The 72,089-nt window shown below is 48.1% G+C and overlaps 4 non-coding genes across 4 annotated transcripts; all 4 read right to left on the bottom strand.

The window, feature by feature from the left end:
- Nucleotides 1-2,761: 2,761 nt before the first annotated feature.
- Nucleotides 2,762-2,902, bottom strand: LOC138266684 (U4 spliceosomal RNA). Its single transcript, XR_011199617.1, has one exon. It is a non-coding gene; the product is annotated as a U4 spliceosomal RNA (small nuclear RNA).
- A 25,796-nt stretch (nt 2,903-28,698) lies between these two features.
- LOC138266685 (U4 spliceosomal RNA) lies at nt 28,699-28,839 on the bottom strand. Its single transcript, XR_011199618.1, has one exon. It is a non-coding gene; the product is annotated as a U4 spliceosomal RNA (small nuclear RNA).
- A 20,680-nt stretch (nt 28,840-49,519) lies between these two features.
- LOC138266702 (U4 spliceosomal RNA) lies at nt 49,520-49,660 on the bottom strand. The gene has a single exon (XR_011199635.1). It is a non-coding gene; the product is annotated as a U4 spliceosomal RNA (small nuclear RNA).
- A 10,346-nt stretch (nt 49,661-60,006) lies between these two features.
- Nucleotides 60,007-60,147, bottom strand: LOC138266697 (U4 spliceosomal RNA). The gene has a single exon (XR_011199630.1). It is a non-coding gene; the product is annotated as a U4 spliceosomal RNA (small nuclear RNA).
- Nucleotides 60,148-72,089: the final 11,942 nt, after the last annotated feature.

Raw genomic sequence — 72,089 nt, forward strand, 5'->3', positions numbered from 1 at the left:
TTCCTGTGGAGTCCAGTTGCGGTTCCAGTGGCCAGAAGTAAAAGTAAACATTGCAGAGGAGTCCTGTTGGAATCTTGCACGTCGAATCTGAGGACCCGCCCAAGAGGGAGACCCTATATAGCCCTAAAAGGGGGATTGGTCACCTAGCAGGGTGACCACCTATCAGGAGGGGGCTGTGACGTCACCTGCCTGACCTGGCCACTCAGATGCTCCCAGGGGCCTCTGCCCATCCTGGATTCAAGATGGCAGAACCAAGTGATCCCCTGTAGGAGCTCTGGGGTGGTGATAAACAGGGGAGTGGTCACTCCCCTTTACATTGTCCAGTTTCGCACCAGAGCAGGGACCGGTATCCCTGGACTGGTGCCAACCAGTTTCTGCAAGAAGGGCACCAAATGTGCCTTTCAAAGCATACCTGTGGCTTGGGGAGGCTACCCCTCCCAAGCCCTGTAACACCTATTTCCAAAGGGAGAGGGGTTATCTCCCAATCCCACTCCCAAAGGAAATCCTGTGTTCTGCCTTCCTGGGCTTGAGCTGCTCAAGCAGCAGGAGGGCAGAAACCTGTCTGGAGGGTGGCAGCAGCGAGGCTGCCCAGGAAGACCTTGCAAACTGGTAGGAGCAAAACTGGGGGGTCCACGAAGGAGCCCTCACAGTGCATGGGATCATACAACCAATACTGGGAACAGTATTGGGGTATGATTTCAACATGTTTGATACCAAGCATGCCTGGGTTTGGAGTTACCATTATGTAGCCGGACATAGGTAGTGGCATATGTCCAGTACACAGGTAAAATGGCTTACCCGCACTCACAAAGTCCAGGAAAATGGAGCTGGAGTTTGTGGGGGCACCTCAGCTCATTCAGGGGCACCCTCACACACAGGTACATGCACCCTGCCCTCTGGGCTAGGAGGGCCTGCCATAGGGGTGACTTACAGTAACCTGCTTCAGTGACCTGTAGTAAAAAGAGTGCACGCACCCTTCCACGCAGGCTGCAATGGCAGGCCTGCAGAGAGATTTTGCATGGGCTCCCATGAGTGGCATAATACATGCTGCAGCCCATGTGGGACTCCTGGTGCCGCAGTGCCCTGGGTACATGGGTACTATATACTAGGAACTTACATGGGGGCACCAGTATACCAATTATGGAGTGAAAAAGACCATGAACAAATGAATTTAGAGAAAGAGAGCACAGTCACTGGGGGTCTTAGTTAGCAGGATCCCAGTGAACACAGTTAAAAACACACTGACATTAGGCAAAAAATGGGGGTAACCATGCCAAAAAGAGGGTGCTTTTCTACAGGTGCAAGAAAAGTGACACTGCACTGGGTGCAGCTCCACTTTTCATAAATCTGGCCCTAAGTTGTATTGCGTGCATGGTACATGCCGCTGTGTACGTTCTGTGCCCTGTGCTCGTGCAGCCTACACATGTGCCGGATCTGGTAGCTGAGTTGGACGAGGCAACCATGCAAGGAATCTTTGTGTGACCTCATTGTCGTAGTATTCAAACAGGGCATACACGCTCAGGGGTAGATTTATGAAAAGTTGTGCTTGCACTAGGTGCAGTGTCATTTTTCCTGCGCACCTTAACGCCCCCCCTCACGCCACCATGGTAGTGCTGTATTTAAAATACAGCGCACCATGGCAGTAGTTAGGGTGACTAGCCTCATAATTGTTTACGCTAGTCCGGTGCTTTGCAGGATTAGCATAAACAATAATGACGCTAACCCTGCAAAGCACCCAGTGGCCCATTGTAACCAATGTCAGCCTCTTTTTAACAATGTTAAAAATTGCAGGTAAAAATGGCACAAAGGAATCTCGTAGATTCCTTTGTGCCATTTTTACGCCTCTCCTAGTGCAGGAACGCCCTCCTTGCATCCTTCCATACATAATATGACGCAAGGGTTTACAAAGTGGTGCAATGCATGCATTGAGCCACTTTGTAAATACGGTCCGGGGAAAATGCCACTTTAACGCTGCCTTAGAGTAAAAAAAAAATTACGCTATGGCAGCACTAAAGTGGCGCTAGGGGCTCTCAAATATACCTTATAGCTTTTCATCCCTCTCAGGTGAAAAAATGGTCCCTAGTGCAAGGAAGGAAATGGGCCCTTTTGTTGCTGTTTGAATGATAAAATACGGGAAAAATTAGGGTTAAAGCGGCCCCCTGGGCACCTGCTGTACCAATAGATGGTACGCCTCTGTCCTTGAGCTCGTTAACATCTGTAATTGAGTGCCCTGAAGCGCTTTAGAAATGCACTTTGGGGCAGATTTATGAAAAGTGGAGCTGCCACTTTTCTTGAGCCCCTGAACGCCACCCTAACGCCACCATGGTAACGTCGCATTTAAAAAACGGCGCGGCGTTTTTGGCCTCGTTGGGCCACTTTTGCGTACAGTTGCGTCTAAAAAAAGGACGCAAATGTGGAGCAAGGAGGCGCTAGGGGCTCCTAAATATGCCACTTTATATAACGTTAAAAGTCACGCTCGACACCTTCGTCAGCTCTCGTTCTGTTTCAAACACTGCATACAGTCTGAGCGAACTTTCTCCGCATTATCCTGTTGATAACAAACGGCTTCCAACAGAAATACGAAAACTAATCAAGACGAAAGCATCCTGAAAGTTCCTGCCGGATGCAGAAACTCCGACACACTAAAACTAAATCGAAAACAGTGAACTAAAAGAAAATAAACTCTGTGTGGTCTAGCCGACACCAACACGTTCACATAAACTACTAAAAAAAATCTTATTTTTTTTACATTAATATTCAGTCTCCTTGGAGACTGTCAAAAATTGCCAATATCGACTATATTTCAAATCGTCATGGCGGGGTATTGGGTAAAGTTTTCAATAAGCAATAATCGCGCCTCGGTTAGACCTCATTGGCTACGATACTGCCACTGCGCAAAGCTAACAATAAAAAGGCGAATAAAGGTGCGTCTCGGGGTACCACCTCATGATACAAAGACCAAGGAAACGTTTAGTTGTCCAAGAATTACTACACCTCCACTGGCTTCTAACAGGCAAAATAATACACTTTGTTAGGATTGTTTTATCAGGTTCCGTCCACTCTCTGCCCCAAATATTCCATACCGGCGAGCAGAGAACTCTGGGAAATGTTATGCTAAATAGTTGCACAGGTAGCGCTGCATCCTAGTTACAGGTTTGATGCTCTTCATGTGAAGATGGGGTCCATGCTGCTAGCGATGTGGTGTGGAAATGGAAGAAGCACGAATTCTTAAAGCATGTCTTCAAATGTTTACCAAGGAGGCATGGTAATCATTGAAAGAAATGTAAATGGTAAACTACATTTTTCGATACAGCACTTACTGCAGGTGAGCCGTTTCATTGAGCTACACAGTTGCATTTGCTGCATTTCATTTACACCTTTAAAAAATAAAATGTTGGTTTCGTCGTTTCGAAAACATCTTAGAGTGTGCCAGAGAACATCTGTAAAATGAGAAACTCGGGAAATGGTGGACTCATATTAAGGGGAAGAAAGGGGGCAATAAGAAAACATCAATGTTGCCCCCTTATTTATATAAGTAGTAACTTCAAAGACCTATGGCCCGTATTTATACTTCGTTTGCGCCGAATTTGCGTCGTTTTTTTTTACGCAAATTCGGCGCAAAACCAACGCCATATTTATACTTTTGCGTTAGACGCGTCTAGCGCCAAAGTATGGGCAAATAGCGTCATTTTTTGGCGTGAACGCCTTCCTTGCGTTAATGAGATGCTAGGAAGGCGTTCCCGTCTAAAAACAGACGCACATAGCGGTGCGTGGTATTTATGCTCCAGGGCAAAAATCACTCCCGCGCGGCAGGTGGCGCAAAAAAATGGCGCAAAGCATGAATAGCGTGAAATTTTAACGCCTGGGTCAGGGCAGGCGTTAAAATGGGGCAAACACACCTGTACTTAATCAGAACACACAGAACAAACAACAGAGCAGCAGAGCAGCAACAGGGAGACATGGAGGTGCTTTTTCTTCAACGTGCACGTAGACGCAGAGCCCTGCAGCAACAACAGCAGCCACAACAACAACAGCAGGGACCCCAAAGACAGCGCAGAAGGCAGGAGAGGATATTCCGCCCAAGAACAACCCTGCATGGTCTCAGGGAACGAGACATCATCCAGAGGTACCGGTTGAACTGGCAGGCCATTCAGCAGCTGCTGACAAATATTGAACAGCAATTGGCCCCCACTTTAGTGACTCCACGCACTATCCCAACAGAAACAAAGCTGCTTGCCGTACTTCAACTGCTGGCAAGTGGCTCCTTTCAGACAACTGGTGCCCTGGTTGGTGGAATCTCACAACCATCTTTCTCCACATTCCTGCCTAAAGTACTGGATGCCATCATTGGACTGACACCCCGCCACATCTGCTTCCCTAACACACTGCAGAAGCAGCAGGAAACAAAACAGGGGTTCTACGCCATCAGTGGCTTTCCGCACGTCCTTGGTGCAATCGACTGCACACACGTACGCCTTGTGCCACCTTCTGCGAGTGAACACCTCTACCGCAACAGGAAGCACACACATTCCATCAACGTGCAGGCCATAGTCGATCACCAAGGACTGATCAGCAACATCGTGGCTAAATATCCTGGGAGTGTACATGATGCATTCATCTTCCGTCACTGCACCATCAACCAACACTTCCAGGATGGACGGTATGGCAATGGACTACTTGTTGGTAAGGACAAAAATCTACTTATATACTCACTGCACAGAAACCCTCTAGGATAAACAACACATACACCACAATAGCAACACCTAGACAGGAACACACTGAGGTACTCACATCACTAGCCATGTGTCACAAGTCACCATTGAACCTCTCACACATTTGAATTTACTCCACAGCTTAGTGTGAAGACATTCATGACTGTGGTTGCCTAAATGTCACCTTGCAAATTGGAAGTCTCACAATAACCTGTACACTAATACAATGCATAACTTTTAAGGGATGGGATGGCCTGGCTATGTTCATATGGACGTTTCTAATACCCTTTCATGTTTCAACTCTGCATGGAACTATCATCACACCCCCAGTGAGGACACACGGACACCTGTGTCACAAGTCACAATGCAAGGGAGGGCACACTGTACTTGAGAAACCAATACATCCTGCTGACAAACAGTTAGACAACAAACACTTGCTCAGCCAAGGAAAAAAAACAATGCCAAAGTTTCCACCAACAACCATAGGTTGTCACATTAGTACACAAAATAGTCACAGACAACACAACACAACTACTGCCATCAAAGATACGTACAACAGTGCCTCCTACATCTAATTGATACCATTCTGTGTTTCTCTTTCAGCTGATCAGGGGTATGGCATCCAGCCTTGGATAATGACACCATATGGGAACCCAAATACTGCTGCTGAGCGGGCATACAATGACGCCCACAAGAGGACACGCAGCATTGTGGAGAGGACCTTTGGGATCCTAAAGTCAAGGTTCCGCTGCCTTGACATCACTGGCGGAAGCCTACTATACTCCCCAGAGATGGTATGCAAAATTATACTCACTTGTGCCATATTACACAATATTTGTGTACAAAGGAACATTCCCCTCCTTGAACCGGACCCAGACATGCCTGAGGATGATGATGAGGAGGATGCTGGCCTGCAACAGGAGGGGGAACAACCTAACACCGCAGCAGGAGTGCGTAGGCGCCAACAGCTTGTGAACAATTTTTTTACTTAAGTCATTATAATCACTTGTATTCCACACTTGTAAATAAACACAGATCACAAACACCACATCATGCTTTGGCCTATTCATTTCTGACCACCTTTAGTTTGAAATAGCTGAAGATGAATGTCGTCTCATTGATCAAGAATGCCATTAAAAATCATCACACCAAAAATAAACATCACAACTGTATGCACAGAGGGTAGGATGTGACATGTTACATTACCATACACAGAGCCCAACAAGAGTACAAATGTGACAATTAGACATGCCGGATCCAAACAACTGAAACAGTCTCTCATCCAGCCCAAAATTGGAGATCATTTGAAAGTCACATCACACGGGTTCAGAGACAGGGTGGGACCATCCATGTGTACGTGAACATGTCATCAATGGCTTCTCTCAAGTGTATGATGTGAGCAATACACAATTGCAACAACATCAGCTGCCACTAACTCAGGAGGAGACCTTGAAGTTACAGTGACAACATACACACAGACAGGTCATACTGGATCCACATTCCCACACACATGTACACATATGTCATACAACCAACCTAATATTTGAAAGTAGACCATCACAGTTGTGTCCCAGTTTGAACCTAGCAGGAAGATTGTAACATGACACTAAACCAGTTTATGCAGAAAGGGACACAGACAAGCAAAACAATCTTCGCATTATCACATCGTGAACGCTGAGAGTCTTGCAAACTTAGGGGGTCATTCGGACCCTGGCGGTAATTACCGCCCTGGCGGAGGTCGGCGGTAGCACCGCCAACAGGCTGGCGGTGCACCGATGGGCATTCTGACCGCGGCGGTTCAGCCGCGGCCAGAAACGGACTTCCCGCTGCCCTTGAGAATCCGCCATGGCGGCGGAGCGCGCTCCTTCGCCATGGGGATTCTGACACCCCCTACCGCCATCCTGTTCCTGGCGGGTCTTCCGCCAGGAACAGGATGGCGGTAGGGGGTGCCGTGGGGCCCCTGGGGGCCCCTGCAGTGCCCATGCCAATGGCATGGGCACTGCAGGGGCCCCCGTAAGAGGGACCCACAAAGAATTTCAGTGTCTGCTTTGCAGACACAGAAATTCGCCACGGGTGCAACTGCACCCGTCGCACCTTCCCACTCCGCCGGCTCCATTCTGAGCCGGCGTCCTCGTGGGAAGGGTGTTTCCCGCTGGGCTGGCGGGCGGACTTTTGGCGGTTGCCCGCCAGCCCAGTGGGAAAGCCAGAATGACCGCCGCGGTCTTTCGGCGGGAACCGCTTGGCGGGCGGCGACCGCCGCCCGCCGCGGTCAGAATGACCCCCTTAGTCATATGAAAATGGTATGCAACTTAGCTCCAAATCATCAATACTGCAAACGTCAAATGGGCTAATGAGATGAATGAATGGTCAACAGTCATTCATACCATATGGCCTTACATTCGCCCGCTGCTGCAGGTTTGCCAGGATATGATAAAAATACTCCATGGATACAGTAGCTATTCTGGATGGTCAAATCCTAGGGTGCTGGGGGACTAACTCCACCTCTACCACCCCCAAAACATACAGGAATCATGTACTTGTGAACTAAACACATGCATAAGGCACATATGTGGCCTCAATGTCACAAGTCCTACACAAATATGAAACACAAAATCATAATGGGACATGGTCAGCCCCCTAAAAACTGAAAGTGACTCTCCCACTCCCTGTTAGGACTACAGATAAAAGCATCCCCATCATAAAGGTGGGGACATTTTGGAGACGGAATACATAATGGTATCAAAAACCTCATTTCAAAATAGCCATCAGCAATTACACCAAATATGTTGTCAAATATGGTCAATACATTAGTTAACGTATCCCAAACATCACAGTGTGAAGGCCGTCTATACATAAAAGTACGGACATTTGTCAGATACAAACACAAATGTGTCTCACATCGCACCGTTTTACCATGACAAATCACCTTTCCAAAGCTAAACACATGAAGACATTTGGATCAATTTGCTCCATATTCTACGCATACAGCATGGCCGTCATAATTTGTTCATGTACATGAGTGCACACAATGCAGAGTCAGATACAAATGTATCCAAAAGTGTCTTGATATTTCACCTTCAAATTATTATTTACATCCACAATATTTTTGACTCTGCATCATGTGCACTACTGTACGTGTAATAAAAACCACGCACATGATGTATGCGTGGTCAAAATGACGCTATATGCACAATATATTGCTCATTTCATGTACAGTATTAATTATTAATATTAATAGCATTTTTTTTGACTCCGCGTCATGTGCACCACTGTACGTGTAATAAAAACCACGCACATGATGTATGCGTGGTCAAAATGACGCTATATGCACAATATATTGCTCATTTCATGTACAGTATTAATTATTAATATTAATAGCATTTTTTTTGACTCCGCATCATGTGCACCACTGTACGTGTAATAAAAACCACGCACATGATGTATGCGTGGTCAAAATGACGCTACATGGACAATATGTTGGTCATCTCATGTACATTATCAATTATTAATATTCATATCATATTTTTTGACTCCGCATCATGTGCACCACTGTACGTGTAATAAAAACCACGCACATGATGTATGCGTGGTCAAAATGACGCTACATGGACAATATGTTGGTCATCTCATGTACATTATCAATTATTAATATTCATATCATATTTTTTGACTCCGCATCATGTGCACCACTGTACGTGTAAAAAAAACGACGCCCATGATGTATGCGTGGTGTAATTGACGCTACATGCACAATATGTTGGTCATCTCATGTACAATTTGAAATATTAATATTCATAGCATATTTTTACACTCCGCATCATGTGCACTGTAATGCGTCAACAAAATATGACGCACATCTGTGTATGCGTGAAAATATGACGCATTACGCGAAAATAAAAACGGCGGCCATTTTATGCAGGAAGTGATGTAATAGGATATCCTGTTTACCAAATCTGTACTGGGAGTTGACTTTCACTTTCACTTTGCAGTCTCAGAGTTATCTAGACTGTGTGGTTGTGTGAAAGGTGTTGTCCTGTGTTTTACTGCTTTAGTGTCCTGTGTGCCTTGTATTTTGTCTTTGTGTCAATCTTTTATTGTTGTCAAACATTGTCTCAGTCTGTTTAGTGTTGTTTTGTCTATACCTGTGATAGTTTGTATTGTCTGTGGGAGTCTGTTGTGGGTAGCATAGTTTGGGGTGTTAGTTGGGCTATTTTTCTCCTTCTTCTTTTTCTTTCACACCTCTACCTTTCCCCATTTCCCACTTTTTCTTTCATTTTTCTTTGGTACTTTTTTACACCTCGCATCATGTCAGGTAGGCCTCGCCTGTCCAGGATGGGTGAGGACGAATTGGGGGGCTTCATATGGCTCGTAAGCCATTTCCTCCCACTGATGCTGGAGGCTGGGGGCCGTGTGATACAGGGGTATCACACGGAGGCGAGGAAAATCCATTGGGAGAAGGTGCGCCATCACCTGGTCTGGGTCTACGGGAGTATGAGGAATGTCCATCAACTCAAGCACCGCTGGGCAGATCTGATCAGCAGGGAACAGGACCTGCTGGACCACCTGGGACTCCGGATTGGTGGCTATGTTGGTGAGTAATAATCAATTACATGGGAATAATAGGAATGTGTGCGTGAACATGTGATGATTGGTAGCCAATCTGCAAAATAAGTAGCTGACTGCGTGTTATACTAGGGAAACCTAGGCCCATGGGCATACACATAAATCCCCATTTTTGCTACATATGTACACCCAATAACAGCAGTAAAATGCAACATCTATTTGTATTTTGCTAAGTAGCCCCCTCTCTGCGTCACAAAATGATGCAAATGCTGCGCTACAAAGGTATACATATGTGTCCAAATGTGTATTTGTTGCCGGGTGTGTATGAAGACCTATGCTACCAGGCCGATGCCTTATCTTTGCAACACATACCAGATGGCTGTAGCTGCATGGAATGTAGTGTTGCATTTGTGTCTGAAAAGCAACACGTGAACTGCTCTATTTGTACTCTACTGGTCATAATGGCCAGTGAGTACGTCATGTAGAAACAACATACCTACATATGTAGACGCCATAGCTAGACCGAAAATTGCAAACACATGATGATGCAACACCTGTGTGTTGCCTTCACGTCACATGAAGTTAGTCATGTTGTCCACACATATGTCACATGTGTGTCTGGTTGCTGTGTGTTGAACCTGTCCCCATAGCCTGTTTGATTGTGAGTGGTCATGCAGTCCTCATGGAACCAGTTGTGAAATGTTTCTCTCTGGGATGCACATGCTGAGATGTATGGATCACATGATTGTTCGGGCCTACTAATGGAGGAGTAACTTGGACGACACATGACTGTCCTGGCCACTGCATGAGTGTAGTAGGGTGTGTCACTGGAGCAGGAGACTCATCCAATGATAATCTAGAATACAAAGTCAGCCAGGCAGGATGAGCATGTGTGAAAGTGTATCATTACCATGTAATATTCACACACTGTCATTGTAACAGAAATTATTTGTCTGTTCACCCAGTCTGAGTATAATCTTCCTTTCATGCTTTACAGGTGGACCAGCCCCGTACACCGTTGGTGAGGTAGCCCATTTTGACGACCCCGATACCTACAGTGAGTGTTGCCTAAGTGCTATTTACATTGTTTGGAAATGAAGCATGATGGATTACTGTGTTTTCAGGACAATTCATGATATGATGTGCTGGCCGTTCATTGGCTTTGTTGTTTTGGTGTGATATCAAATTGGAATAATGTTTCGGTAAAGCAATCCCTAGTCATCTCTCAGATTGAGGGGCAGTAGGTCATTCAATTAGTGCGACTATTGGGAATAGCATGACTCATTTTGAACACACTGGTCAATGTTAGACTTGGTCAGGAACTTGCCATTAACTGAGTCAGCATATCAGACTGACAGTCTCCCAGATAGCTTAGGCACATGGCTTCGTTGACAAGTGCTTCTTCCTAGTTGAGGATGGACTGTGTACACTGTAGGTCGGATCTTCCGGGGGCATGTACTTCCACAAGGTGACCTCGAAGTGTGTGTGACTTGAGTGCAATGGCCTAGGTGTTCTGTTGAATCATGTGAATGGGTGTTCTACCTCCTCTGTGTGTGTTGTAAAACATGCCTCACTAATAGTATGTTATGTTTGGCTAAGTCATATCATTTTGACATGTGTGGACCTGGGATGTGACAAGGTTGGGCTGACTCCAACGTGTTGCTAGCCCTTCATAGGTGTTGTGTGTGAAGGCACATGCTTGTTGCACTTTCTGTACACTCCTGGTTGTGCATTGATCATGGGATTGTTGTTTGTTCTTCCCACACCACCCACAAAGACTGGGATGTTACTGTGAAACAGGGTACCTAGGACTGTAGCAACCAGTATGTTACACGTACTTAACACCTTTTGTGACTTGAGTTTGTACCTAGGTCCAGATGTAGCAAAATGTCTCCACATTGCAAATAGCATAATTTGATGTTAGTGAGTTGCAAACGTCTGTTTCCTAATCCGAAATGTTTTTGGTGGTCATGTACATATTCGCAAAATGCTTTTCTAAAGTAAAAAAATAAAGGAGTTTACCAGCCCTACTTGCAAATCACAGTGTTAGGCAATCCCATTTGCTAACGAGTACGTGGTTGCAAAGTGAGTAGCTGTTATCATCCACTTGAAGTGGCTGCTAACCAACTTGCTGACTGGAAGGGGTCCTCATTGTGAACCTTCACCTTTGTGAGTGGACCAAAATACTCCTGCACAAAACAGCCAGTGGTCTAGGGGAGCAATAATTATTGTGTAAATTACGAACAATCAATTGTTGTGAATTTAAACAAATCGCAGCTCATTTTCCTTTCAGATAAAGGGCCTACACTTGGTGAAAAATAACTTGCTTCATTTAAAAGCAGTCACGTCTATGGAGTTCTGCTGTTCCCAGCAGGCCTCCATCCCCGTGAGTGCCCATAGTTGCTAAGGTGGTGCAAGTTGGAACCCACATCATTGATGTTCATGAGGTGGGATTTAGGGACCCCATAGTGACTCGCAGACGGTGTCAGAGACACCGTTCAGCTTTGCAATTTGCTAGTTGATTTCCCATCAATTCCTACATCTGGCCCATAGTGTCGACATATGATTCATGGCCAGGGGTTCAATCTTAGCACACAACTATTTCGAAATGCCATTGAGTGAGGAGTGTGATTCTTATCACATAGAATGACATATGTAGTGAAGTCAGTATGCGGACGAGCTGGTGCCATAATGTATAATGGCTTAGGTATGAATTGTAGGAGTAGTTTAGGGTGATGTCATCCATCATGTAGAGACATGGATATGCTATATGTGATATGCCCTTCAGTATGCATGATTCACATGTACTTCCTCTGAGCCTTCCCGTGAAATATGTTGTAACAATTGCTGCAACCAATACATTGCTAGTAATGGTCAAATTACCCATTGTGGTATTCAACCCACTGTAAATTCTATGCTCAATATTTGCCTTTTCCCTTCACAGCTGCAAACCTGAGTGCCGCAGCTCGCAACCAGTTTGAGCGCCGTGCAATGAGGTACAGGCACATCCCGCAGGTGCAGTGTGGGTATCGGAGGATGGCCCGCAGATACAATTCGGAACGGGCCTCCGGGGCGTGGTATGCCACACCACAGGCTCCACCAACGCTGCCACCTACAACCACCAGGTCTGCCCAAGGGGACCCAGCGACGGACCAGCCATCTTCCTCAAGACCTGGACCCAGCCGTGTGTTGGGAGCAGGGCTGTCCCGTGGCCACTCCACTCCAGCGACAATCTCCACCTCCACCGGCACGCAGACCGGCAGTGACCCTCCAATTGACCCTGCAGCCTTCCAGGCATTGTCTAGGAAACTGGACAGGTTAATTCAAAAGGTTGACAACCTGACGGAGGACATGGCGGAGGTTAAAAAGAAGGTGCGCTCCATCCGGCGCACACTTCAGAGGGCAAATCTTTAGTTATTTTGCCCTCCTGAACTTTTACCCCTCCCCTCTCCCCTCTTTCCTCTTTTCATACTGTTAGTTGGGTTTGGGGGGTTAGTTGTAGGATAAGTATAGGTAATTAGCTTAGTTAGTGTTAGGTAAGAGGGTGGGGGGTCCTTATACTTTCTATCTAATATTTTTGTGTGGGTGGGTGGGTGGGGGGCAATGTTGGGATTCCTGTTTGATAAAAAAAAAAATTAAAAAAAAAAAAAATATATATATATATGTTTGTTTAGGATAGTATAGTATGTGTGTAGGTTAGTAAGTGTTGTCCTGCATGTGTCTTGTCTCATAATGGTGGGTGGGGGGTTGATGTTTAGATCGTTTCGTTACATGTGTAGAGTAAGTTTAGCTTAGGTTAGTTAGGGACAGTTGTGGGTTAGTAGTAGTCAGGTTAGATTAGTGTAGGTTTATCTTTCCCTTAGTTGCCTCTTTTCTTACTTATTGGAAATAAAAAAATTGTTAACCCTTTACCAGATGCGTTAGGTGCTACCTTTTCATGGCCTTGACATCAGTGTAGCAGAAAGTTTTAGTATGACATTTGTGTCCTATGCTCGCTATCCCCAGGCTATTGAGGTTTAACATGCCAGCTACCCGTGTGCTAACTTGGTAAGTATCCACCGTGTGGGAGAGCCACCATTGGTAGTGTGCATAGATCATCAAGATTTGGGGTTGGTATGTATCCTACTTCACAAAGAGTGCTTCCAGAGTTGATTTTGTAGGTAAATAGATAGGTCGGACAGCATTGTGAAGTTCAGGGAGAGCTTTGTAGATGAGTATTTGTTCACACTCTTGTCTTGTTGCTGTCATTGCTGACCTACATCATGTGTGTACTGCTTGAGCATGACTTTCCTTCATGGTAGTATACGCTGTAAGGGTGATTGATGCAGTGTAATTTGGTTATCATTCCTTTCATTTTACAGCATAATGTATTGTGTTAGTATCGCAAGGTGCCTACATTTCTCATCCACCATTAGTTGTCTAGAATAGCTATGGATGGGGCCTCATTCTGTCCAACACAGCATGATTGTGTGTGCTTAGTCCCTACATCAGTTATTTTCCTCAGTCTAGTAAAGCTATGATGCAATCCTGGCCACTGCACAGATGTTTCAGTATACATGAAATCAGGACAGTAGTCTAGAGAATCAACATGGTTGCCACACAGCCACTTTGGAGTTATGTACTGCACAGTTGAAGTGTGAAATGACACAGAGACACAATTGGTGTGCAAGTGATATTTATTTTTAGGTGGAGTAGTGCAAAAAGTCCATTAACAATGTTAGGTGAGTCCGTTCTGGTGCATTCTTAAATGGTGATCCTATTTACAGGGTGTGGATGATGCTCCTGACATGCTGGGGTGATGTCACAGACGGTGCAGAGGAACAGGAATTGCCAAATGGTAGGAGAGAAACATTTACAGCCAATGTGGACAAGTTAAACAGTAGATTGCCGAACAGTCATTGAGGGTAGTTGGAGTGAGGCTGGCATGTGTCAAAACGTAGGACCTTGGTCAGAGTGGGGCATGGTGCAGGGACTAGGGCTTCCGGGTACTCTTGCGTGTGAATGTTATCTGTTCCATGTCTTCTTCTTCTGATGTGTGTGTTGCCTGGTGTGTCCTTGTTGTTGTTGGTTTTGAAGGGGCAACACACACCTCAGTGTCAGAAGACATGGAGGCAGACATCCCGGGGGCTGATCCCTGTCCAGTTATGAAGGGCAGTACTGCAGCAAGGAGAGCGTGCTGGTTTTTCAGAATGGCAGCCACATCCCGATGGTAGGCAGCCAGGTCTGCCCTGAGGGGTTCGATGTTGCATTCGTGCACACGCTGACTGGCTTGCTGTTGGAGTTGTTTGGTCAACTGGATGACAGCTGTGCAGATTGCCTTCTGTGTTACTAAAAGTTCCTCCAACAGCGATGTTCTGGCTTGCATTACAGCTGCCTGATCAGCAGTTGACAGCATGCACGAACGCACCCCCTCAAGGCTGGCTGCCATAGTTTGCATCCCCACCCGCACCTCCTTGGCCAGCTCCCGCTGGACCCCAACGACTGTTCTTTCGAAGCTGGTGCCAGTGTCGTCAGAGTCCTCAGCTGTGTTGGAGCTGGCAGGTCTTACAATTGGGGTGGCGGGTGGTTCTACTGTGGTGGCTGCTTCATCTTGGCTCCTCCTTGTTACTGAAGGGGGGGTTTGGAGGCTTTCGAGGACCATGTCAATGGTCTCTTGTGTGAGGTTGATGTTCTCGTCATCCATGTCATCAGGGAACTCATGGACAGGCATATCGGCAGGAGATCCGTGTTCCTCTGCAAAGAAACAGGGTACAATTAGTGTGTCTGTGTTGAGATCATTTAGCACTAAGATACAAGCCTTTGGATGCCTTTACTTTGTACTCTGATTTTGTCTTGGTATCTGCTGTCTGTCATAGGGCATTGTTGTAGGCCTATGGCCCACCTGTGTGTCACATATATGATATGGAGCTATCAGACATGCCTGCCAGGACATCTCTAGGTGTTGATTTGTAATTATTTTGGAATATGCATTTTTTTGTCCTACTCCTCCCTCGGTGTTTCACTATTGTTATGGAGGGACATTTGTTTGGGTGGGCTCTCATTATCCTACATGTGATTCTTGGCTTTCTAGGCAGCAGGATAGCTAATGGTGTGGGGGACTAAGTTTGACCCACTTGTAAATAACTCTGTCACCCAGATATTGTATTTAGCTCAGACAGACTAGCAGTGCCTCTGGTCTCCCACAACAGAGGAATGTTTAGAAGTCCAAGCCCATGACATCTTTGGGACTTCTCAGGGAAGTGGTGGTCACTCAGGTCCTACACATTTCTATCTTTTCCGGTATGTTCCCATACACAAATGACACAGACAGTATTTGTTGGATATGAAGTTTCATTGTACAACTGACTTGTAGGAATTTCGGTGTGAGCCCCAATAACCAAAACAATACACACAGTTAGAACTGAAATAGTCCGCAGGAGAGTAATACATTGGTACACAGCTATCATGGTGCCTAACAGTTTCTACTCTCCCTCTGCTTGTTCTATATATAGCACTGCATGTTAAGTTTGGAGCTTGGCTGTCTGAATCACAGGGGAGACATCATCCCTCATATCAGAGGAATGGGCTGGGATCTGGTTGTGCATCAGCAGCAAGGCAGGCAGCATCTAGATGTGATTTTCTGTTTGTAAACTCCCCCATGCGTGTCTTGGGACGAGGAAGTGAATTTAAAAGACATATGTCATTGTGATGACAAAGTTTCCCTACGCAGGAATGGCAAACCTTAACCCCTACCACATCTATCATCAAAGAACCAGACGGTATCCTTGACTGGGCCACAGAGTGAATATGTTCTGGCAAACTCCAGTGCAGAAGTAGGCAAAACAGGGTGATTTGACTAATTGCCAACACCTTAGGACTGACTATTTGCTACATTAACTGATAGGAAGGGCAATGAGATTCATTTAGTGCAAAGTGCTCTGAGGCACTTAGATGTGAGCAAATGAGTATAAGTACATTCAGGGTAAGATGCACAAAGGCCTCCAGCCTGAGGCTATTGCGCAAAGTATACGTTTCACTTGCCACGCTACACTTTGACTGACTGTGGGTGTTGTGACTGCCCTGCCAGCACACTTGCCTCACAGGCCCTGCACCATACACTTTTTATTCACATTGCATGATCTGTACATGTTAGGTGGCATGACCTATGTATGTCAATGTTAGGATGTGGTATGGATGTAAACATTGTTGATGTTTGTATCTGATGGGGTCTCATGTGTGTCTTACTGGATTGGCCTGTTTATCGTATGAATGTCCTATTTTGTGGTTAGACTGTGCAGATGTGTTTCATTGACCAGTTGCCTGTGTCCCCTCGTCAATGTTGTTGTCTGAGCAGTATGACATTTGTGATGTAGCATTGTTAGGCAGGCACGTGAGAGACCCTGACGTATGCAGCATGTGTGTGTCGTTAGTGCTGTGTGGCTCCTATTGCTGTTTACTTAGGCTTATGTATGTGTCAGTTATGGACATTCGGCATTTAAGTGTACTGGTAGCTTTGTCTTATTTCTAGGAGTAGTTGCAGATGTCATCCTCACCCCCTAATTTAGGAATGTATGTTCCAGGGTGGGGTTCCTGCCATTTGGTACTATAGCTGCCCAGAGATGAGAGGTGTTATTGTCAACTGTGGTGGCAGTTAAGTTGCAGTTGTTGTATTTGCTACTGCATTACAGGTAGGGACCTAGTTGATGGGGAATAGTTTGTGCAAAACAAGTGCCTGGATGTGGATTCAGGGTAGTGTCGTTCCCACCTGTCACTGGTTTCCCTTGGCTCTCTTGTTGTAATTACAGGATGTCCCCATGGGACTGTAGTAGTGGCAGTATTTTGTCGTGCCCCGGCTGTGGTCAGTACTGGGCATTCCCCCCTGCCGTGCCCCTTTCCCCATGCCACTTCATATATGTGCTAAGTTACATGCATTGTGTAGTAGGTATCCCCCCCCTGCTTACAGTCCCCATTATTGCATTGTAATTCCCTATGCGACTTACCCTGCATGTGCGTAGTGTCGTGGTAGTCTGCGCTGTCCAGTCCTTGTATCCCTGTGACGATCTCCTCTGGGATGACGGCTGCGACCATCTCCTCCATGTGGTCCAGAGCCTCCTGTTGTGCTGGACTCCCCCCTCCAGTCTGCATTGCTGCCTTCCTGTTCCTGGCCATTTTCTCTTTGGTCCTACGTTTACAGTCATGCCAGCGTTTCTTACACTCGGTGACTGTCCGGCGTTCTTCAGCCACACTGTTTATCTTGTCCACAATTTCTTTCCAGATGGCCTCTCTCCTACTGAGTGGCAATTTTGAGGATATGAAAAGTTGGTGCTGGTGTTCCGTCACCTCTTTCACCAGGATTTTCTGCTCCTCTGCACTGAAGCGACACTTTCTTTTTTTCTTTAACATGTCCTGGTTCCTGTGTGCTTCCTCCTGGCTGGGTCCTGGTCTGCTCTCATCCTCCTGGGGTCTGTTGGGGCATCTGGGATCCATTTTGGGTCTCCTCTCCTGTAAGTGCAGTTTTCGCGCAAAAATGTCACGCAATAGCGTGAAAAAAAACGGCGTATTCACGATAGCGCTGTCGTAAATCGACCCACAGTGATTTGCGTCACTTTTACGTGGGTTTGCCTTACGACAGACCGACGCTGTTTGCGTCACGAAATAATGACTCCCACCTGTTGGTTGCGCCGCCGTACGTCAAAGTATAAATTTGACGCCCGAATGGCGCATCCAAATGGCGTTAGACGGCGCAAATTTTTTTGACGCAAAACTGCGATGTCGCAGTTTTGCGTCAAAAAGTATAAATATGGGCCTATATGTCTCTTCAACAGTCGAAGGAGATATTTTTGCTAAGAATCGCTTTAAGTAGGTCAGAGAGCACACCAGCAGCTAACCAATATTCTGCTCGTCTGTGTAAAGCAGAACCGACACTTTGGAGAATACTGTATGCATTTATGTTTGCTACTTTGCTGTGACTATACCAACAAACTGGAAGCAGCGGTTGAAGTCCGTAAAAAAGTATGGGGACCGTGATATTGTGGGCCTAATTAACATGCCCTTTACACCACTGCTGCATCATTTTTTTATGGGCGCACCAGTGACGTTAGCAGTGCACAGAACTGCTGCAGATTTACAAACTGACACACGGGGCCCAATGCGTCAGTTTGTAAAGCTTTCCGCCACATTATACCTTCCCCAGGTATAATGTATGCAGGGTAGGCCTTACCAGGGAGAAAGCCACATAGTTCTGACGCAGTTAAATTTACATTTCACTTTGTCATTTTGAGACTTCACTGCGTCAAAACTGTACCGCCTGCTCAGAGTAGGAGTAAAATTGATGCTGGGGTTTTTCCAATGAGAGCCTCCTCACATTGCTAGAGCAGTGTCATTTTACAGATCTTGTCCAACATTGCGTAAGCTCAGCGCCAACAGATGCATCACACTTTCTGATGCATCTGTGAAAACGTGCACCATGGAGCTCTGTATTGTAAATACAGAGGATCTATGACGTTGTTAGGGGATCATAGGGAAAGAGAAGAAATCTGACGCATCAATGTCGGCGCATCCGATTCTTGTAAGTGAGGCCCATAGGCAGTCACAAATCTTCAGTTTGCTAAACACATGTTCAATATTATTTGCCAAATATAACCAGCTATGATTTGGGATATGCAGGTGGTGATAGCTGTTGATGATGCAGAGTACCAACATACAGAAATTGTCCTCTGGTAGTGGTGGGGAGGGAGGGCCCAACCTCTAAAAAAGTTTTCTGGGGGGGGGGGGAGTGGCCAAAAAAAGTTTGAAGACCACTGTCCTAGGTAGACCAGGTGATTCTCCCAGCTGGAGCGAAAGACACCTATATTATCCAGATATGCTACACTGAAGCTTTCCAACCCCTGTAGAACTTTATAAACCAGCCTCTGAAATGTGGCAGGTGCAATTTTCAACCCAAAGGGCATCACTGTAAAGTGATAATGCCCACTAGGGGTGGAAAATGCTGTTTTGGGTTTAACATCATCTGCCAACTTGATCTGCCAGTAGCCAGCAGTCAAGTCAAAGGTGCTCAGATACTTGTCATCTGCCCTAGATATAGGAAGAGCATCAGTGTTTTTTAACTGTTTTGAGACCTCTGTAGTCAACACAAAACCTAATTTCTCTTTTTCCATCTCGGGAGTGAGGTTTGGGGACACGCACTACAGGGCTGGACAATGGCTATCTGAGGGCTCAATAACCCCTAGGTCTAGCACCTTCTGAACTTCAGATTTGATGCACTCCCTCACATGGTCAGGTTGTCTGTAAATTTTGCTATTCACAGGCAAACTGTCCCTTGTGTCAATGGTGTGTTTACACCGTGTGGTCTGACCAGGTGTCAGGGAGAAGAGTTCTGAGAACTGCCCTAGGATGTTTCTACAGTCCTCCTTTTGGGACTCAGAGAGGCAGACAGAAAGGACTACCCCATCAATTGAGCCATCAGTTGTATTGTGGGAGAAGAGGTCAGGGAGAGGGTCTCTTTCCTCTTCCTGTCGCTCATCAGTAGCCATGAGCAGAGCCATGTCTGACCTATCATAATAGGGGTTATGGGGGCTTCCGGGAGTGCCAAGGTCTACCAGGTAGCTGCCCCCCCCCCCTTTTCTCTCCACAATGGTGTGGGCACCACTCCACTTTGCCTGGAGTGCCCTGAGAGCCACAAGCTCCAGGACACACACTTCCTGTCCTGGCTGATAGACAGTTAGGACAGCCTTCTGGTCATGCCATTGCTTCCCGAGCTCCTGGCTGGCCTGAAGGTTTTTAGTAGCCCTCTTCATGTACTCAGCCATCCTTGATCTGAGGCCAAGCACATAGTCCACTATGTCTTGTTTGGGGGCCTGAGAGGTTGTCCCCAGCCTTACCTAACAAAAGCAAGGGGATCTCTAACAGGGTGCCCAAACAGAACTTGAAATGGGCCGTAGTCCACACCCTTCTGAGGGTCCTCCCTGTTGGGAAAGAGAAGGCATGGTAATAGGACATTCCATCTCCTGCGGAGTTTTTCAGAGAGCCCCATTATCAAACCCTTGAGAGTTTTATTAAATCTCTCTACTAAGCCATTTGTCTGGGGATGGTAAGGGGTGGTGAACTTGTAAGTCACACCACGTTCCTTCCACGTGGCTTTCAGGTATACAGACATGAAGTTTGCACCTCTGTCTGATACCACTTCTTTTGGGAAGCCCGCCCTTGAAAAGATAATGAGGAGGGCTTTGGCCTCTGCAGGAGCTGTAGTGGTCCTAAGAGGAATGGACTCCGGTTACCTGGTGCCATTGTCCACTACCACCAGTATACATCTGTCCCCAGAGACTGATGGAGAGTTTAAGGGGTCAACAATATCTACCCCAACCCTCTCAAAGGGAACCAAAACCACTGGAAGTGGAAGTGAGGGGGGCCTTTGGGTTGCCACCTGTCTTGACAAGTGACAGAGGAGCGAGAAAACACATTTGTGTCTTCTGACATGTGGGGCCAGTGAAAGTGCGGGACAAGCCTGTCCTAAGTCTTACTTTGCCCCAAGTGATCTGCCAGGGGAATGTCATGTGCAAGGGTCAACAGAAATTCCCTACATTTCAGAGGGATCACCAATCTTCTGGTGGCACCAACTTTGAGATCCCTGGACTCTGAATAAAGGAGTCTGTATTCCCAGTACACCTTATGGGTGCCACTGACATCCCCTGCCTGTTGTGCTGCAGCTTGCTGCCACAAGCTCTCCAGTGTTGGATAAACTTGGTGTTCCCTACTGAGCTCATCCCTGGTGGCCCCCCTGCACCCAAGAGTTCAGCTGTGTCAGCTTGAAGCTCCTCTGGTGTAGGTTCCACCCAGGGAGTGGATTCTGAACCCTCAAGAGTTGAATCCTCACTGGCGGCTGGAGTAGGGCATAACTTCTTACAGTTCCTGCCCTTGGATTTAGGAAGCTCTTAGGCCATTGTTCCAGGCTCCAAGGTTCCTTGCTCTTTTTGCTTCTTAGCCTGTGCTCTAGTAAGGGCATAGATATGCCCTGGATGCTCAGCATTGCTGCGTGCACCTCCAATTCCACCTCTGCCAAAGCTGAGGTCTCCAAGTCGTCCCCTAGTAGACATTTTACACTTAGGTCTGAGGAAACCACAACCTTTTTAGGACCTGTTACACCCCCCTCCCCCCACCCACCCACCCACCCAGCTGAAATCAATAACTGCCATGAGGTGGAACAAGGTCTTGTTCTGAATGTCAGTCACTTATGACGTGTGACCAAGTAGGTGTTGCTCAGGAGACACCAGTTTTTCAGTCACCATAGTGAGCCTGGCACCTGTGTCCCTGTAGGCCTCAGCCTCACCACCATTTATGAGGGGATGCTGATTGTACATACCCATATTAAGGGGACAGGCAACAAGGGTGGCGAAGTCAATGCCCCCAGCAGGGACCAAGACAGCCTCAGTGGTCTCTCTAACTAGCCCAGACCCCACTACAGACTCTAAGGTGAGCCCAGATACACTCTTAGATTGACTACTGTTAGTAGTCCCACCGCTACTGCTATTGTGAGGGGAACTAGAAGTACAAGTGGGGGTAGGAGTGGTGGAAGACTTAGTGGTGCCTTTCATAGGGCAGGAGCTCTCCCCTGCCCTACGGCCTTTGTTTTTGCAAACATAACACCAAGGCTTTTTGTAGTAGGAAGAGGAAGAGGAGGATTTGTTCCCATCACCAGATGGGTTTTGTGGGCTGATAAAGACTTTTTTTTTATCTTTGTCCCCACGCTTATACTGAGACTTACCTGCTTCCTTCATTTTGTGGTCACCCACTGTGTGAATCTTCCTACTCACCCTGGTGCTGACCCACTTGTCTGCCTTCTTACCCAGTTCTTGGGGAGAGGTCAGATCATAGTCCACCAGGTACTGATGCAGCTGATCAGACACGCAATTATTCAAAATGTGCTCTCTTAAGATTAGGCTGTATAAGCCCTGATAATCATTGACTTTGCTCCCATGCAATTAGCCTTCCAGGGCCTTCAAGGAACAGGCCACAAAATCAACCCAATTCTGTGAGGACTCTTCCCTGGTCTCTCTCATCTTGATTCCATATTGTTCAGTAGTCAGACCAAAGGCTCCTAAAAGTGCAGATTTTAAAACTGTGTGGTTGTCTGCATCTTCTTCTCTGACTGTGAGGAGTCTGTCCATACCCTTGTCAGAGAAGGAGAGCCACAAAATAGCTGCCCACTGCCTCTGAGGGACCCGCTGTACCTTACAGGCCCTCCCCAGACCAGTGAACCACTTGTACATGTCATCACCCATCTTGTAAGGTGGGACTACTTTGTTCAGGTTCCTAGAGTCGAAAGAGTCCTCCTTGACCCTGTTTTCCCTGAAACTAGTACGTCTGCCATGTAGGGGTCCTAACCCCAACCCCTGCATTTCTCTCTCCACTGCCAAGGCCTCCCTATCTAAGGCTAGCTGTTGCTACTGCAGCCTCAGCTTGTCTTCCTCTATTCTCAGTTGCCTGAGTTCCCTGCCTAGGGATTCTTCCCCTGAAGTTGAGCAGTGGGTTCCCTCAGATATCAAGGAGATGTGAGAGTGGGCAGAGGAGGATCTATTCCTATTCTTGGACACCCTCTCAACCAGCCCTCTATGGACAAAGGTGGACCTACTGGTGTGACCCCCCTTTAAACTGCTAACAGTGCTCCTGACAGGACTGTGGGTGTGTCTAGACGTTTCCTGATCCTCCTTGGGTACTTCCTGACCCACCTCAGTGGCTAAATCATCTTTTTCTAGCACTGGACGGTCAGACTCTCCTTCTTCCTCCTCACCTCCTGGCTACCAGCATGTTCCTGGCCATCCTGGAGGAGCAGGCCCAGAAGTAGAATTTATTGGGATTTATCCCTGTCTTCAGCTTTCTCTCAGCACATATCTCCCTAAGTTCTTGGAAGGTCCGGTTCTCATAGGGAGAATCCATGGGCTGAGAGGTATGCTCTGCTGAAGACATGTCAGCTAGCTAGAGTGGTGTAGAGTCCCTAACTACTCTAGCACTAGGCTCCCAGCAAAGTTTGGAGCAAGGGCTATACCAACCCCTAGCTTACCCAAACTCAGGAGACTAGATCCCTAATACTAGATGTATTGTGTACCTAACAGTACTAGCCTTTCCTGTGGAAAGTACCCAGTGGCAGAGTGGTAAGGCAATTGCAAGTGCTTATCCCGACGCTAGACCACCAATGTAGGAAGCTGGCCTGGTGTGTGGTATATGCCTAAGGTGTTCTCACCCTATACCAGGTCGAGGTATCCCTATTAGTGTAGTGTAGGCAGTGTCCAGGAAGCCAGGCTCTCTATAGGTATCTGTGGATGAGCAGGCCAGGCTTATCTAGGAGACATGCAAAGCTTATGCAATACCACTGTAGTCACACAACACTTACACACATGAAAGAACCACACAGTGTTACAAAAATAAAGGTACTTTATTTGGTAACATCAATACTAAATTACTATATAGGTTATGCTCTGTTAGCAGGTGAGTAAACACAATTATATATACACACTGGTACATAGGAAAAGGCATTGAAATGCAATAGAAAACAGTGAAAGAACAGTATGCAACAGGAACCCTAGGGGGAGAACAAGCCATGTACTAAAAAAGTGGAATGTGAAGGTCGGACCCCCACCCAGGTGAGTAAGATCTGTAGAGGGGAGCTGAACGCACTTGGGACCCCAATAGGTAAATACAAGAGTGACCTCCAGCGACCAGGAGAAGAGAGGTAATTACCTGTTTTTCACCCAAACCCACAGAGAAACTTTGCAGAAGGACAATGCAAGACCCAAGCAAGACTGGAAGAAACTGAAGATGGAGTCTGCCAGAAGAGGACCTGCAAAAGAAGGGGAGCAGTCCAGTTCCAGTTGGAGTGTCCGGTTGGGTCAGGAGCCACTACCCACCCTTCTGGTGATGCTGAACCAGCTTGACGAGGAAGGACAGGAGCCGGCTGTGCAGCACAAGAGCAGAAGAGCAGTTCCAGGAGTGATGCAGTCGGTGTTCCACATCGCGTAGAGAGATGCAGCACATAAGTGGTTAGGGAAAACCACTAACAAGACTTGGCAATGGCAAGAGTACCTAAAAAAAAAGTTTGGAGAAATGCTGGGGACCAGGAGAGTCAGAGGGGACTCAACCCATGGAGGGGAGACCCAGGTGACCCCCACGAACTAGAAGAGTCTTGAGACGAAGATGGAGGCCCCACAGGCGACCCGCTGGCAGCAAGAACAGGAGTCGCGGTGAGGCCCACTCAGCACACCTGGCAGAGAGTTCCAAATCACTGGAGTAGCAGGAAGGAGACTGTCCATGTCAGAGACGAGAGCTGGAGGACAGGACTACATGGAGCCTGAATATTCCTTGGATGAAGAGCCAACAAGCCTTGGTAGCTGCTAGAGTCGTGGTGGACAGGAGTACTGTCATGCAAGGAGGGGCAAAGACTCACCCACTCCAAAGATAGACATCTGTTAGAGAGGACCAAGGGGACAACTTCAGACCACCACCTGGGTTGCAGGATGCACACAGAGTTGCAGGAGAGAGGATCCACATGGCTGGTTGTCGAGCCGTTGGTGGCTGCAGATACTGGGGAGTGACTCCTTCACTCCAAGCGAGATTCCTTCTTACTTCTTTTGTGCAGACTGATGACTTACCACCCTCAGAGGGTGCACAGCCAGGGAAATGTTGCAGGAGCTGGGAGGAGCCAGAGAAACAATGTTGCAGAGGCAAAGTCGTCACTGGAGCTGCAGATTGTCGGTTCCTGTGGAGTCCAGTTGCGGTTCCAGTGGCCAGAAGTAAAAGTAAACATTGCAGAGGAGTCCTGTTGGAATCTTGCACGTCGAATCTGAGGACCCGCCCAAGAGGGAGACCCTATATAGCCCTAAAAGGGGGATTGGTCACCTAGCAGGGTGACCACCTATCAGGAGGGGGCTGTGACGTCACCTGCCTGACCTGGCCACTCAGATGCTCCCAGGGGCCTCTGCCCATCCTGGATTCAAGATGGCAGAACCAAGTGATCCCCTGTAGGAGCTCTGGGGTGGTGATAAACAGGGGAGTGGTCACTCCCCTTTACATTGTCCAGTTTCGCACCAGAGCAGGGACCGGTATCCCTGGACTGGTGCCAACCAGTTTCTGCAAGAAGGGCACCAAATGTGCCTTTCAAAGCATACCTGTGGCTTGGGGAGGCTACCCCTCCCAAGCCCTGTAACACCTATTTCCAAAGGGAGAGGGGTTATCTCCCAATCCCACTCCCAAAGGAAATCCTGTGTTCTGCCTTCCTGGGCTTGAGCTGCTCAAGCAGCAGGAGGGCAGAAACCTGTCTGGAGGGTGGCAGCAGCGAGGCTGCCCAGGAAGACCTTGCAAACTGGTAGGAGCAAAACTGGGGGGTCCACGAAGGAGCCCTCACAGTGCATGGGATCATACAACCAATACTGGGAACAGTATTGGGGTATGATTTCAACATGTTTGATACCAAGCATGCCTGGGTTTGGAGTTACCATTATGTAGCCGGACATAGGTAGTGGCATATGTCCAGTACACAGGTAAAATGGCTTACCCGCACTCACAAAGTCCAGGAAAATGGAGCTGGAGTTTGTGGGGGCACCTCAGCTCATTCAGGGGCACCCTCACACACAGGTACATGCACCCTGCCCTCTGGGCTAGGAGGGCCTGCCATAGGGGTGACTTACAGTAACCTGCTTCAGTGACCTGTAGTAAAAAGAGTGCACGCACCCTTCCACGCAGGCTGCAATGGCAGGCCTGCAGAGAGATTTTGCATGGGCTCCCATGAGTGGCATAATACATGCTGCAGCCCATGTGGGACTCCTGGTGCCGCAGTGCCCTGGGTACATGGGTACTATATACTAGGAACTTACATGGGGGCACCAGTATACCAATTATGGAGTGAAAAAGACCATGAACAAATGAATTTAGAGAAAGAGAGCACAGTCACTGGGGGTCTTAGTTAGCAGGATCCCAGTGAACACAGTTAAAAACACACTGACATTAGGCAAAAAATGGGGGTAACCATGCCAAAAAGAGGGTGCTTTTCTACAGGTGCAAGAAAAGTGACACTGCACTGGGTGCAGCTCCACTTTTCAAAAATCTGGCCCTAAGTTGTATTGCGTGCATGGTACATGCCGCTGTGTACGTTCTGTGCCCTGTGCTCGTGCAGCCTACACATGTGCCGGATCTGGTAGCTGAGTTGGACGAGGCAACCATGCAAGGAATCTTTGTGTGACCTCATTGTCGTAGTATTCAAACAGGGCATACACGCTCAGGGGTAGATTTATGAAAAGTTGTGCTTGCACTAGGTGCAGTGTCATTTTTCCTGCGCACCTTAACGCCCCCCCTCACGCCACCATGGTAGTGCTGTATTTAAAATACAGCGCACCATGGCAGTAGTTAGGGTGACTAGCCTCATAATTGTTTACGCTAGTCCGGTGCTTTGCAGGATTAGCATAAACAATAATGACGCTAACCCTGCAAAGCACCCAGAGGCCCATTGTAACCAATGTCAGCTTCTTTTTAACAATGTTAAAAATTGCAGGTAAAAATGGCACAAAGGAATCTCGTAGATTCCTTTGTGCCATTTTTAAGCCTCTCCTAGTGCACTAACGCCCTCCTTGCATCCTTCCATACATAATATGACGCAAGGGTTTACAAAGTGGTGCAATGCATGCATTGAGCCACTTTGTAAATACGGTCCGGGGAAAATGCCACTTTAACGCTGCCTTAGAGTAAAAAAAAAATTACGCTATGGCAGCACTAAAGTGGCGCTAGGGGCTCTCAAATATACCTTATAGCTTTTCATCCCTCTCAGGTGAAAAAATGGTCCCTAGTGCAAGGAAGGAAATGGGCCCTTTTGTTGCTGTTTGAATGATAAAATACGGGAAAAATTAGGGTTAAAGCGGCCCCCTGGGCACCTGCTGTACCAATAGATGGTACGCCTCTGTCCTTGAGCTCGTTAACATCTGTAATTGAGTGCCCTGAAGCGCTTTAGAAATGCACTTTGGGGCAGATTTATGAAAAGTGGAGCTGCCACTTTTCTTGAGCCCCTGAACGCCACCCTAACGCCACCATGGTAACGTCGCATTTAAAAAAACGGCGCGGCGTTTTTGGCCTCGTTGGGCCACATTTGCGTCAAAACAAAGGACGCAAATGTGGAGCAAGGAGGCGCTAGGGGCTCCTAAATATGCCACTTTATATAACGTTAAAAGTCACGCTCTCGTTCTGTTTCAAACACTGCATACAGTCTGAGCGCGCTCTCGTTCTGTTTCAAACACTGCATACAGTCTGAGCGAACTTTCTCCGCATTATCCTGTTGATAACAAACGGCTTCCAACAGAAATACGAAAACTAATCAAGACGAAAGCATCCTGAAAGTTCCTGCCGGATGTAGAAACTCCGACACACTAAGGGCCGTATTTATACTCCGTTTGCGCCGAATTTGCGTCGTTTTTTTCGACGCAAATTCGACGCTAAACTAACGCCAACTAACGCCATATTTATACTATGGCGTTAGAGGCGTCTAGCGCCAAAGTTCCCGGAATGTGCGTCATTTTTTAGCGTGAACCCCTTCCTTGCGTTAATGATATGCAAGGGAGGCGTTCCCGTCTAAAAAATGACTCCCAGGCCTTTACGTGGTATTTATACTCCCGGGCAAAAGAGACGCCCGGGAGTGGGCGTGGCTAAAAACGGCGCATTTGCGCCGCTTTTTAACGCCTGGGTCAGGCATGGCGTTAAGGGACAAGTGGGCTCAAAATGAGCCCAGAGTGCCCTCCCCTGCCCCCAGGGACCCCCCCTGCCACCCTTGGCCACCCCAGGAGGACACCCAAGGACGGAGGGACCCATCCCATGGACATTAAGGTAAGTTCAGGTAAGTATTTTTTTTTTTTTTTTGTGGCATAGGGGGGCCTGATTTGTGCCCCCCTACATGCCACTATGCCCAATGACCATGCCCAGGGGACAGAAGTCCCCTGGGCATGGCCATTGGGCAAGGGGGCATGACTCCTATCTTTACAATGATAGGAGTCATGTTGATGGGGGATGGGCGTCGAAAAAAAATGGCGCAAGTCGGGTTACGACGATTTTTTCGACGTAACCTGACTTGCCCCATTTTAAGACGCCCATACGCCATTTTCCCCCTACGCCGGCGCTGTCTGGTCTACGTGGTTTTTTCCCACGCAAACCAGGCAGCGCCGGTCTGATTGCGCCGTCTAACGCCATTCCATAAATACGGCGCCCGCATGGCGCTTCAGAATGGCGTTAGACGGCGCAAAAGTTTTTGACGCTAAACTGCGTTAGCGCAGTTTAGGGTCAAAAAGTATAAATATGGGCCTAAAACTAAATCGAAAACAGTGAACTAAAAGAAAATAAACTCTGTGTGGTCTACCCGACACCAACACGTTCACATAAACTACTAAAAAAAATCTTATTTTTTTACATTAATATTCAGTCTCCTTGGAGACTGTCAAAAATTGCCAATATCGACTATATTTCAAATCGTCATGGCGGGGTATTGGGTAAAGTTTTCAATAAGCAATAATCGCGCCTCGGTTAGACCTCATTGGCTACGATACTGCCACTGCGCAAAGCTAACAATAAAAAGGCGAATAAAGGTGCGTCTCGGGGTACCACCTCATGATACAAAGACCAAGGAAACGTTTAGTTGTCCAAGAATTACTACACCTCCACTGGCTTCTAACAGGCAAAATAATACACTTTGTTAGGATTGTTTTATCAGGTTCCGTCCACTCTCTGCCCCAAATATTCCATACCGGCGAGCAGAGAACTCTGGGAAATGTTATGCTAAATAGTTGCACAGGTAGCGCTGCATCCTAGTTACAGGTTTGATGCTCTTCATGTGAAGATGGGGTCCATGCTGCTAGCGATGTGGTGTGGAAATGGAGGAAGCACGAATTCTTAAAGCATGTCTTCAAATGTTTACCAAGGAGGCATGGTAATCATTGAAAGAAATGTAAATGGTAAACTACATTTTTCGATACAGCACTTACTGCAGGCGAGCCGTTTCATTGAGCTACACAGTTGCATTTGCTGCATTTCATTTACACCTTTAAAAAATAAAGGGCCGTATTTATACTCCGTTTGCGCCGAATTTGCGTCGTTTTTTTCGACGCAAATTCGACGCTAAACTAACGCCAACTAACGCCATATTTATACTATGGCGTTAGAGGCGAATAGCGCCAAAGTTCCCGGAATGTGCGTCATTTTTTAGCGTGAACCCCTTCCTTGCGTTAATGATATGCAAGGGAGGCGTTCCCGTCTAAAAAATGACTCCCAGGCCTTTACGTGGTATTTATACTCCCGGGCAAAAGAGACGCCCGGGAGTGGGCGTGGCTAAAAACGGCGCATTTGCGCCGCTTTTTAACGCCTGGGTCAGGCATGGCGTTAAGGGAAAAGTGGGCTCAAAACGAGCCCAGAGTGCCCTCCCCTGCCCCCAGGGACCCCCCCTGCCACCCTTGCCCACCCCAGGAGGACACCCAAGGCTGGAGGGACCCACCCCAGGGACATTCAGGTAAGTATTTTTTTATTTTTTTTTAATAATTTTTTTTGGCATAGGGGGGCCTGATTTGTGCCCCCCTACATGCCACTATGCCCAATGACCATGCCCAGGGGACAGAAGTCCCCTGGGCATGGCCATTGGGCAAGGGGGCATGACTCCTATCTTTACAATGATAGGAGTCATGTTGATGGGGGATGGGCGTCGAAAATAAATGGCGCAAGTCGGGTTACGACGATTTTTTCGACGTAACCTGACTTGCCCCATTTTAAGACGCCCATGCGCCATTTTCCCCCTACGCCGGCGCTGCCTGGTGTACGTGGTTTTTCTCGCGCACACCAGGCAGCGCTGGTCTGCTTGCGCCGGCTAACGCCATTCAATAAATACGGCGCCCGCATGGCGCTTCAGAATGGCGTTAGCCGGCGCAAAACTTTTTGACGCTAAACTGCGTTAGCGCAGTTTAGCGTCAAAAAGTATAAATATGGGCCAAAGGCCCGTATTTATACTCCGTTTGCGCCGAATTAGCGTCGTTTTTTTCGACGCAAATTCGGTGCAAAACTAACGCCATATTTATACTTTGGCGTTAGACACGTCTAGCGCCAAAGTATGGGCAAATAGCGTCATTTTTTTGCGTGAACGCCTTCCTTGCGTTAATGAGATGCAAGGAAGGCGTTCCCGTCTAAAAAAATGACGGCGACGCAAATGCGTCGTATTTATACTCCCGGGCAAAAGTCACGCCCGGGAGGTGGCGGGTCAAAAAACCCCGCATTTGCGCCACTATTTAACGCCTGGGTCAGGGTAGGCGTTAAGGGGCCTGTGGGCTCAAAATGAGCCCACAGGTGCCCTCCCCTGCCCCCAGGGACCCCCCCTGCCACCCCTGCCCACCCCAGGAGGACACCCAAGGATGGAGGGACCCACCCCAGGGACATTCAGGTAAGTTCAGGTAAGTATAATTTTTTATATATATTTTTTTTTTTTGGGTGGCATAGGGGGGCCTTATTTGTGCCCCCCTACATGCCACTATGCCCAATGACCATGCCCAGGGGACATAAGTCCCCTGGGCATGGCCATTGGGCAAGGGGGCATGACTCCTGTCTTTACTAAGACAGGAGTCATTTAAATGGCGTCTGGGCGTCGAAAATAATGGCGCAAATCGGGTTGAGGCGATTTTTTTGCCTCAACCTGACTTGCCCCATTTTAAGACGCCCTAACGCCATTTTCCCCCTACGCCGGCGCTGCCTGGTCTACGTGGTTTTTTTCCACGCACACCAGGCAGCGCCGGTCTTTTAGCGCCGGCTAACGCCATTCCATACATACGGCGCCCGCATGGCGCTTCAGAATGGCGTTAGACGGCGCTAAATTTTTTGACGCTAAACTGCGTTAGCGCAGTTTAGCGTCAAAAAGTATAAATATGGGCCAAAATGTTGGTTTCGTCGTTTCGAAAACATCTTAGAGTGTGCCGGAGAACATCTGTAAAATGAGAAACTCGGGAAATGGTGGACTCATATTAAGGGGAAGAAAGGGGGCAATAAGAAAACATCAATGTTGCCCCCTTATTTATATAAGTAGTAACTTCAAAGACCTATATGTCTCTTCAACAGTCGAAGGAGATATTTTTGCTAAGAATCGCTTTAAGTAGGTCAGAGAGCACACCAGCAGCTAACCAATATTCTGCTCGTCTGTGTAAAGCAGAACCGACACTTTGGAGAATACTGTATGCATTTATGTTTGCTACTTTGCTGTGACTATACCAACAAACTGGAAGCAGTGGTTGAAGTCCGTAAAAAAGTATGGGGACCGTGATATTGTGGGCCTAATTAACATGCCCTTTACACCACTGCTGCATCATTTTTTTATGGGCGCACCAGTGACGTTAGCAGTGCACAGAACTGCTGCAGATTTACAAACTGACACACGGGGCCCAATGCGTCAGTTTGTAAAGCTTTCCGTCACATTATACCTTCCCCAGGTATAATGTATGCAGGGTAGGCCTTACCAGGGAGAAAGCCACATAGTCCTGACGCAGTTAAATTTACATTTCACTTTGTAATTTTGAGACTGCACTGCGTCAAAACTGTACCGCCTGCTCAGAGTAGGCGTAAAATTGATGCTGGGGTTTTTCCAATGAGAGCCTCCTCACATTGCTAGAGCAGTGTCATTTTACGGATCTTGTCCAACAATGCGTAAGCTCAGCGCCAACAGATGCATCACACTTTCTGATGCATCTGTGAAAACGTGCACCATGGAGCTCTGTATTGTAAATACAGAAGATCTATGACGTTGGTAGGGGATCATAGGGAAACAGAAGAAATCTGACGCATCAATGTCGGCGCATCCGATTCTTGTAAGTGAGGCCCATAGGCAGTCACAAATCTTCAGCTTGCTAAACACATGTTCAATATTATTTGCCAAATATAACCAGCTATGATTTGGGATATGCAGGTGGTGATAGCTGTTGATGATGCAGAGTACCAACATACAGAAATTGTCCTCTGGTAGTGGTGGGGAGGGAGGGCCCAACCTCTAAAAAAGTTTTCTGGGGGGGGGGGGAGTGGCCAAAAAAAGTTTGAAGACCACTGTCCTAGGTAGACCAGGTGATTCTCCCAGCTGGAGCGAAAGACACCTATATTATCCAGATATGCTACACTGAAGCTTTCCAACCCCTGTAGAACTTTATAAACCAGCCTCTAAAATGTGGCAGGTGCAATTTTCAACCCAAAGGGCATCACTGTAAAGTGATAATGCCCACTAGGGGTGGAAAATGCTGTTTTGGGTTTAACATCATCTGCCAACTTGATCTGCCAGTAGCCAGCAGTCAAGTCAAAGGTGCTCAGATACTTGTCATCTGCCCTAGATATAGGAAGAGCATCAGTGTTTTTTAACTGTTTTGAGACCTCTGTAGTCAACACAAAACCTAATTTCTCTTTTTCCATCTCGGGAGTGAGGTTTGGGGACACGCACTACAGGGCTGGACAAGGGCTATCTGAGGGCTCAATAACCCCTAGGTCTAGCACCTTCTGAACTTCAGATTTGATGCACTCCCTCACATGGTCAGGTTGTCTGTAAATTTTGCTATTCACAGGCAAACTGTCCCTTGTGTCAATGGTGTGTTTACACCGTGTGGTCTGACCAGGTGTCAGGGAGAAGAGTTCTGAGAACTGCCCTAGGATGTTTCTACAGTCCTCCTTTTGGGACTCAGAGAGGCAGACAGAAAGGACTACCCCATCAATTGAGCCATCAGTTGTATTGTGGGAGAAGAGGTCAGGGAGAGGGTCTCTTTCCTCTTCCTGTCGCTCATCAGTAGCCATGAGCAGAGCCATGTCTGACCTATCATAATAGGGGTTATGGGGGCTTCCGGGAGTGCCAAGGTCTACCAGGTAGCTGACCCCCCCCTTTTCTCTCCACAATGGTGTGGGCACCACTCCACTTTGCCTGGAGTGCCCTGAGAGCCACAAGCTCCAGGACACACACTTCCTGTCCTGGCTGATAGACAGTTAGGACAGCCTTCTGGTCATGCCATTGCTTCCCGAGCTCCTGGCTGGCCTGAAGGTTTTTAGTAGCCCTCTTCATGTACTCAGCCATCCTTGATCTGAGGCCAAGCACATAGTCCACTATGTCTTGTTTGGGGGCCTGAGAGGTTGTCCCCAGCCTTACCTAACAAAAGCAAGGGGATCTCTAACAGGGTGCCCAAACAGAACTTGAAATGGGCCGTAGTCCACACCCTTCTGAGGGTCCTCCTTGTTGGGAAAGAGAAGGCATGGTAATAGGACATTCCATCTCCTGCGGAGTTTTTCAGAGAGCCCCATTATCAAACCCTTGAGAGTTTTATTAAATCTCTCTACTAAGCCATTTGTCTGGGGATGGTAAGGGGTGGTGAACTTGTAAGTCACACCACGTTCCTTCCACGTGGCTTTCAGGTATACAGACATGAAGTTTGCACCTCTGTCTGATACCACTTCTTTTGGGAAGCCCGCCCTTGAAAAGATAATGAGGAGGGCTTTGGCCTCTGCAGGAGCTGTAGTGGTCCTAAGAGGAATGGACTCCGGTTACCTGGTGCCATTGTCCACTACCACCAGTATACATCTGTTCCCAGAGACTGATGGAGGGTTTAAGGGGTCAACAATATCTACCCCAACCCTCTCAAAGGGAACCAAAACCACTGGAAGTGGAAGTGAGGGGGGCCTTTGGGTTGCCACCTTTCTTGACAAGTGACAGAGGAGCAAGAAAACACATTTGTGTCTTCTGACATGTGGGGCCAGTGAAAGTGCGGGACAAGCTTGTCCTAAGTCTTACTTTGCCCCAAGTGATCTGCCAGGGGAATGTCATGTGCAAGGGTCAACAGAAATTCCCTACATTTCAGAGGGATCACCAATCTTCTGGTGGCACCAACTTTGAGATCCCTGGACTCTGAATAAAGGAGTCTGTATTCCCAGTACACCTTATGGGTGCCACTGACATCCCCTGCCTGTTGTGCTGCAGCTTGCTGCCTCAAGCTCTCCAGTGTTGGATAAACTTGGTGTTCCCTACTGAGCTCATCCCTGGTGGCCCCCCTGCACCCAAGAGTTCAGCTGTGTCAGCTTGAAGCTCCTCTGGTGTAGGTTCCACCCAGGGAGTGGATTCTGAACCCTCAAGAGTTGAATCCTCACTGGCGGCTGGAGTAGGGCATAACTTCTTACAGTTCCTGCCCTTGGATTTAGGAAGCTCTTAGGCCATTGTTCCAGGCTCCAAGGTTCCTTGCTCTTTTTGCTTCTTAGCCAGTGCTCTAGTAAGGGCATAGATATGCCCTGGATGCTCAGCATTGCTGCGTGCACCTCCAATTCCACCTCTGCCAAAGCTGAGGTCTCCAAGTCGTCCCCTAGTAGACATTCTACAGTTAGGTCTGAGGAAACCACAACCTTTTTAGGACCTGTTACACCCCCCTCCCCCCACCCACCCACCCAGCTGAAATCAATAACTGCCATGAGGTGGAACAAGGTCTTGTTCTGAATGTCAGTCACTTATGACGTGTGACCAAGTAGGTGTTGCTCAGGAGACACCAGTTTTTCAGTCACCATAGTGAGCCTGGCACCTGTGTCCCTGTAGGCCTCAGCCTCACCACCATTTATGAGGGGATGCTGATTGTACATACCCATATTAAGGGGACAGGCAACAAGGGTGGCGAAGTCAATGCCCCCAGCAGGGACCAAGACAGCCTCAGTGGTCTCTCTAACTAGCCCAGACCCCACTACAGACTCTAAGGTGAGCCCAGATACACTCTTAGATTGACTACTGTTAGTAGTCCCACCGCTACTGCTATTGTGAGGGGAACTAGAAGTACAAGTGGGGGTAGTAGTGGTGGAAGACTTAGTGGTGCCTTTCATAGGGCAGGAGCTCTCCCCTGCCCTACGGCCTTTGTTTTTGCAAACATAACACCAAGGCTTTTTGTAGTAGGAAGAGGAAGAGGAGGATTTGTTCCCATCACCAGATGGGTTTTGTGGGCTGATAAAGACTTTTTTTTTATCTTTGTCCCCACGCTTATACTGAGACTTACCTGCTTCCTTCATTTTGTGGTCACCCACTGTGTGAATCTTCCTACTCACCCTGGTGCTGACCCACTTGTCTGCCTTCTTACCCAGTTCTTGGGGAGAGGTCAGATCATAGTCCACCAGGTACTGATGCAGCTGATCAGACACGCAATTATTCAAAATGTGCTCTCTTAAGATTAGGCTGTATAAGCCCTGATAATCATTGACTTTGCTCCCATGCAATTAGCCTTCCAGGGCCTTCAAGGAACAGGCCACAAAATCAACCCAATTCTGTGAGGACTCTTCCCTGGTCTCTCTCATCTTGATTCCATATTGTTCAGTAGTCAGACCAAAGGCTCCTAAAAGTGCATATTTTAAAACTGTGTGGTTGTCTGCATCTTCTTCTCTGACTGTGAGGAGTCTGTCCATACCCTTGTCAGAGAAGGAGAGCCACAAAATAGCTGCCCACTGCCTCTGAGGGACCCGCTGTACCTTACAGGCCCTCCCCAGACCAGTGAACCACTTGTACATGTCATCACCCATCTTGTAAGGTGGGACTACTTTGTTCAGGTTCCTAGAGTCGAAAGAGTCCTCCTTGACCCTGTTTTCCCTGAAACTAGTACGTCTGCCATGTAGGGGTCCTAACCCCAACCCCTGCATTTCTCTCTCCACTGCCAAGGCCTCCCTATCTAAGGCTAGCTGTTGCTACTGCAGCCTCAGCTTGTCTTCCTCTATTCTCAGTTGCCTGAGTTCCCTGCCTAGGGATTCTTCCCCTGAAGTTGAGCAGTGGGTTCCCTCAGATATCAAGGAGATGTGAGAGTGGGCAGAGGAGGATCTATTCCTATTCTTGGACACCCTCTCAACCAGCCCTCTATGGACAAAGGTGGACCTACTGGTGTGACCCGCCTTTAAACTGCTAACAGTGCTCCTGACAGGACTGTGGGTGTGTCTAGACGTTTCCTGATCCTCCTTGGGTACTTCCTGACCCACCTCAGTGGCTAAATCATCTTTTTCTAGCACTTGACGGTCAGACTCTCCTTCTTCCTCCTCACCTCCTGGCTACCAGCATGTTCCTGGCCATCCTGGAGGAGCAAGCCCAGAAGTAGAATTTATTGGGATTTCTCCCTGTCTTCAGCTTTCTCTCAGCACATATCTCCATAAGTTCTTGGAAGGTCCGGTTCTCATAGGGAGAATCCATGGGCTGAGAGGTATGCTCTGCTGAAGACATGTCAGCTAGCTAGAGTGGTGTAGAGTCCCTAACTACTCTAGCACTAGGCTCCCAGCAAAGTTTGGAGCAAGGGCTATACCAACCCCTAGCTTACCCAAACTCAGGAGACTAGATCCCTAATACTAGATGTATTGTGTACCTAACAGTACTAGCCTTTCCTGTGGAAAGTACCCAGTGGCAGAGTGGTAAGGCAATTGCAAGTGCTTATCCCGACGCTAGACCACCAATGTAGGAAGCTGGCCTGGTGTGTGGTATATGCCTAAGGTGTTCTCACCCTATACCACGTCGAGGTATCCCTATTAGTGTAGTGTAGGCAGTGTCCAGGAAGCCAGGCTCTCTATAGGTATCTGTGGATGAGCAGGCCAGGCTTATCTAGGAGACATGCAAAGCTTATGCAATACCACTGTAGTAACACAACACTTACACACATGAAAGAACCACACAGTGTTACAAAAATAAAGGTACTTTATTTGGTAACATCAATACTAAATTACTATATAGGTTATGCTCTGTTAGCAGGTGAGTAAACACAATTATATATACACACTGGTACATAGGAAAAGGCATTGAAATGCAATAGAAAACAGTGAAAGAACAGTATGTAAATGTAAATGAGCATTTGTATAGCGCACTACTCACCCGTTAGGGTCTCAAGGTGCTGTACTCATACCGCTATGGAACCCCTCCTGGCTTTTCCCTGTGAGGCGCCCACTCCTGAGCACCCCCAGGGTGAAGCCAGGCATCCAAGCGCTGTTGGGGCCGTTGTGGAGATTAAGAACGCTATTGCCCAGAGTTGCAGAGTGGGACCCATGAATTAGATTAGGCACCGAGGCGAGAATTATCTGGTCAAGGGGAATTGAGCCCAAGACCTGCCGAAGCAGGACTTGAACCCTGGTCTTGAGCCAGATCTCTGCTTCAGGGTCTGCCACTCTAACAATTGAGCCACACTTCTCCACAACAGGAACCCTAGGGGGAGAACAAGCCATGTACTAAAAAAGTGGAATGTGAAGGTCGGACCCTCACCCAGGTGAGTAAGATCTGTAGAGGGGAGCTGAACGCACTTGGGACCCCAATAGGTAAATACAAGAGTGACCTCCAGCGACCAGGAGAAGAGAGGTAATTACCTGTTTTTCACCCAAACCCACAGAGAAACTTTGCAGAAGGACAATGCATGCAAGACCCAAGCAAGACTGGAAGAAACTGAAGATGGAGTCTGCCAGAAGAGGACCTGCAAAAGAAGGGGAGCAGTCCAGTTCCAGTTGGAGTGTCCGGTTGGGTCAGGAGCCACTACCCACCCTTCTGGTGATGCTGAACCAGGTTGACGAGGAAGGACAGGAGCCGGCTGTGCAGCACAAGAGCAGAAGAGCAGTTCCAGGAGTGATGCAGTCGGTGTTCCACATCGCGAGGAGAGATGCAGCACATAAGTGGTTAGGGAAAACCACTAACAAGACTTGGCAATGGCAAGAGTACCTAAAAAAAAAGTTTGGAGAAATGCTGGGGACCAGGAGAGTCAGAGGGGACTCAACCCATGGAGGGGAGACCCAGGTGACCCCCACGAACTAGAAGAGACTTGAGACGAAGATGGAGGCCCCACAGGCGACCCGCTGACAGCAAGAACAGGAGTCGCGGTGAGGCCCACTCAGCACACCTGGCAGAGAGTTCCAAATCACTGGAGTAGCAGGAAGGAGACTGTCCATGTCAGAGACGAGAGCTGGAGGACAGGACTACATGGAGCCTGAAGATTCCTTGGATGAAGAGCCAGCAAGCCTTGGTAGCTGCTAGAGTCGTGGTGCACAGGAGTACTGTCATGCAAGGAGGGGCAAAGACTCACCCACTCCAAAGATAGACATCTGTTAGAGAGGACCAAGGGGACAACTTCAGACCACCACCTGGGTTGCAGGATGCACACAGAGTTGCAGGAGAGAGGATCCACGTGGCTGGTTGTCGAGCCGTTGGTGGCTGCAGATACTGGGGAGTGACTCCTTCACTCCAAGCGAGATTCCTTCTTACTTCTTTTGTGCAGACTGATGACTTACCACCCTCAGAGGGTGCACAGCCAGGGAAATGTTGCAGGAGCTGGGAGGAGCCAGAGAAACAATGTTGCAGAGGCAAAGTCGTCACTCGAGCTGCAGATTGTCGGTTCCTGTGGAGTCCAGTTGCGGTTCCAGTGGCCAGAAGTAAAAGTAAACATTGCAGAGGAGTCCTGTTGGAATCTTGCACGTCGAATCTGAGGACCCGCCCAAGAGGGAGACCCTATATAGCCCTAAAAGGGGGATTGGTCACCTAGCAGGGTGACCACCTATCAGGAGGGGGCTGTGACGTCACCTGCCTGACCTGGCCACTCAGATGCTCCCAGGGGCCTCTGCCCATCCTGGATTCAAGATGGCAGAACCAAGTGATCCCCTGTAGGAGCTCTGGGGTGGTGATAAACAGGGGAGTGGTCACTCCCCTTTACATTGTCCAGTTTCGCACCAGAGCAGGGACCGGTATCCCTGGACTGGTGCCAACCAGTTTCTGCAAGAAGGGCACCAAATGTGCCTTTCAAAGCATACCTGTGGCTTGGGGAGGCTACCCCTCCCAAGCCCTGTAACACCTATTTCCAAAGGGAGAGGGGTTATCTCCCAATCCCACTCCCAAAGGAAATCCTGTGTTCTGCCTTCCTGGGCTTGAGCTGCTCAAGCAGCAGGAGGGCAGAAACCTGTCTGGAGGGTGGCAGCAGCGAGGCTGCCCAGGAAGACCTTGCAAACTGGTAGGAGCAAAACTGGGGGGTCCACGAAGGAGCCCTCACAGTGCATGGGATCATACAACCAATACTGGGAACAGTATTGGGGTATGATTTCAACATGTTTGATACCAAGCATGCCTGGGTTTGGAGTTACCATTATGTAGCCGGACATAGGTAGTGGCCTATGTCCAGTACACAGGTAAAATGGCTTACCCGCACTCACAAACTCCAGGAAAATGGAGCTGGAGTTTGTGGGGGCACCTCAGCTCATTCAGGGGCACCCTCACACACAGGTACATGCACCCTGCCCTCTGGGCTAGGAGGGCCTGCCATAGGGGTGACTTACAGTAACCTGCTTCAGTGACCTGCAGTAAAAAGAGTGCACACACCCTTCCACGCAGGCTGCAATGGCAGGCCTGCAGAGAGATTTTGCATGGGCTCCCATGAGTGGCATAATACATGCTGCAGCCCATGTGGGACTCCTGGTGCCGCAGTGCCCTGGGTACGTGGGTACTATATACTAGGAACTTACATGGGGGCACCAGTATACCAATTATGGAGTGAAAAAGACCATGAACAACTGAATTTAGAGAAAGAGAGCACAGTCACTGGGGGTCTTAGTTAGCAGGATCCCAGTGAACACAGTTAAAAACACACTGACATTAGGCAAAAAATGGGGGTAACCATGCCAAAAAGAGGGTGCTTTTCTACAGGTGCAAGAGAAGTGACACTGCACTGGGGGCAGCTCCACTTTTCATAAATCTGGCCCTAAGTTGTATTGCGTGCATGGTACATGCCGCTGTGTACGTTCTGTGCCCTGTGCTCGTGCAGCCTACACATGTGCCGGATCTGGTAGCTGAGTTGGACGAGGCAACCATGCAAGGAATCTTTGTGTGACCTCATTGTCGTAGTATTCAAACAGGGCATACACGCTCAGGGGTAGATTTATGAAAAGTTGTGCTTGCACTAGGTGCAGTGTCATTTTTCCTGCGCACCTTAACGCTCCCCCTCACGCCACCATGGTAGTGCTGTATTTAAAATACAGCGCACCATGGCAGTAGTTAGGGTGACTAGCCTCATAATTTTTTACGCTAGTCCGGTGCTTTGCAGGATTAGCATAAACAATAATGACGCTAACCCTGCAAAGCACACAGAGGCCCATTGTAACCAATGTCAGCCTCTTTTTAACAATGTTAAAAATTGCAGGTAAAAATGGCACAAAGGAATCTCGTAGATTCCTTTGTGCCATTTTTACGCCTCTCCTAGTGCAGGAACGCCCTCCTTGCATCCTTCCATACATAATATGACGCAAGGGTTTACAAAGTGGTGCAATGCATGCATTGAGCCACTTTGTAAATACGGTCCGGGGAAAATGCCACTTTAACGCTGCCTTAGAGTAAAAAAAAAATTACGCTATGGCAGCACTAAAGTGGCGCTAGGGGCTCTCAAATATACCTTATAGCTTTTCATCCCTCTCAGGTGAAAAAATGGTCCCTAGTGCAAGGAAGGAAATGGGCCCTTTTGTTGCTGTTTGAATGATAAAATACGGGAAAAATTAGGGTTAAAGCGGCCCCCTGGGCACCTGCTGTACCAATAGATGGTACGCCTCTGTCCTTGAGCTCGTTAACATCTGTAATTAGGGTGACCACCCGTCCGTAAATTTCACGGACTGTCCGTAATTTCGCCCTGCTGTCCGTTGTCCGTGATGAAAGCTTTAACGGACGGCATTTGTCCGTAATTTTAGCCTTTCACCTAAAGGGCAACGGATGCAGGGCGAAATTACAGGCAGAGGAGTTTCCCCAGCTGAGCTGGAAGGCAAGGGGTCTCCTGTGCTCTGAGGGAGGGAGGGGCAGACAGATAAGAAAAGGCCTTCTTGCCAGGGGGTCTCCTTCCCTAAACACATGCAAATGTGGGCAACTGGTAAATCTGCAAATACAAAGGGGCTTGAAAACCTGCATTGAATTTACTAAAAGGAGCCACTTGAAGTTTTCTGGTGGCAAAGATATTTCTTTCAGAGGGGTATTGTAATGGTTTTCCAAGGTGAGCTGTGGAGTGTGTGGTATTAATGGAGTGTTATAACATTTTTTTAGCACTACGTAGAAACTGTATATTATTCAAATCTGTATTTGAGAAGCGCTTTTTTTTTATTTAACCTAAATGTATTTGCGCATTTTGTAGCAGCCTTTATTATGGTGTAATTGTATTTTTTACAGTTCTTTCAGGTACCTCAGTACCTCATAGTACTAACAAACATTGGCAAAGCCAGTAGGTCTCATCTACGAAAGAGTTATTGGCTTTGCAAATGTGTTTTAGCCATTAGCCATGTTATACACCAGAGTAGCTGCTGTTCAGCATGGCTTAAAGCTAGTGGCATAGTGGTGTGGTGTGGAGTAGAGTAGCATAGGAGCAGTGGCGTAGAGCCCAGTGGTGCAAAGTACAGTGCAGTGGGGTACAGTGCAGTTGTTTAGAGTGGGTTAGCGTAGAGTGCAGTGGTTTAGAGTGCAGTGGCATGGAGTGGCATGGGACAGAGTAGAGTGGCATAGAGTGCAGTGGAGTAGAGTGGCATACAATAGAGTGGCAGAGAGAGCAGTAGTGTAGAGTGGTGCAGTGGCATAGATTGCAGAGTAGACTCACGTTGCAGGGAGTGCAGTGGTGTAGTGTAGAGTGGTGCAGAGTAGGGCAAAGTGCTGTGGAGTGATGCAGAGTAGAGTGGCATAGAGTGCAGTGGCATAGAATGCAGTAGTACATAGTACATTGGTGTATAGTACGGTGGTGGAGAGTGCAACACTGCAGAGTAGAGTGTCAGTGCAGTGATGTTTTGTGGAGTAGAGTGGCACAGAGCAGTGGCGTAGAGTACAGTGGTACAGAGTAGAGGGCAGTGGCGTGCAGTTGTTTAGAGTGCATTGGTGCAGAGTGCAGTGGCATAGAGTGGCATGGGGTAGAGTTACATAGAGTGCAGTGGAGTAGAGTGGCATACAATAGAGTAGCAGAGAGTGCAGTAATACAGAGTGGTGCAGTGTCATAGAGTGCAGAGTAGACTCATGTGGCATAGAGTGTAGTGGTGTAGAGTGGTGCAGAGTGGAGTATTGTAGAGAGGTGTAGAGTAGAGTATAGTGCCTAGAGTGCAGTGGCATAGAGTAGAGTGGTGTAGAGTGCAGAGTTGCAGAGTAGAGTGTCAGTGCAGTGGTGTAGAGTGGTACAGAGAACAGTGGCATAGAGTACAGTGGTGCAGAGTAAAGGGCAGTGCAGTTGTTTAGAGTACACTGGTGTAGAGTGCAGTTGCATAGAGTGGCATTGGGCAGAGTAGAGTGGCATAGAATGCAGTGGAATAGAGTATATTGGTGCAAAATGCAGTAGTACAGAGCAGAGTGGTGTAGAGTATAGTGGCGGCCAGAGCAGTGTTGCAGAGTGTCAGCTTGCAGTGGTGTAGAGTGCATTGAACTAGACTGCAGTGGTCAGAGTGGTATAGAGTACAGTGGCGTAGAATAGATTGTTTCAGAGTATAGTGCAGTTGCATAGAGTGGAGAGGTGCAGGGTAGAGTGCAGTGGCATAGAATGCAGTGGCATAAAGTAGATTATTTCACAGTAGAGTGAGGTGGCTTAGAGTGGAGAAGTGCAGGTTAGAGTGGAGTTGCATAAAGTGGCATAGAGTGTGATAGCATAGAGTAAAGTAGTGTAGAGTGCCGGGGCATAGAGTTCAGAGGTGCAGAGTAGATTAGAATGATGTACAGTGTATTGATGTAGAGTGCAGGGGCATAGAGTTGAGTGTTACAGAGTAAAGTGCATTAGAATAGAGTGTATTAGCTTAGAGTGCAGTGGCGTACAGTGCAGCGTTGCAGAGTGGCAGAGAGTGGAGTTGTGCGGATTAGATTGGTGTTGCCTAGACTGGAGTGGTATGGCGTGCAGACAAGCAGAGCGCAGTGGTGTAGAGAGGCGTAAAGTGCAGTGGCTTAGAGTAGAGTAGAGAGGCATAGTGTGAAGTAGCATAGAGAGCAGTGGCATAATGTGGAGTGGTTCCGAATGGAGAAGAGTGCAGTGGCATGGAGTGGCGTAAAGTGGAGAAGGGTTCAGTGGTGTAGAGTGGTGCAGAGTGGATTGGAGCATGCATGGTGTAGTAACACACTGCCATTACAGACAACACATTTTTGATTGAAATGACCATTACATTTGCACAGATATACAGTTTTTCAAATCAAACTATATTGTGCAGAGACGATGATGTGTGGAAATTGCATCACCTAATGCAATGATTTGTTTTAATCATGTAAAGGTATTTGTTTCCAGCACAGTTCAGAATTAACAAAAATGTGCTTGATTTGTACTTCGAATTCTGATATATTCTGAAGTCTATTTAAATGTTGTCATGTGATGGAAAAAACTCTTTCCTAACCCCAGTATCCAGCAAGATTGTTTCATAAATCCTCTCACTTTGAAGTCAGAGAAAGGAAAGTAAACACTAAGGGCCGTATTTATACTCCGTTTGCGCCGAATTTGCGTCGTTTTTTTCGACGCAAATTCGAAGCAAAACTAACGCCAACTAACGCCATATTTATACTATGGCGTTAGAGGCGTATAGCGCCAAAGTTCCCGGAATGTGCGTCATTTTTTAGCGTGAACCCCTTCCTTGCGTTAATGATATGCAAGGGAGGCGTTCCCGTCTAAAAAATGACTCCCAGGCCTTTACGTGGTATTTATACTCCCGGGCAAAAGAGACGCCCGGGAGTGGGCGTGGCTAAAAACGGCGCATTTGCGCCGCTTTTTAACGCCTGGGTCAGGCATGGCGTTAAGGGACAAGTGGGCTCAAAATGAGCCCAGAGTGCCCTCCCCTGCCCCCAGGGACCCCCCCTGCCACCCTTGCCCACCCCAGGAGGACACCCAAGGCTGGAGGGACCCACCCCAGGGACATTCAGGTAAGTTCAGGTAAGTATTTTTTTATTTTTTTTTAATAATTTTTTTTGGCATAGGGGGGCCTGATTTGTGCCCCCCTACATGCCACTATGCCCAATGACCATGCCCAGGGGACAGAAGTCCCCTGGGCATGGCCATTGGGCAAGGGGGCATGACTCCTATCTTTACAATGATAGGAGTCATGTTGATGGGGGATGGGCGTCGAAAAAAAATGGCGCAAGTCGGGTTACGACGATTTTTTCGACGTAACCTGACTTGCCCCATTTTAAGACGCCCATGCGCCATTTTCCCCCTACGCCGGCGCTGCCTGGTGTACGTGGTTTTTCTCGCGCACACCAGGCAGCGCCGGTCTGCTTGCGCCGGCTAACGCCATTCAATAAATACGGCGCCCGCATGGCGCTTCAGAATGGCGTTAGCCGGCGCAAAACTTTTTGACGCTAAACTGCGTTAGCGCAGTTTAGCGTCAAAAAGTATAAATATGGGCCTAAGTTCCCACCTAAGACAGAGCCTGACCTTTGACTTTGTTCTTTGAATGCACAGCAAATATAATAAGATAAGAACAAGATTTACAGGCCTGTTTACAGAAAGGGAGCACTCAGCAGGATACTGTAAATAAGGTTTTGGCAAGGGAAGGGAGGAATTCAAGCTGCATAGCATAAAACAAATAAAGCCAGCAAATTGAAAGCAACAAATTGTGAGTTACAAACCACAAGGCCAATGGCAAGCAACGGTCAGAATGCATTCACAAGGAAGCACTATGAATTTACTGAAAGTGACAGCTGTGGGATACTTTGTGGGGAAAGTCCAGTATTTTAGTCCATATCTTGCAGAGGTTTGGTACATCAATCACCCAGGCAGTATGCCAAGAAGACCTGGAGTGGTTTCCATGTTGCAGGATAGGTCTGTACACCCATTCCATCAGTTTGCCACCATTTCCTATGGTACAGAGCTTCTGGCACACCTCTTGTAGGGTTAGTGCTAGGTAGCAGACATGAAATAGGGCATTTAATGATTATTTAAGGTGGTTGTAAGTAAGGAGTTGACCGGGGTGAAGATGGTAGACTGCCACAAGGGTTTGGAAATTTAGTAGCTCACTGTTCAGAAACAAAGTCCCCAATTTTAAGACACCTGCAACATGCCACTGATGGAGTTGCTCTGAGCACAGCCATCCTGTGCGAGTGGGAAGGCTTAGCAAAGGTAGTGCAGGAGCATAGGGTTTCTTCGTGTCAGTGAGTTTACAGGTTCTGGCAAGGCAAGAGAAAGCCATGCATGATAACCCCGGATGGTGATCCGTAGAATGGTCAGTAGGAAACGATGAGCAGTGCATTAAGCCTTCCTTAAAAGTCTTTACTGGTAAACCCCATCTCATGCAGGGAGGTGGGCAGAAAGCCAGTGAGCCACCCATTGGACATCTGCAGCTGAATAAAAGCATTCTAAGTCCAGAAGATCTAATCCACCCGCAGTCACAGTTAGCTTTAGAGTGGAAAGAGCTCCCGATGGCGCAGCAGTGACCAAATCAGATGTGTGGCCTGTCTGAAGAAGGAATGAAGGATGAGCAGGGGAAGGTTTGCAAAATAATACTATCATTGTGGTAGCACCCCATCTTCGCTAGTGCCACATGGCCTCTACAGAAAGCAGAAGAGAAGACCAAAAAGCAAACTGGGCTTGGAGGGACCGTTCGCTCTGCCGAGATTTTCATCCTGTAAATCAGTGTAAGAATGGTAGATATTAATCATTAGGGCCCATATTTATACTTTTTGACGCTAAACTGCGCTAACGCAGTTTAGCGTCAAAAAGTTTTGCGCCGGCTAACGCCATTCTGAAGCGCCATGCGGGCGCCGTATTTATTGAATGGCGTTAGCCGGCGCAAGCAGACCGGCGCTGCCTGGTGTGCGCGAGAAAAACCACGTACACCAGGCAGCGCCGGCGTAGGGGGAAAATGGCGCATGGGCGTCTTAAAATGGGGCAAGTCAGGTTACGTCGAAAAAATCGTCGTAACCCGACTTGCGCCATTTATTTTCGACGCCCATCCCCCATCAACATGACTCCTATCATTGTAAAGATAGGAGTCATGCCCCCTTGCCCAATGGCCATGCCCAGGGGACTTCTGTCCCCTGGGCATGGTCATTGGGCATAGTGGCATGTAGGGGGGCACAAATCAGGCCCCCCTATGCCAAAAAAAATTATTAAAAAAAAAAAAAAAAATACTTACCTGAACTTACCTGAATGTCCCTGGGGTGGGTCCCTCCAGCCTTGGGTGTCCTCCTGGGGTGGGCAAGGGTGGCAGGGGGGGTCCCTGGGGGCAGGGGAGGGCACTCTGGGCTCATTTTGAGCCCACTTGTCCCTTAACGCCATGCCTGACCCAGGCGTTAAAAAGCGGCGCAAATGCGCCGTTTTTAGCCACGCCCACTCCCGGGCGTCTCTTTTGCCCGGGAGTATAAATACCACGTAAAGGCCTGGGAGTCATTTTTTAGACGGGAACGCCTCCCTTGCATATCATTAACGCAAGGAAGGGGTTCACGCTAAAAAATTACGCACATTCCGGGAACTTTGGCGCTATTCGCCTCTAACGCCATAGTATAAATATGGCGTTAGTTGGCGTTAGTTTAGCGTCGAATTTGCGTCGAAAAAAACGACGCAAATTCGGCGCAAACGGAGTATAAATACGGCCCTAGGTGTCGAAAGGTAACTGGTTCCCAGTTCAATCTGAGCTCTAATTGTGTATGAAGGTGAAAACAGTGCCATATGTTAAAGAAACACTAATTAAATTTTAAAATTTGAAAATTTTGTTTGTGCAATTTACATCCCAAATATTTTGAAGATTCTATGTGTACTTGACACTTAGGGATAACCCAGATCTCTAGTTTGGCTTTTGCTCAATTTCAAAACCATATAAAGACATGGACTAAATGGGCAATTGCCTTGCACAACCTTGCAAGGGGTCTGGCCCCTGCTCACCCTTCACAAGCACTAACAGCGAACCATTGCACCAGAAGAGTTTGCCAAGGTGGATGGGTGTTGCTTGTTCAACCACTTGACAGTGCCCCTTCTGTTTTGCTCCTGTGTTCAGACAACACCCCATGTACCCAATACCTTCAAATAGTCTTGGTGGACCCATCTTGTCTGATTTTAGGAATTGTCCCACCTTGTTCTTCTCTTCTTTATTTATCCAGTTGTTAGCAACAACTCTTTGAATTACTTGCCGTGGATCTCCCATTTGATCTCGATTTCATCCTACTCTTTTATTATCTTTGATTGGTAGTCCGGGCTCCCATTTCTGAGATAAATGTAGAGACCCAAACATACACTCTAGTGCAGTGAGACTACAGACTAGTTATGGGTACATCACATCCTGTCATTAGGTGTGAGACTGTCACGCACACCATCTGCCCTGCCTCTTTAAAAAAGATTAGGTTGAAAGTCCATGGGCGGTTGGGGTAAGCCAGATGTTTTTGTTCAATTTGTTTAAACTAGCATAAGGTTAATTACCTTAATGTTTCCCAAAGTGTTTGCCAGGGGTTTTGAAATGTTCAGAAACATAATCAAAATGTTGCTGTTACTTTCTCTTCAGGAAAGATCGGGTAGATTTGGGTAGGGGTGATGGCCTTGCCGTGAAGGGCATTAATTTACTACTGAACAAGGACGTAATGTGACACCTGAATGTAGTACACCAGGAGGCAATAACAAAAGGTCCACAGTGAATTAATAGTGCTATGTTTAAAAAGAGTAAATAAATGCACTGACAACATAGTGAGGCATGGCCTCTCTTGCGTGTGTCTGTAAAACTGACATTTGTTCTTGAATTTTTGTCCTGAATTTTGACCCTTTGTCCTGAATTTTTGTCCTGAATTTTGACCCTTTGTCCTGAATTTTTTACAGTCCTGTCCAGAATTTGCCTCAGTGCCAGGTGGTCACCCTATCTGTAATTGAGTGCCCTGAAGCGCTTTAGAAATGCACTTTGGGGCAGATTTATGAAAAGTGGAGCTGCCACTTTTCTTGAGCCCCTGAACGCCACCCTAACGCCACCATGGTAACGTCGCATTTAAAAAACGGCGCGGCGTTTTTGGCCGCGTTGGGCCACATTTGCGTCAAAACAAAGGACGCAAATGTGGAGAAAGGAGGCGCTAGGGGCTCCTAAATATGCCACTTTATATAACGTTAAAAGTCACGCTCGACACCTTCGTCAGCTCTCGTTCTGTTTCAAACACTGCATACAGTCTGAGCGAACTTTCTCCGCATTATCCTGTTGATAACAAACGGCTTCCAACAGAAATACGAAAACTAATCAAGACGAAAGCATCCTGAAAGTTCCTGCCGGATGCAGAAACTCCGACACACTAAAACTAAATCGAAAACAGTGAACTAAAAGAAAATAAACTCTGGGCCGTATTTATACTCCGTTTGCGCCGAATTTGCGTCGTTTTTTTCGACGCAAATTCGACGCTAAACTAACGCCAACTAACGCCATATTTATACTATGGCGTTAGAGGCGAATAGCGCCAAAGTTCCCGGAATGTGCGTCATTTTTTAGCGTGAACCCCTTCCTTGCGTTAATGATATGCAAGGGAGGCGTTCCCGTCTAAAAAATGACTCCCAGGCCTTTACGTGGTATTTATACTCCCGGGCAAAAGAGACGCCCGGGAGTGGGCGTGGCTAAAAACGGCGCATTTGCGCCGCTTTTTAACGCCTGGGTCAGGCATGGCGTTAAGGGACAAGTGGGCTCAAAATGAGCCCAGAGTGCCCTCCCCTGCCCCCAGGGACCCCCCCTGCCACCCTTGCCCACCCCAGGAGGACACCCAAGGCTGGAGGGACCCACCCCAGGGACATTCAGGTAAGTTCAGGTAAGTATTTTTTTATTTTTTTTTAATAATTTTTTTTGGCATAGGGGGGCCTGATTTGTGCCCCCCTACATGCCACTATGCCCAATGACCATGCCCAGGGGACAGAAGTCCCCTGGGCATGGCCATTGGGCAAGGGGGCATGACTCCTATCTTTACAATGATAGGAGTCATGTTGATGGGGGATGGGCGTCGAAAATAAATGGCGCAAGTCGGGTTACGACGATTTTTTCGACGTAACCTGACTTGCCCCATTTTAAGACGCCCATGCGCCATTTTCCCCCTACGCCGGCGCTGCCTGGTGTACGTGGTTTTTCTCGCGCACACCAGGCAGCGCCGGTCTGCTTGCGCCGGCTAACGCCATTCAATAAATACGGCGCCCGCATGGCGCTTCAGAATGGCGTTAGCCGGCGCAAAACTTTTTGACGCTAAACTGCGTTAGCGCAGTTTAGCGTCAAAAAGTATAAATATGGGCCTCTGTGTGGTCTACCAGACACCAACACGTTCACATAAACTACTAAAAAAAATCTTATTTTTTTACATTAATATTCAGTCTCCTTGGAGACTGTCAAAAATTGCCAATATCGACTATATTTCAAATCTTCATGGCGGGGTATTGGGTAAAGTTTTCAATAAGCAATAATCGCGCCTCGGTTAAACCTCATTGGCTACGATACTGCCACTGCGCAAAGCTAACAATAAAAAGGCGAATAAAGGTGCGTCTCGGGGTACCACCTCATGATACAAAGACCAAGGAAACGTTTAGTTGTCCAAGAATTACTACACCTCCACTGGCTTCTAACAGGCAAAATAATACACTTTGTTAGGATTGTTTTATCAGGTTCCGTCCACTCTCTGCCCCAAATATTCCATACCGGCGAGCAGAGAACTCTGGGAAATGTTATGCTAAATAGTTGCACAGGTAGCGCTGCATCCTAGTTACAGGTTTGATGCTCTTCATGTGAAGATGGGGTCCATGCTGCTAGCGATGTGGTGTGGAAATGGAAGAAGAACGAATTCTTAAAGCATGTCTTCAAATGTTTACCAAGGAGGCATGGTAATCATTGAAAGAAATGTAAATGGTAAACTACATTTTTCGATACAGCACTTACTGCAGGTGAGCCGTTTCATTGAGCTACACAGTTGCATTTGCTGCATTTCATTTACACCTTTAAAAAATACAATTTTGGTTTCGTCGTTTCGAAAACATCTTAGAGTGTGCCGGAGAACATCTGTAAAATGAGAAACTCGGGAAATGGTGGACTCATATTAAGGGGAAGAAAGGGGGCAATAAGAAAACATCAATGTTGCCCCCTTATTTATATAAGTAGTAACTTCAAAGACCTATATGTCTCTTCAACAGTCGAAGGAGATATTTTTGCTAAGAATCGCTTCAAGTAGGTCAGAGAGCACACCAGCAGCTAACCAATATTCTGCTCGTGTGTGTAAAGCAGAACCGACACTTTGGAGAATACTGTATGCATTTATGTTTGCTACTTTGCTGTGACTATACCAACAAACTGGAAGCAGCGGTTGAAGTCCGTAAAAAAGTATGGGGACCGTGATATTGTGGGCCTAATTAACATGCCCTTTACACCACTGCTGCATCATTTTTTTATGGGCGCACCAGTGACGTTAGCAGTGCACAGAACTGCTGCAGATTTACAAACTGACACACGGGGCCCAATGCGTCAGTTTGTAAAGCTTTCCGTCACATTATACCTTCCCCAGGTATAATGTATGCAGGGTAGGCCTTACCAGGGAGAAAGCCACATAGTTCTGACGCAGTTAAATTTACATTTCACTTTGTCATTTTGAGACTTCACTGCGTCAAAACTGTACCGCCTGCTCAGAGTAGGCGTAAAATTGATGCTGGGGTTTTTCCAAGGAGAGCCTCCTCACATTGCTAGAGCAGTGTCATTTTACGGATCTTGTCCAACATTGCGTAAGCTCAGCGCCAACAGATGCATCACACTTTCTGATGCATCTGTGAAAACGTGCACCATGGAGCTCTGTATTGTAAATACAGAGGATCTATGACGTTGTTAGGGGATCATAGGGAAACAGAAGAAATCTGACGCATCAATGTCGGCGCATCCGATTCTTGTAAGTGAGGCCCATAGGCAGTCACAAATCTTCAGTTTGCTAAACACATGTTCAATATTATTTGCCAAATATAACCAGCTATGATTTGGGATATGCAGGTGGTGATAGCTGTTGATGATGCAGAGTACCAACATACAGAAATTGTCCTCTGGTAGTGGTGGGGAGGGAGGGCCCAACCTCTAAAAAAGTTTTCTGGGGGGGGGGGAGTGGCTAAAAAAGTTTGAAGACCACTGTCCTAGGTAGACCAGGTGATTCTCCCAGCTGGAGCTAAATACACCTATATTATCCAGATATGCTACACTGAAGCTTTCCAACCCCTGTAGAACTTTATAAACCAGCCTCTGAAATGTGGCAGGTGCAATTTTCAACCCAAAGGGCATCACTGTAAAGTGATAATGCCCACTAGGGGTGGAAAATGCTGTTTTGGGTTTAACATCATCTACCAACTTGATCTGCCAGTAGCCAGCAGTCAAGTCAAAGGTGCTCAGATACTTGTCATCTGCCCTAGATATAGGAAGAGCATCAGTGTTTTTTAACTGTTTTGAGACCTCTGTAGTCAACACAAAACCTAATTTCTCTTTTTCCATCTCGGGAGTGAGGTTTGGGGACACGCACTACAGGGCTGGACAAGGGCTATCTGAGGGCTCAATAACCCTTAGGTCTAGCACCTTCTGAACTTCAGATTTGATGCACTCCCTCACATGGTCAGGTTGTCTGTAAATTTTGCTATTCACAGGCAAACTGTCCCTTGTGTCAATGGTGTGTTTACACCGTGTGGTCTGACCAGGTGTCAGGGAGAAGAGTTCTGAGAACTGCCCTAGGATGTTTCTACAGTCCTCCTTTTGGGACTCAGAGAGGCAGACAGAAAGGACTACCCCATCAATTGAGCCATCAGTTGTATTGTGGGAGAAGAGGTCAGGGAGAGGGTCTCTTTCCTCTTCCTGTCGCTCATCAGTAGCCATGAGCAGAGCCATGTCTGACCTATCAGAATAGGGGTTATGGGGGCTTCCGGGAGTGCCAAGGTCTACCAGGTAGCTGACCCCCCCCCTTTTCTCTCCACAATGGTGTGGGCACCACTCCACTTTGCCTGGAGTGCCCTGAGAGCCACAGGCTCCAGGACACACACTTCCTGTCCTGGCTGGTAGACAGTTAGGACAGCCTTCTGGTCATGCCATTGCTTCCCGAGCTCCTGGCTGGCCTGAAGGTTTTTAGTAGCCCTCTTCATGTACTCAGCCATCCTTGATCTGAGGCCAAGCACATAGTCCACTATGTCTTGTTTGGGGGCCTGAGAAGTTGTCCCCAGCGTTACCTAACAAAAGCAAGGGGATCTCTAACAGGGTGCCCAAACAGAACTTGACATGGGCCGTAGTCCACACCCTTCTGAGGGTCCTCCCTGTTGGGAAAGAGAAGGCATGGTAATAGGACATTCCATCTCCTGCGGAGTTTTTCAGAGAGCCCCATTATCAAACCCTTGAGAGTTTTATTAAATCTCTCTACTAAGCCATTTGTCTGGGGATGGTAAGGGGTGGTGAACTTGTAAGTCACACCACGTTCCTTCCACGTGGCTTTCAGGTATACAGACATGAAGTTTGCACCTCTGTCTGATACCACTTCTTTTGGGAAGCCCGCCCTTGAAAAGATAATGAGGAGGGCTTTGGCCTCTGCAGGAGCTGTAGTGGTCCTAAGAGGAATGGACTCCGGTTACCTGGTGCCATTGTCCACTACCACCAGTATACATCTGTTCCCAGAGACTGATGGAGGGTTTAAGGGGTCAACAATATCTACCCCAACCCTCTCAAAGGGAACCAAAACCACTGGAAGTGGAAGTGAGGGGGGCCTTTGGGTTGCCACCTGTCTTGACAAGTGACAGAGGAGCGAGAAAACACATTTGTGTCTTCTGACATGTGGGGCCAGTGAAAGTGCGGGACAAGCCTGTCCTAAGTCTTACTTTGCCCCAAGTGATCTGCCAGGGGAATGTCATGTGCAAGGGTCAACAGAAATTCCCTACATTTCAGAGGGATCACCAATCTTCTGGTGGCACCAACTTTGAGATCCCTGGACTCTGAATAAAGGAGTCTGTATTCCCAGTACACCTTATGGGTGCCACTGACATCCCCTGCCTGTTGTGCTGCAGCTTGCTGCCTCAAGCTCTCCAGTGTTGGATAAACTTGGTGTTCCCTACTGAGCTCATCCCTGGTGGCCCCCCTGCACCCAAGAGTTCAGCTGTGTCAGCTTGAAGCTCCTCTGGTGTAGGTTCCACCCAGGGAGTGGATTCTGAACCCTCAAGAGTTGAATCCTCACTGGCGGCTCGAGTAGGGCATAACTTCTTACAGTTCCTGCCCTTGGATTTAGGAAGCTCTTAGGCCATTGTTCCAGGCTCCAAGGTTCCTTGCTCTTTTTGCTTCTTAGCCTGTGCTCTAGTAAGGGCATAGATATGCCCTGGATGCTCAGCATTGCTGCGTGCACCTCCAATTCCACCTCTGCCAAAGCTGAGGTCTCCAAGTCGTCCCCTAGTAGACATTCTACAGTTAGGTCTGAGGAAACCACAACCTTTTTAGGACCTGTTACACCCCCCTCCCCCCACCCACCCACCCACCCAGCTGAAATCAATAACTGCCATGAGGTGGAACAAGGTCTTGTTCTGAATGTCAGTCACTTATGACGTGTGACCAAGTAGGTGTTGCTCAGGAGACACCAGTTTTTCAGTCACCATAGTGAGCCTGGCACCTGTGTCCCTGTAGGCCTCAGCCTCACCACCATTTATGAGGGGATGCTGATTGTACATACCCATATTAAGGGGACAGGCAACAAGGGTGGCGAAGTCAATGCCCCCAGCAGGGACCAAGACAGCCTCAGTGGTCTCTCTAACTAGCCCAGACCCCACTACAGACTCTAAGGTGAGCCCAGATACACTCTTAGATTGACTACTGTTAGTAGTCCCACCGCTACTGCTATTGTGAGGGGAACTAGAAGTACAAGTGGGGGTAGTAGTGGTGGAAGACTTAGTGGTGCCTTTCATAGGGCAGGAGCTCTCCCCTGCCCTACGGCCTTTGTTTTTGCAAACATAACACCAAGGCTTTTTGTAGTAGGAAGAGGAAGAGGAGGATTTGTTCCCATCACCAGATGGGTTTTGTGGGCTGATAAAGACTTTTTTTTTATCTTTGTCCCCACGCTTATACTGAGACTTACCTGCTTCCTTCATTTTGTGGTCACCCACTGTGTGAATCTTCCTACTCACCCTGGTGCTGACCCACTTGTCTGCCTTCTTACCCAGTTCTTGGGGAGAGGTCAGATCATAGTCCACCAGGTACTGATGCAGCTGATCAGACACGCAATTATTCAAAATGTGCTCTCTTAAGATTAGGCTGTATAAGCCCTGATAATCATTGACTTTGCTCCCATGCAATTAGCCTTCCAGGGCCTTCAAGGAACAGGCCACAAAATCAACCCAATTCTGTGAGGACTCTTCCCTGGTCTCTCTCATCTTGATTCCATATTGTTCAGTAGTCAGACCAAAGGCTCCTAAAAGTGCATATTTTAAAACTGTGTGGTTGTCTGCATCTTCTTCTCTGACTGTGAGGAGTCTGTCCATACCCTTGTCAGAGAAGGAGAGCCACAAAATAGCTGCCCACTGCCTCTGAGGGACCCGCTGTACCTTACAGGCCCTCCCCAGACCAGTGAACCACTTGTACATGTCATCACCCATCTTGTAAGGTGGGACTACTTTGTTCAGGTTCCTAGAGTCGAAAGAGTCCTCCTTGACCCTGTTTTCCCTGAAACTAGTACGTCTGCCATGTAGGGGTCCTAACCCCAACCCCTGCATTTCTCTCTCCACTGCCAAGGCCTCCCTATCTAAGGCTAGCTGTTGCTACTGCGGCCTCAGCTTGTCTTCCTCTATTCTCAGTTGCCTGAGTTCCCTGCCTAGAGATTCTTCCCCTGAAGTTGAGCAGTGGGTTCCCTCAGATATCAAGGAGATGTGAGAGTGGGCAGAGGAGGATCTATTCCTATTCTTGGACACCCTCTCAACCAGCCCTCTATGGACAAAGGTGGACCTACTGGTGTGACCCCCCTTTAAACTGCTAACAGTGCTCCTGACAGGACTGTGGGTGTGTCTAGACGTTTCCTGATCCTCCTTGGGTACTTCCTGACCCACCTCAGTGGCTAAATCATCTTTTTCTAGCACTTGACGGTCAGACTCTCCTTCTTCCTCCTCACCTCCTGGCTACCAGCATGTTCCTGGCCATCCTGGAGGAGCAGGCCCAGAAGAAGAATTTATTGGGATTTCTCCCTGTCTTCAGCTTTCTCTCAGCACATATCTCCCTAAGTTCTTGGAAGGTCCGGTTCTCATAGGGAGAATCCATGGGCTGAGAGGTATGCTCTGCTGAAGACATGTCAGCTAGCTAGAGTGGTGTAGAGTCCCTAACTACTCTAGCACTAGGCTCCCAGCAAAGTTTGGAGCAAGGGCTATACCAACCCCTAGCTTACCCAAACTCAGGAGACTAGATCCCTAATACTAGATGTATTGTGTACCTAACAGTACTAGCCTTTCCTGTGGAAAGTACCCAGTGGCAGAGTGGTAAGGCAATTGCAAGTGCTTATCCCGACACTAGACCACCAATGTAGGAAGCTGGCCTGGTGTGTGGTATATGCCTAAGGTGTTCTCACCCTATACCAGGTCGAGGTATCCCTATTAGTGTAGTGTAGGCAGTGTCCAGGAAGCCAGGCTCTCTATAGGTATCTGTGGATGAGCAGGCCAGGCTTATCTAGGAGACATGCAAAGCTTATGCAATACCACTGTAGTCACACAACACTTACACACATGAGAGAACCACACAGTGTTACAAAAATAAAGGTACTTTATTTGGTAACATCAATACTAAATTACTATATAGGTTATGCTCTGTTAGCAGGTGAGTAAACACAATTATATATACACACTGGTACATAGGAAAAGGCATTGAAATGCAATAGAAAACAGTGAAAGAACAGTATGCAACAGGAACCCTAGGGGGAGAACAAGCCATGTACTAAAAAAGTGGAATGTGAAGGTCGGACCCCCACCCAGGTGAGTAAGATCTGTAGAGGGGAGCTGAACGCACTTGGGACCCCAATAGGTAAATACAAGAGTGACCTCCAGCGACCAGGAGAAGAGAGGTAATTACCTGTTTTTCACCCAAACCCACAGAGAAACTTTGCAGAAGGACAATGCAAGACCCAAGCAAGACTGGAAGAAACTGAAGATGGAGTCTGTCAGAAGAGGACCTGCAAAAGAAGGGGAGCAGTCCAGTTCCAGTTGGAGTGTCCGGTTGGGTCAGGAGCCACTACCCACCCTTCTGGTGATGCTGAACCAGGTTGACGAGGAAGGACAGGAGCTGGCTGTGCAGCACAAGAGCAGAAGAGCAGTTCCAGGAGTGATGCAGTCGGTGTTCCACATCGCGAGGAGAGATGCAGCACATAAGTGGTTAGGGAAAACCACTAACAAGACTTGGCAATGGCAAGAGTTCCTAAAAAAAAAGTTTGGAGAAATGCTGGGGACCAGGAGAGTCAGAGGGGACTCAACCCATGGAGGGGAGTCCCAGGTGACCCCCACGAACTAGAAGAGTCTTGAGACGAAGATGGAGGCCCCACAGGCGACCCGCTGGCAGCAAGAACAGGAGTCGCAGTGAGGCCCACTCAGCACACCTGGCAGAGAGTTCCACATCACTGGAGTAGCAGGAAAGAGACTGTCCATGTCAGAGACGAGAGCTGGAGGAAAGGACTACATGGAGCCTGAAGATTCCTTGGATGAAGAGCCAACAAGCCTTGGTAGCTGCTAGAGTCGTGGTGCACAGGAGTACTGTCATGCAAGGAGGGGCAAAGACTCACCCACTCCAAAGATAGACATCTGTTAGAGAGGACCAAGGGGACAACTTCAGACCACCACCTGGATTGCAGGATGCACACAGAGTTGCAGGAGAGAGGATCCACGTGGCTGGTTGTCGAGCCGTTGGTGGCTGCAGATACTGCGGAGTGACTCCTTCACTCCAAGCGAGATTCCTTCTTACTTCTTTTGTGCAGACTGATGACTTACCACCCTCAGAGGGTGCACAGCCAGGGAAATGTTGCAGGAGCTGGGAGGAGCCAGAGAAACAATGTTGCAGAGGCAAAGTCGTCACTGGAGCTGCAGATTGTCGGTTCCTGTGGAGTCCAGTTGCGGTTCCAGTGGCCAGAAGTAAAAGTAAACATTGCAGAGGAGTCCTGTTGGAATCTTGCACGTCGAATCTGAGGACCCGCCCAAGAGGGAGACCCTATATAGCCCTAAAAGGGGGATTGGTCACCTAGCAGGGTGACCACCTATCAGGAGGGGGCTGTGACGTCACCTGCCTGACCTGACCACTCAGATGCTCCCAGGGGCCTCTGCCCATCCTGGATTCAAGATGGCAGAACCAAGTGATCCCCTGTAGGAGCTCTGGGGTGGTGATAAACAGGGGAGTGGTCACTCCCCTTTACATTGTCCAGTTTTGCACCAGAGCAGGGACCGGTATCCCTGGACTGGTGCCAACCAGTTTCTGCAAGAAGGGCACCAAATGTGCCTTTCAAAGCATACCTGTGGCTTGGGGAGGCTACCCCTCCCAAGCCCTGTAACACCTATTTCCAAAGGGAGAGGGGTTATCTCCCAATCCCACTCCCAAAGGAAATCCTGTGTTCTGCCTTCCTGGGCTTAAGCTGCTCAAGCAGCAGGAGGGCAGAAACCTGTCTGGAGGGTGGCAGCAGCGAGGCTGCCGAGGAAGACCTTGCAAACTGGTAGGAGCAAAACTGGGGGGTCCACGAAGGAGCCCTCACAGTGCATGGGATCATACAACCAATACTGGGAACAGTATTGGGGTATGATTTCAACATGTTTGATACCAAGCATGCCTGGGTTTGGAGTTACCATTATGTAGCCGGACATAGGTAGTGGCCTATGTCCAGTACACAGGTAAAATGGCTTACCCGCACTCACAAAGTCCAGGAAAATGGAGCTGGAGTTTGTGGGGGCACCTCAGCTCATTCAGGGGCACCCTCACACACAGGTACATGCACCCTGCCCTCTGGGCTAGGAGGGCCTGCCATAGGGGTGACTTACAGTAACCTGCTTTAGTGACCTGTATTAAAAAGAGTGCACGCACCCTTCCACGCAGGCTGCAATGGCAGGCCTGCAGAGAGATTTTGCATGGGCTCCCATGAGTGGCATAATACATGCTGCAGCCCATGTGGGACTCCTGGTGCCGCAGTGCCCTGGGTACGTGGGTACTATATACTAGGAACTTACATGGGGGCACCAGTATACCAATTATGGAGTGAAAAAGACCATGAACAACTGAATTTAGAGAAAGAGAGCACAGTCACTGGGGGTCTTAGTTAGCAGGATCCCAGTGAACACAGTTAAAAACACACTGACATTAGGCAAAAAATGGGGGTAACCATGCCAAAAAGAGGGTGCTTTTCTACAGGTGCAAGAAAAGTGACACTGCACTGGGTGCAGCTCCACTTTTCATAAATCTGGCCCTAAGTTGTATTGCGTGCATGGTACATGCCGCTGTGTACGTTCTGTGCCCTGTGCTCGTGCAACCTACACATGTGCCGGATCTGGTAGCTGAGTTGGACGAGGCAACCATGCAAGGAATCATTGTGTGACCTCATTGTCGTAGTATTCAAACAGGGCATACACGCTCAGGGGTAGATTTATGAAAAGTTGTGCTTGCACTAGGTGCAGTGTCATTTTTCCTGCGCACCTTAACGCCCCCCTCACGCCACCATGGTAGTGCTGTATTTAAAATACAGCGCACCATGGCAGTAGTTAGGGTGACTAGCCTCATAATTTTTTACGCTAGTCCGGTGCTTTGCAGGATTAGCATAAACAATAATGACGCTAACCCTGCAAAGCACCCAGAGGCCCATTGTAACCAATGTCAGCCTCTTTTTAACAATGTTAAAAATTGCAGGTAAAAATGGCACAAAGGAATCTCGTAGATTCCTTTGTGCCATTTTTACGCCTCTCCTAGTGCAGGAACGCCCTCCTTGCATCCTTCCATACATAATATGACGCAAGGGTTTACAAAGTGGTGCAATGCATGCATTGAGCCACTTTGTAAATACGGTCCGGGGAAAATGCCACTTTAACGCTGCCTTAGCGTAAAAAAAAAATGACGCTATGGCAGCACTAAAGTGGCGCTAGGGGCTCTCAAATATACCTTATAGCTTTTCATCCCTCTCAGGTGAAAAAATGGTCCCTAGTGCAAGGAAGGAAATGGGCCCTTTTGTTGCTGTCTGAATGATAAAATACGGGAAAAATTAGGGTTAAAGCGGCCCCCTGGGCACCTGCTGTACCAATAGATGGTACGCCTCTGTCCTTGAGCTCGGTAACATCTGTAATTGAGTGCCCTGAAGCGCTTTAGAAATGCACTTTGGGGCAGATTTATGAAAAGTGGAGCTGCCACTTTTCTTGAGCCCCTGAACGCCACCCTAACGCCACCATGGTAACGTCGCATTTAAAAAACGGCGCGGCGTTTTAGGCCTCGTTGGGCCACATTTGCGTATATTTGCGTCTAAAAAAAAGGACGCAAATGTGGAGCAAGGAGGCGCTAGGGGCTCCTAAAGATGCCACTTTATATAACGTTAAAAGTCACGCTCGACACCTTCGTCAGCTCTCGTTCTGTTTCAAACACTGCATACAGTCTGAGCGAACTTTCTCCGCATTATCCTGTTGATAACAAACGGCTTCCAACAGAAATACGAAAACTAATCAAGACGAAAGCATCCTGAAAGTTCCTGCCGGATGCAGAAACTCCGACACACTAAAACTAAATCGAAAACAGTGAACTAAAAGAAAATAAACTCTGTGTGGTCTACCCGACATCAACACGTTCACATAAACTACTAAAAAAATTCTTATTTTTATACATTAATATTCAGTCTCCTTGGAGACTGTCAAAAATTGCCAATAGCGACTATATTTCAAATCGTCATGGCGGGGTATTGGGTAAAGTTTTCAATAAGCAATAATCGCGCCTCGGTTAGACCTCATTGGCTACGATACTGCCACTGCGCAAAGCTAACAATAAAAAGGCGAATAAAGGTGCGTCTCGGGGTACCACCTCATGATACAAAGACCAAGGAAACGTTTAGTTGTCCAAGAATTACTACACCTCCACTGGCTTCTAACAGGCAAAATAATACACTTTGTTAGGATTGTTTTATCAGGTTCCGTCCACTCTCTGCCCCAAATATTCCATACCGGCGAGCACAGAACTCTGGGAAATTTTGGCCCGTATTTATACTCCGTTTGCGCCGAATTAGCGTCGTTTTTTTCGACGCAAATTCGGCGCAAAACTAACGCCATATTTATACTTTGGCGTTAGACGCGTCTAGCGCCAAAGTATGAGTAAAGAGCGTCATTTTTTTGCGTGAACGCCTTCCTTGCGTTAATGAGATGCAAGGAAGGCGTTCCCGTCTAAAAAAATGACGGCGACGCAAATGCGTCGTATTTATACTCCCGGGCAAAAATCACGCCCGGGAGGTGGCGGGTCAAAAAACCCCGCATTTGCGCCACTATTTAACGCCTGGGTCAGGGTAGGCGTTAAGGGGCCTGTGGGCTCAAAATGAGCCCACAGGTGCCCTCCCCTGCCCCCAGGGACCCCCCCTGCCACCCCTGCCCACCCCAGGAGGACACCCAAGGATGGAGGGACCCACCCCAGGGACATTCAGGTAAGTTCAGGTAAGTATAATTTTTTATATTTTTAATTTTTTTTTGTGTGCATAGGGGGGCCTTATTTGTGCCCCCCTACATGCCACTATGCCCAATGACCATGCCCAGGGGACATAAGTCCCCTGGGCATGGCCATTGGGCAAGGGGGCATGACTCCTGTCTTTACTAAGACAGGAGTCATTTAAATGGCGTCTGGGCGTCGAAAATAATGGCGCAAATTGGGTTGAGGCGATTTTTTTGCCTCAACCTGACTTGCCCCATTTTAAGACGCCCTAACGCCATTTTCCCCCTACGCCGGCGCTGCCTGGTCTACGTGGTTTTTTTCCACGCACACCAGGCAGCGCCGGTCTGCTTGCGCCGGCTAACGCCATTCCATAAATACGGCGCCCGCATGGCGCTTCAGAATGGCGTTAGACGGCGCTAAATTTTTTGACGCTAAACTGCGTTAGCGCAGTTTAGCGTCAAAAAGTATAAATATGGGCCTTTATGCTAAATAGTTGCACAGGTAGCGCTGCATCCTAGTTACAGGTTTGATGCTCTTCATGTGAAGATGGGGTCCATGCTGCTAGCGATGTGGTGTGGAAATGGAAGAAGCACGAATTCTTAAAGCATGTCTTCAAATGTTTACCAAGGAGGCATGGTAATCATTGAAAGAAATGTAAATGGTAAACTACATTTTTCGATACAGCACTTACTGCAGGTGAGCCGTTTCATTGAGCTACACAGTTGCATTTGCTGCATTTCATTTACACCTTTAAAAAATAAAATTTTGGTTTCGTCGTTTCGAAAACATCTTAGAGTGTGCCGGAGAACATCTGTAAAATGAGAAACTCGGGAAATGGTGGACTCATATTAAGGGGAAGAAAGGGGGCAATAAGAAAACATCAATGTTGCCCCCTTATTTATATAAGTAGTAACTTCAAAGACCTATATGTCTCTTCAACAGTCGAAGGAGATATTTTTGCTAAGAATCGCTTCAAGTAGGTCAGAGAGCACACCAGCAGCTAACCAATATTCTGCTCGTGTGTGTAAAGCAGAACCGACACTTTGGAGAATACTGTATGCATTTATGTTTGCTACTTTGCTGTGACTATACCAACAAACTGGAAGCAGCGGTTGAAGTCCGTAAAAAAGTATGGGGACCGTGATATTGTGGGCCTAATTAACATGCCCTTTACACCACTGCTGCATCATTTTTTTATGGGCGCACCAGTGACGTTAGCAGTGCACAGAACTGCTGCAGATTTACAAACTGACACACGGGGCCCAATGCGTCAGTTTGTAAAGCTTTCCGTCACATTATACCTTCCCCAGGTATAATGTATGCAGGGTAGGCCTTACCAGGGAGAAAGCCACATAGTTCTGACGCAGTTAAATTTACATTTCACTTTGTCATTTTGAGACTTCACTGCGTCAAAACTGTACCGCCTACTCAGAGTAGGCGTAAAATTGATGCTGGGGTTTTTCCAAGGAGAGCCTCCTCACATTGCTAGAGCAGTGTCATTTTACGGATCTTGTCCAACAATGCGTAAGCTCAGCGCCAACAGATGCATCACACTTTCTGATGCATCTGTGAAAACGTGCACCATGGAGCTCTGTATTGTAAATACAGAGGATCTATGACGTTGTTAGGGGATCATAGGGAAACAGAAGAAATCTGACGCATCAATGTCGGCGCATCCGATTCTTGTAAGTGAGGCCCATAGGCAGTCACAAATCTTCAGTTTGCTAAACACATGTTCAATATTATTTGCCAAATATAACCAGCTATGATTTGGGATATGCAGGTGGTGATAGCTGTTGATGATGCAGAGTACCAAAATACAGAAATTGTCCTCTGGTAGTGGTGGGGAGGGAGGGCCCAACCTCTAAAAAAGTTTTCTGGGGGGGGGGAGTTGCCCAAAAAAGTTTGAAGACCACTGTCCTAGGTAGACCAGGTGATTCTCCCAGCTGGAGCTAAATACACCTATATTATCCAGATATGCTACACTGAAGCTTTCCAACCCCTGTAGAACTTTATAAACCAGCCTCTGAAATGTGGCAGGTGCAATTTTCAACCCAAAGGGCATCACTGTAAAGTGATAATGCCCACTAGGGGTGGAAAATGCTGTTTTGGGTTTAACATCATCTGCCAACTTGATCTGCCAGTAGCCAGCAGTCAAGTCAAAGGTGCTCAGATACTTGTCATCTGCCCTAGATATAGGAAGAGCATCAGTGTTTTTTAACTGTTTTGAGACCTCTGTAGTCAACACAAAACCTAATTTCTCTTTTTCCATCTCGGGAGTGAGGTTTTGGGACACGCACTACAGGGCTGGACAAGGGCTATCTGAGGGCTCAATAACCCCTAGGTCTAGCACCTTCTGAACTTCAGATTTGATGCACTCCCTCACATGGTCAGGTTGTCTGTAAATTTTGCTATTCACAGGTAAACTGTCTCTTGTGTCAATGGTGTGTTTACACCGTGTGGTCTGACCAGGTGTCAGGGAGAAGAGTTCTGAGAACTGCCCTAGGATGTTTCTACAGTCCTCCTTTTGGGACTCAGAGAGGCAGACAGAAAGGACTACCCCATCAATTGAGCCATCAGTTGTATTGTGGGAGAAGAGGTCAGGGAGAGGGTCTCTTTCCTCTTCCTGTCGCTCATCAGTAGCCATGAGCAGAGCCATGTCTGACCTATCATAATAGGGGTTATGGGGGCTTCCGGGAGTGCCAAGGTCTACCAGGTAGCTGACCCCCCCCTTTTCTCTCCACAATGGTGTGGGCACCACTCCACTTTGCCTGGAGTGCCCTGAGAGCCACAAGCTCCAGGACACACACTTCCTGTCCTGGCTGGTAGACAGTTAGGACAGCCTTCTGGTCATGCCATTGCTTCCCGAGCTCCTGGCTGGCCTGAAGGTTTTTAGTAGCCCTCTTCATGTACTCAGCCATCCTTGATCTGAGGCCAAGCACATAGTCCACTATGTCTTGTTTGGGGGCCTGAGAGGTTGTCCCCAGCCTTACCTAACAAAAGCAAGGGGATCTCTAACAGGGTGCCCAAACAGAACTTGAAATGGGCCGTAGTCCACACCCTTCTGAGGGTCCTCCCTGTTGGGAAAGAGAAGGCATGGTAATAGGACATTCCATCTCCTGCGGAGTTTTTCAGAGAGCCCCATTATCAAACCCTTGAGAGTTTTATTAAATCTCTCTACTAAGCCATTTGTCTGGGGATGGTAAGGGGTGGTGAACTTGTAAGTCACACCACGTTCCTTCCACGTGGCTTTCAGGTATACAGACATGAAGTTTGCACCTCTGTCTGATACCACTTCTTTTGGGAAGCCCGCCCTTGAAAAGATAATGAGGAGGGCTTTGGCCTCTGCAGGAGCTGTAGTGGTCCTAAGAGGAATGGACTCCGGGTACCTGGTGCCATTGTCCACTACCACCAGTATACATCTGTTCCAAGAGACTGATGGAGGGTTTAAGGGGTCAACAATATCTACCCCAACCCTCTCAAAGGGAACCAAAACCACTGGAAGTGGAAGTGAGGGGGGCCTTTGGGTTGCCACCTGTCTTGACAAGTGACAGAGGAGCGAGAAAACACATTTGTGTCTTCTGACATGTGGGGCCAGTGAAAGTGCGGGACAAGCCTGTCCCAAGTCTTACTTTGCCCCAAGTGATCTGCCAGTGGAATGTCATGTGCAAGGGTCAACAGAAATTCCCTACATTTCAGAGGGATCACCAATCTTCTGGTGGCACCAACTTTGAGATCCCTGGACTCTGAATAAAGGAGTCTGTATTCCCAGTACACCTTATGGGTGCCACTAACATCCCCTGCCTGTTGTGCTGCAGCTTGCTGCCTCAAGCTCTCCAGTGTTGGATAAACTTGGTGTTCCCTACTGAGCTCATCCCTGGTGGCCCCCCTGCACCCAAGAGTTCAGCTGTGTCAGCTTGAAGCTCCTCTGGTGTAGGTTCCACCCAGGGAGTGGATTCTGAACCCTCAAGAGTTGAATCCTCACTGGCGGCTGGAGTAGGGCATAACTTCTTACAGTTCCTGCCCTTGGATTTAGGAAGCTCTTAGGCCATTGTTCCAGGATCCAAGGTTCCTTGCTCTTTTTGCTTCTTAGCCTGTGCTCTGGTAAGGGCATAGATATGCCCTGGATGCTCAGCATTGCTGTGTGCACCTCCAATTCCACCTCTGCCAAAGCTGAGGTCTCCAAGTCGTCCCCTAGTAGACATTCTACAGTTAGGTCTGAGGAAATCACAACCTTTTTAGGACCTGTAACACCCCCCTCCCCCCACCCACCCACCCACCCAGCTGAAATCAATAACTGCCATGAGGTGGAACAAGGTCTTGTTCTGAATGTCAGCCACTTATTACGTGTGACCAAGTAGGTGGTGCTCAGGAGACACCAGTTTTCAGTCACCATAGTGAGCCTGGCACCTGTGTCCCTGTAGGCCTCAGCCTCACCACCATTTATGAGGGGATGCTGATTGTACATACCCATATTAAGGGGACAGGCAACAAGGGTGGCAAAGTCAATGCCCCCAGCAGGGACCAAGACAGCCTCAGTGGTCTCTCTAACTAGCCCAGACCCCACTACAGACTCTAAGGTGAGCCCAGATACACTCTTAGATTGACTACTGTTAGTAGTCCCACCGCTACTGCTATTGTGAGGGGAACTAGAAGTACAAGTGGGGGTAGTGGTGGTGGAAGACTTAGTGGTGCCTTTCATAGGGCAGGAGCTCTCCCCTGCCCTACGGCCTTTGTTTTTGTAAACATAACACCAAGGCTTTTTGTAGTAGGAAGAGGAAGAGGAGGATTTGTTGCCATCACCAGATGGGTTTTGTGGGCTGATGAAGACTTTTTTAAATCTTTGTCCCCACACTTATACTGAGACTAACCTGCTTCCTTCATTTTGTGGTCACCCACTGTGTGAGCCTTCCTACTCACCCTGGTGCTGACCCACTTGTCTGCCTTCTTACCCAGTTCTTGGGGAGAGGTCAGATCATAGTCCACCAGGTACTGATGCAGCTGATCAGACACGCAATTATTCAAAATGTGCTCTCTTAAGATTAGGCTGTATAAGCCCTGATAATCATTGACTTTGCTCCCATGCAATTAGCCTTCCAGGGCCTTCAAGGAACAGGCCACAAAATCAACCCAATTCTGTGAGGACTCTTCCCTGGTCTCTCTCATCTTGATTCCATATTGTTCAGTAGTCAGACCAAGGGCACCTAAAAGTGCAGATTTTAAAACTGTGTGGTTGTCTGCATCTTCTTCTCTGACTGTGAGGAGTCTGTCCATACCCTTGTCAGAGAAGGAGAGCCACAAAATAGCTGCCCACTGCCTCTGAGGGACCCGCTGTACCTTACCGGCCCTCCCCAGACCAGTGAACCACTTGTACATGTCATCACCCATCTTGTAAGGTGGGACTACTTTGTTCAGGTTCCTAGAGTCGAAAGAGTCCTCCTTGACCCTGTTGTCCCTGAAACTAGTACGTCTGCCATATAGGGGTCCTAACCCCAACCCCTGCATTTCTCTCTCCACTGCCAAGGCCTCCCTATCTAAGGCTAGCTGTTGCTACTGCAGCCTCAGCTTGGCTTCCTCTATTCTCAGTTGCCTGAGTTCCCTGCCTAGGGATTCTTCCCCTGAAGTTGAGCAGTGGGTTCCCTCAGATATCAAGGAGATGTGAGAGTGGGCAGAGGAGGATCTATTCCTATTCTTGGACACCCTCTCAACCAGCCCTCTATGGACAAAGGTGGACCTACTGGTGTGACCCCCCTTTAAACTGCTAACAGTGCTCCTGACAGGACTGTGGGTGTGTCTAGACGTTTCCTGATCCTCCTTGGGTACTTCCTGACCCACCTCAGTGGCTAAATCATCTTTTTCTAGCACTGGACGGTCAGACTCTCCTTCTTCCTCCTCACCTCCTGGCTACCAGCATGTTCCTGGCCATCCTGGAGGAGCAGGCCCAGAAGTAGAATTTATTGGGATTTCTCCCTGTCTTCAGCTTTCTCTCAGCACATATCTCCCTAAGTTCTTGGAAGGTCCGGTTCTCATAGGGAGAATCCATGGGCTGAGAGGTATGCTCTGCTGAAGACATGTCAGCTAGCTAGAGTGGTGTAGAGTCCCTAACTACTCTAGCACTAGGCTCCCAGCAAAGTTTGGAGCAAGGGCTATACCAACCCCTAGCTTACCCAAACTCAGGAGACTAGATCCCTAATACTAGATGTATTGTGTACCTAACAGTACTAGCCTTTCCTGTGGAAAGTACCCAGTGGCAGAGTGGTAAGGCAATTGCAAGTGCTTATCCCGACGCTAGACCACCAATGTAGGAAGCTGGCCTGGTGTGTGGTATATGCCTAAGGTGTTCTCACCCTATACCAGGTCGAGGTATCCCTATTAGTGTAGTGTAGGCAGTGTCCAGGAAGCCAGGCTCTCTATAGGTATCTGTGGATGAGCAGGCCAGGCTTATCTAGGAGACATGCAAAGCTTATGCAATACCACTGTAGTCACACAACACTTACACACATGAAAGAACCACACAGTGTTACAAAAATAAAGGTACTTTATTTGGTAACATCAATACTAAATTACTATATAGGTTATGCTCTGTTAGCAGGTGAGTAAACACAATTATATATACACACTGGTACATAGGAAAAGGCATTGAAATGCAATAGAAAACAGTGAAAGAACAGTATGCAACAGGAACCCTAGGGGGAGAACAAGCCATGTATTAAAAAAGTGGAATGTGAAGGTCGGACCCCCACCCAGGTGAGTAAGACCTGTAGAGGGGAGCTGAACGCACTTGGGACCCCAATAGGTAAATACAAGAGTGACCCCCAGCGACCTGGAGAAGAGAGGTAATTACCTGTTTTTCACCCAAACCCACAGAGAAACTTTGCAGAAGGACAATGCAAGACCCAAGCAAGACTGGAAGAAACTGAAGATGGAGTCTGCCAGAAGAGGACCTGCAAAAGAAGGGGAGCAGTCCAGTTCCAGTTGGAGTGTCCTGTTGGGTCAGGAGCCACTACCCACCCTTCTGGTGATGCTGAACCAGGTTGACGAGGAAGGACAGGAGCCGGCTGTGCAGCACAAGAGCAGAAGAGGAGTTCCAGGAGTGATGCAGTCGGTGTTCCACATCGCGAGGAGAGATGCAGCACATAAGTGGTGAGGGAAAACCACTAACAAGACTTGGCAATGGCAAGAGTTCCTAAAAAAAAAGTTTGTAGAAATGCTGGGGACCAGGAGAGTCAGAGGGGACTCAACCCATGGAGGGGAGTCCCAGGTGACCCCCACGAACTAGAAGAGTCTTGAGACGAAGATGGAGGCCCCACAGGCGACCCGCTGGCAGCAAGAACAGGAGTCGCGGTGAGGCCCACTCAGCACACCTGGCAGAGAGTTCCAAATCACTGGAGTAGCAGGAAGGAGACTGTCCATGTCAGAGACGAGAGCTGGAGGACAGGACTACATGGAGCCTGAAGATTCCTTGGATGAAGAGCCAACAAGCCTTGGTAGCTGCTAGAGTCGTGGTGCACAGGAGTACTGTCATGCAAGGAGGGGCAAAGACTCACCCACTCCAAAGATAGGCATCTGTTAGAGAGGACCAAGGGGACAACTTCAGACCACCACCTGGGTTGCAGGATGCACACAGAGTTGCAGGAGAGAGGCCACGTGGCTGGTTGTCGAGCCGTTGGTGGCTGCATATACTGGGGAGTGACTCCTTCACTCCAAGCGAGATTCCTTCTTACTTCTTTTGTGCAGACTGATGACTTACCACCCTCAGAGGGTGCACAGCCAGGGAAATGTTGCAGGAGCTGGGAGGAGCCAGAGAAACAATGTTGCAGAGGCAAAGTCGTCACTGGAGCTGCAGATTGTCGGTTCCTGTGGAGTCCAGTTGCGGTTCCAGTGGCCAGAAGTAAAAGTAAACATTGCAGAGGAGTCCTGTTGGAATCTTGCATGTCGAATCTGAGGACCCGCCCAAGAGGGAGACCCTATATAGCCCTAAAAGGGGGATTGGTCACCTAGCAGGGTGACCACCTATCAGGAGGGGGCTGTGACGTCACCTGCCTGACCTGGCCACTCAGATGCTCCCAGGGGCCTCTCGCCCATCCTGGATTCAAGATGGCAGAACCAAGTGATCCCCTGTAGGAGCTCTGGGGTGGTGATAAACAGGGGAGTGGTCACTCCCCTTTACATTGTCCAGTTTCGCACCATAGCAGGGACTGGTATCCCTGGACTGGTGCCAACCAGTTTCTGCAAGAAGGGCACCAAATGTGCCTTTCAAAGCATACCTGTGGCTTGGGGAGGCTACCCCTCCCAAGCCCTGTAACACCTATTTCCAAAGGGAGAGGGGTTATCTCCCAATCCCACTCCCAAAGGAAATCCTGTGTTCTGCCTTCCTGGGCTTGAGCTGCTCAAGCAGCAGGAGGGCAGAAACCTGTCTGGAGGGTGGCAGCAGCGAGGCTGCCCAGGAAGACCTTGCAAACTGGTAGGAGCAAAACTGGGGGGTCCACAAAGGAGCCCCCACAGTGCATGGGATCATACAACCAATACTGGGAACAGTATTGGGGTATGATTTCAACATGTTTGATACCAAGCATGCCTGGGTTTGGAGTTACCATTATGTAGCCGGACATAGGTAGTGGCCTATGTCCAGTACACAGGTAAAATGGCTTACCCGCACTCACAAAGTCCAGGAAAATGGAGCTGGAGTTTGTGGGGGCACCTCAGCTCATTCAGGGGCACCCTCACACACAGGTACATGCACCCTGCCCTCTGGGCTAGGAGGGCCTGCCATAGGGGTGACTTACAGTAACCTGCTTCAGTGACCTGTAGTAAAAAGAGTGCACGCACCCTTCCACGCAGGCTGCAATGGCAGGCCTGCAGAGAGATTTTGCATGGGCTCCCATGAGTGGCATAATACATGCTGCAGCCCATGTGGGACTCCTGGTGCCGCAGTGCCCTGGGTACGTGGGTACTATATACTAGGAACTTACATGGGGGCACCAGTATACCAATTATGGAGTGAAAAAGACCATGAACAACTGAATTTAGAGAAAGAGAGCACAGTCACTGGGGGTCTTAGTTAGCAGGATCCCAGTGAACACAGTTAAAAACACACTGACATTAGGCAAAAAATGGGGGTAACCATGCCAAAAAGAGGGTGCTTTTCTACAGGTGCAAGAAAAGTGACACTGCACTGGGTGCAGCTCCACTTTTCATAAATCTGGCCCTAAGTTTTATTGCGTGCATGGTACATGCCGCTGTGTACGTTCTGTGCCCTGTGCTCGTTCTGTCTACACATGTGCCGGATCTGGTAGCTGAGTTGGACGAGGCAACCATGCAAGGAATCTTTGTGTGACCTCATTGTCGTAGTATTCAAACAGGGCATACACGCTCAGGGGTAGATTTATGAAAAGTTGTGCTTGCACTAGGTGCAGTGTCATTTTTCCTGCGCACCTTAACGCCCCCCTCACGCCACCATGGTAGTGCCGTATTTAAAATACGGCGCACCATGGCAGTAGTTAGGGTGACTAGCCTCATAATTTTTTACGCTAGTCCGGTGCTTTGCAGGATTAGCATAAACAATAATGACGCTAACCCTGCAAAGCACCCAGAGGCCCATTGTAACCAATGTCAGCCTCTTTTTAACAATGTTAAAAATTGCAGGTAAAAATGGCACAAAGGAATCTCGTAGATTCCTTTGTGCCATTTTTACGCCTCTCCTAGTGCAGGAACGCCCTCCTTGCATCCTTCCATACATAATATGACGCAAGGGTTTACAAAGTGGTGCAATGCATGCATTGAGCCACTTTGTAAATACGGTCCGGGGAAAATGCCACTTTAACGCTGCCTTAGCGTAAAAAAAAAATGACGCTATGGCAGCACTAAAGTGGCGCTAGGGGCTCTCAAATATACCTTATAGCTTTTCATCCCTCTCAGGTGAAAAAATGGTCCCTAGTGCAAGGAAGGAAATGGGCCCTTTTGTTGCTGTTTGAATGATAAAATACGGGAAAAATTAGGGTTAAAGCGGCCCCCTGGGCACCTGCTGTACCAATAGATGGTACGCCTCTGTCCTTGAGCTCGGTAACATCTGTAATTGAGTGCCCTGAAGCGGTTTAGAAATGCACTTTGGGGCAGATTTATGAAAAGTGGAGCTGCCACTTATCTTGAGCCCCTGAACGCCACCCTAACGCCACCATGGTAACGTCGCATTTAAAAAACGGCGCGGCGTTTTTGGCCTCGTTGGGCCACATTTGCGTCTAAAAAAAAGGACGGAAATGTGGAGCAAGGAGGCGCTAGGGGCTCCTAAATATGCCACTTTATATAACGTTAAAAGTCACGCTCGACACCTTCGTCAGCTCTCGTTCTGTTTCAAACACTGCATACAGTCTGAGCGAACTTTCTCCGCATTATCCTGTTGATAACAAACGGCTTCCAACAGAAATACGAAAACTAATCAAGACGAAAGCATCCTGAAAGTGCCTGCCGGATGCAGAAACTCCGACACACTAAAACTAAATCGAAAACAGTGAACTAAAAGAAAATAAACTCTGGGCCATATTTATACTCCGGTTGCGCCGAATGTGCGTCAAAAATTTTGACGCACATTCAGCGCAAACGATGCCCCATATTTATACCCTGACGCCCGATGCGGCGCACAAGGGGAATGGCGCTATGTGCGTGAGTTTTTGGAAGCGGCACCCCGCCCTGCGTTAATGACATGCAGGGTAGGCGTTCCCGTCCAAAAACCCACGCATACAGCGGTGCGTCGTATTTATGCTTCCGGGCAAAAATGTCTCCCGGGCCGTAGGCGGCGCAAAAAAATGACGCAAAGCACGAATAGCGTTAAATTTTAACGCCTGGGTCAGGGCAGGCGTTAAAATGGGGCAAACACACCTGTACTTAAGCAGAAGACACAGAACAAACAACAGAGCAGCAGAGCAGCAACAGGGAGCTATGGAGGTGCTGTTTCTTCAACGTGCACGTAGACGCAGAGCCCTGCAGCAACAACAGCAGCTACAACAACAACAGCAGGGACCCCAAAGACAGCGCAGAAGGCAGGACAGGATATTCCGCCCAAGAACAACCCTGCATGGCCTCAGGGAACGGGACATCATCCAGAGGTACCGGTTGAACTGGCAGGCCATTCAGCAGCTGCTGGCAAATATCGAACAACAGTTGGCCCCCACTTTAGTGACACCCCGCACTATCCCAACTGAAACAAAGCTGCTTGCCGTACTACACCTGCTGGCAAGTGGCTCCTTTCAGACAACTGGTGCCCTGGTTGGTGGAATATCCCAACCATCA

The sequence above is a fragment of the Pleurodeles waltl genome, chromosome 11 (genome assembly GCF_031143425.1).
Source record: "Pleurodeles waltl isolate 20211129_DDA chromosome 11, aPleWal1.hap1.20221129, whole genome shotgun sequence".
Lineage (NCBI taxonomy): Eukaryota > Metazoa > Chordata > Amphibia > Caudata > Salamandridae > Pleurodeles > Pleurodeles waltl.